The sequence below is a fragment of the Phocoena sinus genome, chromosome 1 (assembly GCF_008692025.1).
Source record: "Phocoena sinus isolate mPhoSin1 chromosome 1, mPhoSin1.pri, whole genome shotgun sequence".
Classification (NCBI taxonomy): Eukaryota; Metazoa; Chordata; class Mammalia; order Artiodactyla; family Phocoenidae; genus Phocoena; species Phocoena sinus.
Window position 1 is genome coordinate 148,360,346 of NC_045763.1, and position 72,089 is coordinate 148,432,434.

Here is a 72,089-nt window from a genome sequence, read left to right on the forward strand (position 1 = left end):
AGATGTGGTACATATATACAATGGAATATCACTCAGCCATAAAAGGAAACAAAATTGAGTTATTTGTAGTGAGGTGGATGGACTTAGAGTCTGTCATACAGAGTGAAGTAAGTCAGAAAGAGAAAAACAAATACCATATGCTAACAGATATATATGGAATCTAAAAAGAAAAAAAAATGGTTCTGAAGAACATAGGGGCAGGGCAGGAATAAAGACACAGACATAGAGAATGGACTTGAGGACCCAGGGAGGGAGAAGGGGAAGCTGGGATGAAGTGAGAGACTGGCATGGATATATATACACTACCAAACGTAAAATAGATAGCTAGTGGGAAGCAGCTGCATAGCACAGGGAGATCAGCTCAGTGCTTTGTGTCCACCTAGAGGGGTGGGATAGGAAGGGTGGGAGTGAGACGTAAGAGGGAGGAGATATGGGGTTATATGTATATGTATATTTGATTCACTCTGTTATAAAGCAGAAACTAACACACCATTGTAAAGCGATTATACTCCAATAAAGATGTTAAAAAAAAAAACAGAAATAGACTCACAGACATAGAATGTAAATTTATGGTTTCCAATGGGGGAGGGATAAATTAGGAGTTTGGGATTAGCAGATACAAACCACTATATATAAAATAGAGAAACAATAAGGTCCTACCGCATACCACAGGGTATTCAATACCTTGTAATAACCTATAATGGAAAAGAATCTCAAGAAGAATATATATATATCAGTATATACAAAAGAATATATATATATTTATATATATAACTGAACCACTTTGCTGTACACCAGAAGCTAACACAACATTGTAAATCAACTGCACTTCAATTAAAAACAAAAAAAACAAAGGTAATATGTACTCAAAAGTCATAGCTTCCTAATTATTTGACTGCTTTTTGCTGATATCTACACTCTTGAGGTTATTTCATCTGTTTTTTCTATATGGTGGAAAGGCTATATGACAGTGCAATATTGCACTTCTCTTCCCAGTGTTCAATGACATCATGCTGGTACCTTGAAATTGTCCATGGTGGGGTAGTTATAACAGCAAATTCCATAAATCAGGGGTTTTCTTTGGGTGATTGCTTACTGTTAAACATTTAGCAGCCACCACTGGGGAGGAGAGATGCTGTGGAGGCAGAATATGTAGAACTGGGCAGTTCCACAGATGGAGTGCAGAAGGAGAGGCAGAGGCAAAGGAATGGTGTGAGGGTTTCTGGTCTGTGACACTTGCCTGGAGGTTCTGCCCGTGAGAAATACGCAATGTGCAGCAATAGGAAAGACAGGCTGAGCAGGAGTGTTTCCTCCAGGAGGCAGGTGTGTTTCAGAGTTTGAGAGAGAAGGGTAGGTACAGGGGTGGTAGAGCCCATGGGACATATATGTTTAGGAGGCAGGTGTGTTTCAGGGTTTGAGAGAGAAGGGTAGGTACAGGGATGGTGGAGTGCATGGGACACATATGTTTAGTCTATGGGTTCTTTGTTTGGTCACCTGATTTCTTCAGCCACAGAACGGATAGTGGAACTTTCCAGGGCAGAGACTTTTATCTATGACTGAGTGCCCTTCAGGGGGTCTGCTGGGTGCTGTGTAGAGAGGATTTGAACTGAATTCTCCTTTCTTTCTGAGACTGAAGTGGGAATCACTACTCTCCATCTTTCCTGGACAGCTAAAAAAAGAAAGAAAGAAAGAAAGAAAGAAAGAAAGAAAGAAAGAAAGAAAGAAAGAAAGAAAGAAAGAAAGAAAGAAAGAAAAATCCAACCATCAAGGTCTCTGGGAATCCAAAAATCTACTTAAACTAACCGTCTGACCTTAGGCAAGTTATTTAATCACTTCAAGTCTCAGTTTCCTTCTCTGTTAAATTAGAACGTTGGACTAAGCTTTTCCAGCTCAGGTTCTCTGAGCCATTGCCCTTCACGCCATGTCTCCTTGCTGTCTGTTCAACTCCTGGGCAGGCTTGACTGAGTTCTGGGAGCTCTGCTCCCAAGATAGTAATTTATGAAGCAATCATTCATCTGGACATCATCCACCAGGTAGGGAATGAGGGACTGTGATCCCGTCAGCCTGAGTAAAGGTGACACAGAAGGGCTTTATCAAACGAAATGGGACAGATGGATGGCGGGCTTCCCAGTGTCAGGGAAATATTGATTCAGGCAAATATGTGATCTATCACATGAGTATCTCAGAGGCTGTTGCAAATAGAGACACTGTGGTATGGAGAGTGTTTTTTACATGATGAAGGATGGCTTTTTTGGTGCCGCTTTGTTGGAATGAGAAGCAATGTGCGGAGACCTAGCCTCACTCCCAAACCATGCACTGTGATGCTTTTTCATCACCACAGGTAAGCGGAGAAATGTACAATTATGGTCCTAATAAAATCAGAGGAAGAGAGATAACAGCAGCTTCTCTAGGGATCCAGAGCTGCCTGGGACCAGGCAGGGTGCAAGGCTGCTAATCAGACTTTCTGGAAGCTGCCTTTTGGAGGGAGTTGCAAGGTAACTTCTGACTCCCTGCACTGTTGTCTGTCTTGCCTGAGAGCCAGTGAGCCAAGAGGAGTGCTTTATGAGGCTTTAGTCATGCTAATTATTGTAATCACTGGTGGAATTATCTTAATCAAAAGGGTCCTAACTTTACACTTATACCCACTTTCTATTTCTTCCTATTGAATATATTGGCATTTGAGCCTATAAATAAACCTGCTTTGCTGATGCCGGAATTGGACTCAAGAGAGGTCATTTGACTCATCAAGGCTATTTTGCTATTTGGCACAAGAGCTAGGACCAGAATTCAGGCTTCCCAAATAGTCCAGGGCTGATTTCTGCCATACAACAGTTTTTTTTTTTTTTTTTTTTTTTTTTTTTTTTTTTTTTTTTATGCGTTACGCGGGCCTCTCACTGTTGTGGCCTCTCCCGTTGCGGAGGACAGGCTCCGGACGCGCAGGCTCAGCGGCCATGGCTCACGGGCCCAGCCGCTCCGCGGCATGTGGGATCTTCCCAGACCGGGGCACGAACCCGTGTCCCCTGCATCGGCAGGCGGACTCTCAACCACTGCGCCACCAGGGAAGCCCCCATACAACAGTTTTGAAGCATACTACAGGGATTGCTCACATCAGTAAAATCCTCGTAGCCCATTTGGAAATCTCAAAGACTGCACTTCATTCAGACTAGTGTTAAAGGAAGAGACCCTTGCTTACCAGCCTTCTTTTGTGGGCCTGGAGAAAGATACACTTGGATTCCAGTCCCAACTGTGCTATCCTGTGTGTTCCAAATACTATTTCTAAGCCTCAGTTACCATATCTCAAAATGGAAATGAACTCATAGTCAACATGTATTAATTGAGCATCTATTACGTGCCAGGTACTGTGATAGATGCTGATAATAATAATGCCATTCTCATTGGTATTTTGGTGAAAATTAAATGAAATGAAGGCAAGTAAAGTACTAAGCATAGTGCCTGGCCAATGAACTGGCACTGATGGCAATGAACATGAGTATAAAGTTCCCCCAGATGTCCTTATTTCTTCCTTTTATGAATATTTATTTGAGGGCCTGATATAATCTGAGGGTTCAGGAATGAACCCTATGAAAAGCATAGTTCCTGTCACTCAGGAGTTCTGTCTTATGGCACTGATCATCCTGGGATAGAATCCTGTCTGCTATTGGTGCAATCATGTCAAGATTATCTATGTAAATGTCTAGCCCAGCGCCATTAGCACTCAATTAGTGATAACGATTATCATTATTATATGATCATTACTCTTAGATTATTATTAAACAGATTAATGGATACTTTTAATGCAATGTGAATGTGCTAGATGCCTAGAACACAATTAGCATTTAATCGGTGATACTGAGTATCATTGTTGTTAGATAAAGAGATACTTTCAATGCAATGTAAATATACTAAGTGGAACAAAAAGCAAAGGAGCCATAAAGAGGTGAGTTCACAGAGCTGGCCCTTGACAGATATATTGAAATTGCTCTGGAAGAAAAGGAAGAGAGGAGCTGCCACAGCTGAGGGAACAGAATGTGCAAGGCTTGAATAGTCAGGAGTGGGGACAAGTTCTCTATGGCTGGAGGAAAGGGAGAGTTGGGGAGGGTGCATCAAGGTGAGGCCATAAAGATGGAGCAAAGTTGTAAAAGACACCGTAAGATACAAAGGAGTGTATTCTGTAGAAATTGGCAGTGGGAAGCCATTGTAGATTTATAAGGGCATATTTGAGGATGGGAGACAGAGACCAGGCAGTCTGCTTTCCTGGTCCCTTCTTCCACCCCACCTCAGTCATCCAGCTAAATACTCAACCAGTAGCCCTGAAACTGATGCCTCTCTGTCTCTGCTACTGGGGGCGCTGAACCTGGGGTGGAGTTTATATGCACCGTGCCCCCTGCATGGCCCTGTCTTGGTGGAAGTTCTGCTGATCATCTGAATTCAGCTCCAAAAGCAGAAGGAAGAAAAATTCTGAGCCAGACCATTTGACCTGCACTTAGCAGAGCTCGATTTCCGAAGTGTCCGGGTTCCAGAGACTTCAAGGCTGAGGCAGTATCCCTGTGGTTGATGCCTAGAGCTTGATATGGGTGATCCTACCAACCAGTCTCCCTGGGGCTGGAAAATAAGGAAAAAGCAGATATGAGTAAAATCTCTCTGGCAGGCTGACCGAGTTAGCGAGGTTCAGATCCCTCACTGACTGTGGCAGGGAGCGCCCTGGCCTGGCTGCTTCTGGGAGGGTTTGAAGGGTTTCCCACTGCAAAGGGTCGGACTGTATGGAACAGAGAATCCACGCCCTGCCCTCAGTGGAGCTTCTCTTTTCTCTCTGCTCAGGAACTAACTCCACCTCACTGTTCTTCCTCTGTTTCCCTTTCAGCTCCATTGTATGTTGGTGCCTTTCCTGATAATACGCATCAGTAATTGAATGGTAATTGTGTTCGGGCATCTAGTACATTCACACTGCACTGAATGTATCCTTTTATGTGTTTAATAATAATCTAACAGCTATGATAATAGAAAAAAATAATCAGCATTATTAGTTGAATGCTAATTGTGTTCAAGGCACCGCGCTAGACATTTACACAGATGATCTTTACACCTCACATAAGCTTGCATGATTTTGCCAGTAGCAGAGGCAGGTTTCCAACCCAGGATGACCTGTGCTGTAAGACAGAGCTCCTGCCTTTCTGTTCTACATGGATGATGAACTGTGTTCCGCTTACACCCCTATGAGATTTTAGCACTGTCATTAACTTTCAACAGTTTTCCCTGCATTTTAATTCCTGTTGCTCTGCAGCAGGTGGTGGAACAAGGGCACAGCTGATTTCTAAATCACTTTTCCTCTCCAGGAGTGGCTGTGTCATCTCTCCCAGTTAGGTCTGTGAGTGAAAGTCACACCGTCCACGTGGCATCGATGCTGTACCCAGTTCTCTTCCTTGGCCTGCACAATGTCCACTGTTTGCGGCAGGGAGCGCCCTTCCTTGGCTGCTTCCGGGAGGGTTTGAAAAGATGCTGATTTCCCACTACAAAGGGTCAGACTATATGGAACAGAGAATCCAGGTCCTGCCCTTAGCGGAGCTTCTCTTTTCTCTCTGCTTAAGAACTAACTCCCCCAGCACAATGCAAAAAGGAGATGACACCTACCGGTATCAGACCTTCTATTTCTTGTCCTAAAACTTCCAGAGCCTGAGGTGTTCCTTGGAGAACCAGGGCCTCACAGCCCAGCTGGGTCCTCCACGATATCAAGGCCTTTCCTGACTTCCCCTGAACATAAGTAGGTGTAGGTCAGCATCGAGACCTCAGGAGACACAGGAAACCTGCTGTCTCAGATCATCCTACTGGTAAAATCACTTAAACCCTAGTGAACGGTCACCCACTCAAGCTATTTTTTTTTTCCTTTAAACAAGAGCTTTCAGGATACAGAGGTTTGACCTCCAGAGTGGAGTTGTGGTGGAGCAGAGCCTGTTTGGGCAGACAGGTCTTGGAACTCTTGATCAGCATTTACTGTGTAGGTAGTGCCTCTGTCTCTGGCTCGTACGTGTCTTCTGGCTCGTAAAGTTTTTTTCTGGCTTTCTTGAGAATCGTCACGGGGATAATGGGGAATAGTAAGTGTCCCAAGGTTGTTCTGATGTGGCTAAAAAGAGGAGTGGCTGCTCACTTCTAACATCCCTTTAGCGTGGTGTTGCCACCTCTTATTTTGTCTGTGTTATGTTGACTCCCCAGCTAAGTCATAACCTCCTCGAGGTCAGGAACCTGTACTGATGCTTTATACATTTCATGTTAATAGGCAATCTCTGTTCAAAGTCAGAGATAGTCATTATTTTGATAGTTATTGCTTTATTTCATAGTTTCAAATCCCTGTGAAGATAGATACGATGGCCATTTTACAGATGAGGAGAGAGAAAGGTTGGAAAGCATTGGCCAGGGTCCCATAGCTGGTAAGTCACAGAATCGGGATTTGAACAGGGCTTGGCAAAGCCTGTACAATTGATAACACCTCATACGATATAGCATATGCACCAGGTTTCCTGACTTCCAGTCTAAGCCTCTAGTTATATAATTACTAAAGTGAATCTGTATCACAGGTTCTCAGTCCTGAACTTTGTAGCCTCATTTGTTTCCTGGTGAGAAAGCAGAGGAGAGAATGCCAGGAGAGTTTGTGGGTGTGGCTGAGTCTCTGTATGCAGGAGTCTGGCTTGCAGTCTGACAGCCCCCATTTACCTCACTTCATTCATTTTGATTTGATTTTGTTTTAAAGATACACATGCACACAGTCTTTTCAAAAGGGGTTCCCCATTTGAACCACAAAATCAAGAATGTGATTTGAGTAAAAATCTGCTGAATTCTCCCCAGGAGGGTATATAACTGGTGCCATTCGAGATACATGGGGGAGAAATTAATTCATTACATACGATGGATGCCTTAGGACAGTGGTTCTCAAAGTGTGGTGTTTGAATTCCTGAATGTCTCTAAGACCCTTTTAGGAGATCTGGGAGACCAAAACACTTTTCATACAAATACTAAGTCATATTTTCTTTTTTCACTGTGTTGACATTTGTACTCGTTGTGAAAAAGTAATGGTGTGTGAAACTGCTGGCACCTTAGCAGGACTGAAGCCATGCACAAAACTGTACTAGGAATTGGGTTTTTCACCACATTTGCTGAAAGAAAAAAAAAAAAAAGGTTGGTTTTCCTTAATAATTCCTTCATTAGGTTCTTCAAAATATTTTGTGTGACAAAATAAGAAGTATGCATAGAGCACTTCTGCTGCATGCCAAGGTACCACGAACATCTGAGGAAAAGCAGTTGCATTGGTGGTTTGCACTGTGGGCTAAGTCAGTAGCTTTTTCCAAGGAACACCATTTTTTTTTTTTTTTTTTTTTTTTTTTTTTTTTGCGTTACGCGGGCCTCTCACTGTTGTGGCCTCTCCCATTGCGGAGCACAGGCTCTGGACGCGCAGGCTCAGCGGCCATGGCTCACGGGCCTAGCCGCTCTGCGGCATGTGGGATCTTCCAGGACCGGGCACAAACCCGCGTTCCCTGCATCGGCAGGTGGACTCTCAACCACTGCGTCACCAGGGAAGCCCCAAGGAATACCATTTTAACCTGAAAGAATGACTGATAGGCAAGCTATTTATACTTGGGTATTTAGCAGATATTTTCTAAAAAAGGCATGAAGTGGGCCAGTCAATTCAAGGAGAACAACTGACAATATTCTTGCCTAAAATAAAATTGAGCTTTCAAGTGAAAATTAGAACTTTGAAAAACCTCTACCTACCTCTGTAAGCTTGATAGCTCCCCAGTTCTTATAGATTTTTCTGATGAGATTGATGATATTAATCCTTGTGACTTTTTTGAATATTATATAATGAAGGATGTCAAATTTGAATATTATATAATGAAGTATGTCAACATTTGGAAGATCTGCATAACTCAGTGAATTAGTATTTTCCAAATGACCAATGCATACTATTATAAAATCATGCATGGATAAAATAACAATTCAAAGTTCAAGATAAACAGTAGATTTTAGTGTAACACAGTATATAAAATTCATTGAAATGATTTCAAATTCTACATTACAACTTAGCTTTAAGAAACTGTCATTTCGGGCTTCCCTGGTGGCGCAGTGGTTGAGAGTCCGCCTGCCAATGCAGGGGACACGGGTTCGTGTCCCAGTCCGGGAAGATCCCACATGCCGCGGAGCGGCTGGGCCCGTGAGCCATGGCCGCTGAGCCTGCACGTCCGGAGCCTGTGCTTCGCAACGGGAGAGGCCCGCGTACCGCAAAAGAAACTGTCATTTCTTGCATTCTAGTGTAGAATCGAAGAATATCCTCAGTTATTACAAAGGGCTATAAAATTATCCTCTGTTTGTGTAGTTGGATTTTCTTCATTTACTTCACAAAAACGTACCACAGAAGATTGAATAAGGAAGCAGATATGCAAATTCAACTGTTTTCTATTGTCGGACATTAAAAAGATTTGCAAAAAACATAACAAGGTACTATTCTAATTATTTTTTGAAAAATAGTTTTTATAAAAATATGTTGTTTTATTAACATCATAGGTTTATTATTTTAAAATAAATATTTAAAATTAAATTTTTTGTTCTAATTTTTAATATGGTAAATATTAATATATATAGTCCATATAATTCAAAGCTCTTTGGGGTTCTCAATGATTGTTTTTGAGTGTAAAGAGATTTTGAAATAAAAAGTTTAAGAACCACTGCCTTAGAGCCTTAAGTTTAATTCTCTCCCAGGTCCCAGAAGTTTAGTCAAAAATTCTTTAAGAATGACTATGAGAAAGACAGTCAGTCTCACATTCTTTAATAGCTTCCTGAGAAAAGATGCATAGGAAGTAAATTTCCTGAGACATTTGTTGTCTTAAATTAACATTATTATACTCTCATACTTAATCGATAGTTTTGTTGGTATAGAATTCTAAGTTGAAAATCGTTTCCTTCCGAATTTTGATGGCTTTCTCACAATTTCTTAGCTACCAGTGTTGCTGTTTAGAAGTCCAAAACCAATTTGATTACCGTTCCTTTATATTAATCTGACCATAACCCTCACCCCGCCAAGATTGTAGGATATCTTCTTTTTCTTGAGTGCTCTGAAATGTCATGTTTATGTAACAATGTGTGTTTGTTCTTAACCATTTCTAATTGATGGATATTTGGTAGACCCTTTCAATCAGAAAACTCAGGTCTTTCAGTTCTGGAAAATTCTTTTGACCTCCTGAATTGGTCCTCTAATTGTTTTATCCTTTCTCTCCCTCCCTTTTTTTCTTTTCTTTCTTTTTTTTTTTTTTTGGCTGTGCCACACGGCTTGCAGGATCTTAGTTCCCCAACCAGGGATTGAACCCATGCTCTCGGCAGTGAAAGTGTGGAAACCTAACCACTAGACCACCAGGGAATTCCCAATTATCCATTCTCTTCTGCTTTCCCTTCTATTCTCTCTTTTTCTCTTCTTCTCCCCTCCCATTTTCTTTTTAGGAAATTTCCTCAACCTAACAATTGAACTCATACTGAATATTTTATGTCTGCAAATTTCTTTTTAATTTTCAAGAGCACTTTTTTTGGTCTTCTTAATTCTCCTTTATTAAGTGTTTTGTTTCTGTTTCATAGATGCAGTATGTCTCCTGTTATCCTTCTGAGAACATTGATGATATAAAACTTTACATTTTTTCCCCCTTGGCTTATCTCTGTTTCCTATAAGTTGTTATTTACTCTTTGATATTTGTGTCTATCTTTCCCATTGGAAGATTCCCTTAAATGTATGGTCATCTGCTCATATTTATGAACAAGCACTCAAAAGCAAACTGAAATCTCTGCGCATATAAGTTGGGGGTGTTGACTTTTGAGTTTCACTATAAGATGATCAGTGTGAGCTATTTGCTGGTAAACCTCCAACGTGGAAAATCTTTAACTTTTTCCTTTTGAGCTGTCCAAATTTGCCAAGAAATGTCTTTCAAACATCTATCTTATAGGTCTAACTGCAAGCATTCTGGAAAATGATTGGAGGGAGAAGGCTCAAGGTCACAAAATACTGAATATAAGTTTCCGTTTTGTGCTTCTTTATGGTATGATCTCTGTCTTCAGCTCTGGTTGGTGTCTATCATTCCAAAGACTTCCTGTTTTACTTTCTTAGAGATTAAATCTCAAGTCTTCTTGGGTGTGGAAGAAGCAGTAACCCAGTAACTTGGAATGGGAGAAGAGATCTGATTGTTTAATTTGTAAAATTTTAAAATATTTATACATAATACAATATACAAACATTATGCACAAATCATACAAGCAACATATATAAATTATGAATATTAATTAGATAAACAAGAATTAAGAACTAGGACATTCTAAATATTTTTGCACCTACATTTGTGCTGCTTCTTTTTCCCATCTCCTTGCCTCCTTTACCATACTGACCCAGAGGTAATTATCATCATGAATTTCGTATTTATCATTTCTCTGCTTTAAAAAATAGTTTGATATGTATATCACATATGTATATATTCATAAACAATGTATATTTTTGGTTTTGATTATTCTGAGATTTATAAGAATGTTATCATACTATATATAGTTCTTCTATAATTTACTTTTTTCATTCAAGGTGTGTTTATTAGAGTAACTGCTTCTAAGCAGACATTAGATCAATATTCCTGCTTTTAGTTCCAACTTCATCCCCACTTCCAGGATTGTCTTGTGCTGCCAATACCTGAGCTGTTGGAGTTTCCTCAGTATAAATTGCTTTACTTGTTGGATTTCTCTACTACTAGCTTAGGTTTTAACTTTTTCAAGTTTGTGAACTCACTAAGTTACTCTTTTTTCATGTGTTTTCTAGCTTCTGAAATGTTGTTGCTTGTGCTTTTTTGTTTTGTCTTTGAGAGTTTAGGTTTTAAATCCCTTTGCAATAACACCTGTGAGATTTTAGGAAGAAACATATGTAGCTGTGTGTCTGATCTGTCATAATTACTTAGAAGTCTTTAATTCTTTCCTTTGGATGGATTAAAATCACCCAAGATGGTCTAAAATGACCAGATTTCAGTTGTTCTTTCTACCAGCCCCACTTGCAGAGCCTGCTCTGTAGATATGTGTGTATTCATATGTGTATTTGACAGAGCGTGAAATCATGTCTATGTACAAGTGTGCAGATAGAGCTCCAATCCTAATTTTTTTTACCATTGGTTTCATGATAAGTTTTTCGAGCATATTAAATGTCTATTATATGTCACACATTGTAATAGATGCACAAAGAGATAACTCATCATGGTTTCTTTCCTCAGAGAGTTTATACTATAGAGAAAGAAAAAATATAAACCCATGATATAGTACAGTATGATACATAACTGCCTTGAAATTGCAAGGCATTGGGACTAGATGGTTTAGAATGGAACAAGGGGAAAGAGAGGAGGGTTCGAGTAGGTAGGGGCTCAGAGAGGGGGGTGAGGCTTTAATGAGCCCTAAGGGCATACTTCAGAAGAGAGAAATGGGGAGGCCATTCCAGGAGTGGGGAACTCTGTGTACCCTCTCCCTGGCCTATGAGTTCTAGCTACACTAGCCTTTCATATCCCTGGCCAATATCTGCCCTCTTACAGAAAGTATGCTCACGTTGTTTCCCTGCTGGCATCCTCTTTCTCCCATCTGTCCTTTAGCTCACTTTAGAACTTAAAATTTTGCTTCCTCGGGAAAGCTCTCCTCCATCCTCTCAGCCCACACTCCACTCCACACCTGTGGCAAAATGTTCTATTCTCACATAATGCATTGGACTTTTCCTTCTCAGTTTCTCCACAAATTGTTAATTGTACATTTATTCGTGTGATTATTTGTCTAACATCTATTTTTCGCATTCAACAAGAAGTTCCAGGGTGGAACTTTTCAAAGTGAGATCCAAAGAAATTGTTATATTAGAATCACCCAGGTTCTTTGTAATATAATCCAGATTCCCAGATCCACCCCAGTCTCACAGAATCAGAATCTCTGGGTGGAGCTTAGCAATCTATGTTCCAATCATTCCCCACATGATGCCTGTTGTCCGCTGCCTGCTCTGCATCTATAAAATGCACTTAGGTACCAGTTATTAGGAGGAACTTTCCGCAAGGACCTGAAGGGTCCTGCGGGCAAGATGATATAGCATGAGGAATCTCATTCTCAGAAGGTTTGTAAATGCAGCTTTAATTTTCCATCAGGTGGGTAGATTTAAGTTCTTTCTTAGCCCACGCCAGGAAATCCAGATCTGTGAAATGAATGTACTTCTTTCTTATGCCCACAGGAGGTCAGTGAAACATTAGGCCTATCTTTTAAAAAAAATTCAGAGGAAATTTCAACGGTGCTGTTTTAGAAATAGACTGCTTCCACATTACAAAAGGTAAGCTTTATTTACTAATAGGTTTCTCGCGTGAGTGTTTGAGTTTCTATGCATCCAAAAATCCAGCAGTGCCCTGCTCTTTATAGGGAAAGGTACATTAGCTTTCAGGTTCATAAACTTTAATCCAGCAGTAGCCTTCCCAAAATGACTGGCCTTGGAGCTCTGGGAGTCATTTTAAGGCAGAGAAAATTCTCTGCTTTAAATTTCTCTCGGGCACCTCTTGAGAAGAGTTCAAGATGTCTGGCATATGCTGATTCACATGTCCCCCCAGTGGACGTGGGGCAGAAGAATGATTAGCTGAGCACAGAGGTGGGCTAATGCAGGCTCAGAGAGGCTAGACCACCTGACTAAAGACACACAGTAGTGGAATCAGAACATGGGTCCACTTCCTCATCACCCAGGGCCTTCTTTACAAGATGAGATTCATGATATGGGGTGTTCAAGCCAAGTGTTCTCTTAGCCGATTTATACTATTCTGTATGTCTTTTATGGAGCTTCTGTCTGGAGCTCAACAGTTGCTCTTTTCCCTAGTTCAGCTTCTTTTTTCTTCTTTTAGCATCATGGTCATCAAATGAGAGTGGAAGAAGTAGGGTCAGGGAAGAGTCCACTGTAAGGGGCAAAGGGGTCTGTGTCCACTTCCTGAGCCCTTGTCACTGCCCTGGCATAAGACCCAGGCTTGCCTTGGGGCTGACCATAGTGACTGCTCACCCCAGACTCTAAGGCTTCTGGACTCTGATGGGTTTCCTTCTCTCTATCTCTTTTATTTTCATGAAGCCACCCATGCAGGTGGCTTCATGACTAACACATCACAAATCCAGAAAGTGCCAGGTCTATATACCTGACTCCAAGAGAAAGATTATGCTGATCTACATTAACTAACTAATTAATTAATTAATTAGCTTACTTGTCAGATGACGCATGAGGAATTCCTTCATGCCAGGCATTTTCCCTTACACTTAGGGTTTCAAAGATGAGCAACATGTGGGTGCTGCTATGAAGGAAATTGTTTCAAGGGGAGGAGGTTGATAATAAAACCATTAATGACTGAGTTACATTCTGAAAAGTGCTACAATGGGGCATATCTGAGAGAATGTAGAGACATAAACAAGAGGACTTCTCTTGCTTCAAGTGGATAAGTTGGTAAATGACATTGTTTTTGTACATCCCTGAGAACATCCCATGGAAGATTCGTGGTGGTTGTGGAGTGAAAGACAAGGAGAGAAGGAAAAAACATACCTGTGGACAGGGCCTGGGGCTCTTTCCCTTACAAGGCTCCCGGTGGGATTGAGGAATATGGTGGATCAGTCCCACTGAGTGAAATGTGTTGATAAGTCCAGTGTGAAGGGCTCCTCCCTTTGGAGACATCCTGGACAGGGCAGAGCCTTCCAGACCGCAGAGGGGATGCTCCTGTCACCCACCATTCCCTTCCCAAGAGTCCTTGGTCAGAGTAGAGGTTCTGAGTGAATCCTGAGCACCAGTTCCCCTGGATCCACTGAGAGGCACATCTGGCCAAGTCACAGGAAGGCAAGGACGCTCCAGGTCTGGATTGATCTGGATTGGTCTAGATCAGTTCTGCATATACATTCTGAGGGCTGACAACTTCTCCCATCATGCAAACCTTTCTTCTTCCACTCATATCTCTACTCTCTCTCATTAGATGACCAACTCGTCCTTGCTGGCCTGGGATTGTCTCAGTTTTCAAACTGGAAGTCCTGTGTCCCAGGAACCCCCTCAGTCCTGGGCAATCTTGGATGCTTGATCATTCTATTGTTTTGCCATAAGTGGGAATGACCCAACTAGACAAAGAGTGCCAGGCTGGCTCTGAGGCACCCAGCACTATTGGGTCCACACCCATGCCCAGCTGATCTGTTAAGTAGCAGGGATGATTTCTCTAGCAAACCCCACTGCTACTTCCAAAGCAAGTATATTGGTTTCCTAGGGCCACCTTAATAAAGTATCACAAACTGAGTGGCTTAAAAGAGCAAAAACTTATTGTCTCACAATAGTGGAGGCTAGAAGTCCAAGATCAAGGTGCCATTCTTCCCCTGAAACCAGAAGGGGAGAATCCTTCCTTGCCTCTTCCTACCTTCTGGTGGTGGCCACCAATTCTTGGCTTGCAGCTGCAACACTTCAATCTCTGCTCTGTTGTCATGTATTGTGTTATACCCATGGGTCTCTGCCTTTGTGTCTCTTATCTCTATAAGGACACCAGTCAAATTGGATTAAGGGCCCACCTTATCCAGTATGACCTCATCTTAACTAATTACATCTACAACGACCCTGTTTCCAAATAAGGTCATGTTCCAAGGTGCTGGGGGTTAGGACTTCAACATATCTTTTTAGGGGACATAATTCAACCATAATAGCAAGCAGGTGAGAAAGGATGGATTGGGGCCACTTTCTTTGCAAGGTAGCTGTGTACACAGCAGGCCCTAAAGCTTCATATAGTTTTCCTTCAGACAGCTTAATTGGCCTTTTGTGGAGCTCTCTTTCTGTTCCTATCTTTTGGTTTTTGTTTCTGTTTGTTTGGCTTCTTTTATCTGTTTCTCTGCTTTTTCCTTTTTCCATTCCCCAACCTACTTTAAGCTGCTGCTCCCAGCCCCCCACGGTACCTTCCTTTAGAAGAGCTCTGCTTTCATTGCTCCAGGACTTACCACAACCTTCATCTCAGCTTGAACCCCTTCCTTGTAGTCATTGTTTTTTACATTCAGTCCTGGGATCTACAGAAGGGCTGGAGACGTGGCGGTGGTAAGGGCAAGGAGACCCCATATAAAAGAGTATCACTGAATAATAAAGATTTAATCTGCCCAGAACTCTCTTTATTCCTTTGATCTCTTCTTCATATTGTGTTTTTCTTATATGATTTCATTTAGGAAAGGAGTTCTGCTTTAAAAAAAAAAAAGAGAGAGAGAGAGAAAAAATTACAGCTCTAAGACATAGTGAGAGGAGTCTTCTGTCCATAAGGTTGAAAGTCCAAGCTGGTTGGTTACCTGGAGAGCTGTTAGAGAACTGAATAAGCATTCAGTATTAACTCTGGCCTGAGACCTTAGAGATCACCCCCTTCAGTGTTTTGCACAGTTATTAAATATGTGAAACCCCACTCCACCTTGACCTGTCCTTTTTCAAAAGCTAAGTGGAAGTCCATCACTGCAAACAGATACAGTCGTCCCTCAGTGTCTGGGGGTGGTGGTGAGGATTGGTTTCAGGACCACCACCTCCTCCCCCCACTCTTGCAGACACCAAAATATGTGGATGTTCTAGTCCCTTCTATAAAATAGTGTAGTATAGTCAGCTCTCTGCATCGTTATTGGATTCAGTTGGTTGAATCCGTGGATACAGAGGGCTGACTGCACACATGGCAGAGGTTCTAATGGCCCCCAGAGTCCTGCCTCTTCTCCTTTCCCTTTGGCCATTGCTGAAGGTTGAAGGAACTCTTTACGTTTTGAAAACTGTCAAGTGGTAACACAACCCACAAGTTTTAGATGAAGATGGGGCCCAGATAGGAGTGATGGTTTGCCCAAGGCCCCACAGTGCTTGTTGGCAGAGCACCAAGTGGAGGTGAGCTTTCCCATGGTGAGAGCAGAGCTTGGGTCCCCAGCCAAGAGCAGAACAGGACTCCTCTTGCTTTGACGTCCACCACCCTGTCTCTTGGCTGGGAATTTTATCCTCTCATTGCTCCACCCATCCAGTGGCCAGCTCTTAATCATCCTTCAAAATTAAGCCCAAGCACTGCCTCCTTTGTGGAGTCTTTCTCCACTGCCCATGCCAACTTAACTCTTCCCATATTCCCACCCTTTGTCATTCATATCAGAGAGGTTCTTACATTCTACCACATAGATTTGTCTGGGGTCAGTCACTGACGCTTCTTATTAATCTATAATGTGCCTCATTCCAAAAAGATTTCAGATAGACATTTTCCCTGCTATTTGGGGTGTTCAGCAGTGTAACTCCAGCATCTAGCACAGTGCCAGCACATAGTAGGTGTAGAGTCATTACTTTTATAATGAAAGAATTATACAGCTGGATGGAAATCAACTTATGCTCTAAGCCAAGGTACCCCAAACTTTAATGCACTTCAAATCATCTGGTAATTGTGCTAAAATTTAGATTCTGATTCAGAAGGTGTAGGTTAGGGCCCATGATCCTACATTTAACAAGCACCTGTGGATATTGATGCTGCTGGTACTCAGATACTTTTGAGTTACAAAGAGTAGACTGAAGTATGCTCTGTTAACCATATTGAAAACGGACAGGAGAGTAAGGATAGAGCAGGAATAGTCAAGGAGTCCAAGGCACATCCAGGAGTGCACACAGCTGAGCTTCAGAATGATCCTTGCAGAAGTGCCTCCAGTTAGAGATTCCTGTCTGCCTGGGGCTCAACTAGAAATGGACTTTAGAATTGTTGACTTGGGGAAAACGCAAAGCCGTCAGGAAGTTCCCTCACCATTCAGCGTGATACGGCCTTCAGAAGGGAAGATAGACTGGGAATCTCAGCAGTACTTTCTCACCTTTGGGAAAGAATATACGTTTTTACAAAATGCTACACATACACTGTCTCAAAGATTCCTAAGGGAGATGTGTGATACTCCATCGTGTGGATGACAAAATGGAGACTCACACACATACAGATGGTTTGTCCAGGGTAACTCAGGCCACAGGACACTGATGAAAGGGATACAGCAATTAGATTTTCATTACATCTATTCTTATAGCACTTTCCCTATCCTAACATCCTTACTATTTTAGTATTATAACTTGTTTGAATAATTACCTTCCAGGCAGATTGTGACCTAGTCTGAGTTATTTGTCATCAAACCCTTAGCACCTAATGTCAGGGTCTTGCACCTATGAGGCACTCCAAGAATATTGGTTAAATAAAAGAGTATTGAGTTTCACCATTGGAAGGTCTCCACTTATACACTCCATCAAGATTATGGGTTGTGTTCAGCTGATTACAATACAGCACTAATGAGGTCTAGGCTGTGGCTTTGGTTACCCTGTATGAGTGGCACAGCTTTGCCCTCTTCCCCACCCATGCTTCTCAACACGCTCAACAGGTTTTGTGAAAATGGGACCTATCACTGATTCAGGAACTTGGCCTCCTGAAACAGAGTCTTTGGGGATGGGCCTATGAATCTGCATTTTAAATAAAATTCAGTGTGATTCTTTAGGGTTTGAAGATCTTTGATTTAGGCTGGTCAGACACATCTCCCCAGAAAGAGTTTAAAATCTCTGTCACCTCCTACTCTCACCCTTGTGACTCACTCGGACAGGATTCAGACTTGTCAATCAGTCATGATTTTTCTTTGAAGCCCCTTAGAATTAATTCCACTTCCTTCCCTGAAGGGCTTGGAGTGGGACAAGCACACTTGGCTCAGGAACAAACAGAAATTCTACCCCAAATCCCCACCTTCTCCCCTCTCCTATCCTCCCCACCTTGAGAAACAGCTCTAGTCCCTCCCTTCCCTGCGTTGGTAGAGAGGAGAGTCAGTGTGAGCAGGAAACTGATCAATCCACTGGTAGACATCAGAGAGATAAAAATCCGATCTTTTATACCTTTTTAAAACCTGCCTCATGGAGAGGACAATAAACCAGGACCCCTGTACTCCGAGGACCTTGGTCGTTCCTTATCCATGTTGAGATAAATCAGAGAAATTAAGTTCTCCTCAGAACGCAGTGCTTCTCTTTATGCTCAGTGCTTTCCAAACAGCAACTCTGCTGCCAGGGTTTCTGCAGCCTCCCCTCCCAGTGCTGCAAGGATGGGGCGTCGCTCCTCAGTTCTGGGACAGCTGATTTCTATCACTTGATACAGCAGAGTTTGAACTCAGAGGACCAGATTCAAATCCAAGCTCTACCCCTTACCTGCTCCATGACCTTGGGCAAATCACTTAATGTCTGTCTCTATTTTCTCAGCTCGAAAAAAAAAAAAAGGATCCTATTTTTCTCTACCTTTACTAGGGCTTTTGAGGACAGATGAGATGATTCTTGTTTTGAAAAGGGTAGAGCTGTGAACTATTTTAAGCAGCAGTGGACCTGAGCCATACCCTGAAGTCCCCTCCACCAGGGGTTCCATCTGTAGCCCACAGAAGGTGACCTGCTGGGGCTTCCAGTAGTCCACAAACATTGGTGAGATCAGAGTACTGCCATTCTTGAAAAATTCACATTCCCTAGCTCTGCCAGAGTGCAGATGGACTAGTGGTCCAGGTATCACCTCCAAGCAACCCTAGGAAGAAATGAAGAGAGCTGGCTCGCCCCACGAGGTCAATGGAGAACTCAGGCTTCCATTAACCTCTGGGGATTTTGACTCTACAGCTTCCGGTTTGTATCAAGAGAGCGGAAGTTGCTTATTCAACTTCCCCATAGTTTTCAAACACACTAGAGGAAGGTTTGGGGGAGCTAGGCAGGCTGGCTGTTCACACTATTAGATTTTGAGGGACTCCTGTCCCAGCCCATCATCTGGGCTTCTCCTCAATTGTATCCTCACCCATCAGCACATCCCTGGGTCTTGGTACTTCAGGTGCATGACCTGGGAATGACCTATGTAGTCAATAGGTTCTGAGTACCAGGACTGACACAGGTTTAGAGGGTTCTAACCCCTTCATGCTTTTATCTTTAAGAGGTTTGTTATTTTCTTTGCCTGAAAATAATTCTATACGGGCAAGAATTTTGAGAATAGTGACAGGGGCTGGCCCCTCATACAACAGCATAGAGGAGCTGGCTCACTGGGCCTTTTAAGAAATTCTTAACCAGGAAAACAATCACATCTCAGGCTGTAGGTGGCAATGTCTCTTTTTAAATGATACAAATGATGTCAGTCTCCAGTGGTTTCTCATTATACTTGAAATAAAATCTAAACACCTTACCCTGGCCTTTGCCTACAGCCCTGGGCTCACCTTAGACGCTCAGTGTCTCCCACACTGGCCTTCTTCCCATTCCTCTCATGTCAACCAGCCATGATCATTCCACCTTTGGGCCCTTTGCAGTGACCATGTCTTCTGCTCAGATTCCCCTTTCCTCTCCTTTTGTAGGACCTGGCTCTTTCTTGCCCTCAGATCCCTCCTTAAATGTCACCTCCTCAGAAAGGCCTTCCCTGACTACTCAATCTCCTATTTGCCACTATCACACGATCCTATTTTCATTCTCTGCAGAGCACTCAGCACTCTGATATTTTTCCTATTTATTTCTTGATTTCTGTTTCTTTCTACTAGACTGGAAGACAGAGATTCTCATGTTTGCTTCAATATTCCCTGCTCTTAGTATAGTACCTGGCACGGAGCAGGCCCTCAGGAAATACCTGATGACTTTGAAGGAACTGTTTTTAGAGCTGGATGATCAAAGCCTCAGTTTCTTCCTTTGTTAAGTGGAGATTGTAACATTGACTTTGCAGAGTTTTAAGTGTTTAGTAGGAAAGAATATATAGAAGTCAGACAGAGAAAGACAACTATCATATAATATCATTTATATGTGGAATCTTAAAAAATGATACAAATGAACTTATTTACAAAACAGAAATAGACTCACAGACATAGAAACAAACTTATGGATACCCAAGGGGAAAGGAGGTGGGGAGGGATAAATTAGGAGTTTGGGATTAACAGATACACGCTATTGTATATAAATAAACAACAAGTTCTTACTGTATAGCACAGGGAACTATAGTCAATATCCTGTAATAAACCATAATGGAAAAAAACATGAAAAAGAATATCTATGCATAACTGATTCACTTTGCTGTACAACTGAAACTAACACAACATTGTAAATGAACTACACTTCAACTTGGGGAATTCCCTGAGAGTCCAGTGGTTAGGACTCTGAGCTTCCACTGCTGGGAGCCTGGGTTTGAACCCTGGTCAGGGAATTAAGATTCCACAAGACAAGCGGTGCGGCCAAAAGAAAAAACCAAAAAACCAAAAAACTATACTTCAGTTAAAAACAAAAGTGCCTTGAACATAGGAGATGCTCACAAAATTAATTATGAATTAATTAAAATAATTCCCTTCCTTCTCCTTCTCCTCCTTTCTCTCTGGCCATGGCTCTGCCACCTAGGAGCCTATGGCCTAGGTGAGTCATTTTTGTTCTCTGGGCTTCGTGAGGGGAAGAGAATGTCAACAGCTCATCAGCACAGATAGTCTGAATTTACTGTTTACCGGGGGAAGGAAACGATTGTCTCTTTTTCCGCAGCCGCAGGGCCTAAAAGACTTCCTTAGTTAGCGCAGAGATGCCCCTCCCCTGCCTAAATGCACATGGTGGGGGACTTCAGAAAGGAAGCTAGTGAAAGGGACTACTCTTTGAATACTAAGCAGGATCTTAATTTCTCCTTGAATTGACGAGCATTAATATTATGGCCCTGCCGTTGGCAGATAGGGGAAAACCTTGATGGTGGCTGAATTAAATATGGCTGGGATTTACAGTGGAATAAAAGGTCCCAGAGTAAGTATTGGCTTCTTTTCTCTGAACCGTACTTTGGAAGCCCTGGTGCCTGATCAGCTACTAAATCTCCAGTCCTGAGGGCTTTCAGATGGAGAGCTCTGGAAGCACCCACCTGGCAGCGAAGGTTCCAGCAAACGATATCACCAGAGGTTTTGCCCTGCAAGGTGTGCTGGGTTGAAGGGCAAAGGGACCTACCATATTTGCATGGTATTGATGACATCACACTGGCTAAGAGGACTTCAGCCTTTCTCCAATCATCTCAGGGGATGGCCTGAACAGAGGGCAGCAGACGAAGGGCTGGAGGGAGCATAGGCAGGCAGCATCATGGTTCAGCTGCTTGGAGTTATTTGCACAAGTTCGATAAGCACCTCCTCCCCCTCCCTCTCTGGAAGAATGCTGCAAAGACAGAAAACAGTCAGGACCAGTGACTGCTTGGGGCCATGCCTGCAAGCCCCTAAGGACATTTTCTTGGAGAAAATACCCTGCAGCATTGTAAGGAGCATAGTCTGGGTACAGCAGAGAGTAGAGTCCTCACTTGCTTGAAGTCTGGTGGGGGAGGGGCAGAGAACAAGACAAAGGCAGGGAACCCGTTTCATTGTCACAATAAACTTCAAGGTGGGTAGGACTGTGATTGATGTCATGGTAGGAATAAAGAAACCAAGATCCGAGGAGATTAGGTGACTTGTCCACAGTCACACGTTGGGAAGCAGTTACTAAACAAGAAACAAATTCCCTGGACACCTCAGCCCCTCATGCTCTCTCCTGTTAAAGCTGCCTTCAGTCCCCCTGTTCATAAAGAGGGGTACAGATGGTGCTGGGGAGGATGTGAACATGGTGATGATGCAGGGTTTTGTCCTGCTGCTTCCAGCCTTCTCCAAGGCAGGGGAACAGGCTGCGGACTAGGAAGGCTGTGAAGACAGAAGCTAAGATATTCAGAGCCTTTATGGGGCTTAGAAAAGATGCCCACTCTGGGTAAATGTAACCCTGTGCCAGGCCTGGACTTTAGCCTCAACTTATCCTCCAGGCTGCGTACATTTTTGCAGAGAATAATGTACATGTCCCTCCACATCTGCTCTGCTGACAGGAATTCAAATCTCAGCTTCAGAAGGAGGCTTTCCACCACCAAGACTTGCCATTTGCCCCTCTCCTCTTCCCTCTGCTCTTTTAAGCAACTCCTTTAAGGAACTGTCTGCTAAAGACACCCAGACATCTTACCCTACTGCCTATCTAGGACTTTTTTTTTTTTTTTTTTTTTTTTTTCCTGTACACGGGCCTCTCACTCTCTCACTGTTGTGGCCTCTCCTGTTATGGAGCACAGGCTCTGGATACGCAGGCTCAGCGGCCATGGCTCACAAGCCCAGCTGCTCCGCGGCATGTGGGATCTTCCAGGACCGGGACATGAACCCGTGACCCCTACATTGGCAGGCGGACTCTCAACCACTGTGCCACTAGGGAAACCCTATCTGGGACTTTTGACAGAACCCCACCAGACCATTCAATTCAGGCAGGAAACAGAAAGCCCCAGAGGTTGGGAGACATGCCCTGAGTCTGACAGTCAGGTGGGATCCACCCCAGGCATCACCCCTTCTGGTGTCATCTACCATCTTTCAGGTGTCTTCTACTGTCTTCTCAGCCACTCTTAGAGTGGTCCCAACCCATCTCTGAGCCAGTAGTCATTAAGCTGCTTTGGCTAGAGCTTCCATGGACACATAGCAGGATATTAATGTTCAGTCTGCTTTTTTTTTTTAATGTCAACAGCTCAACTTACTTTTTGGCTTTTTCTTTGCTACATTAAAAGTCAATTTCTCTTAGGTGACCTTCTCTTTAATAAAATACAAATATTTTTCTTACTAACAACTGTGCTTCTGAAGACCAAACACTTCCTGGTATAAAGTAAGAGAAAAACCACTATTGTGTGTGCATGTGTGCGTGTGTATATGTGTGTGCGTGCACACAGGTGTGTATGTTAATTAACTAGGATGTCATTAAAATTTCATTTAGGGGTCTTATGAAAGAGAAGAATAAAATAAAACTTTTGAGTTGAGGGCAATGTGAGTATGTTCTGCAAATGAGAAGAGACTGGGAAAGGAGGAAAAAGAAGCGGGGTCTGGTTCCAGGAGTGTGTTGGAGTAAAACAGCCAAGCTGGGGTTCCAGGCAACTGGGCATCAAGGACCAGTGTCGGGGTACTGTTTGAGTTTCTAGGAGGTAGGCTGGAGCAGGATGTTTGTCCAGGGACAACGTACCTAATATTCAATTCACATGAGGGGACCACTTCATCTGCCCCTAATGTCCTCATCAGCCCAAAATCCAGTGACTTGCAAGTCTTTTCTCTACCGTCATATAGATATGCACAAAGCTGTCTCTCTGTAGAGGTCGAAGATCCACTGTAATGGTGGAAAGGGATTTTGAGCAGGCAGCAAGGAGATAGGGAGGAGCTGATGTACCTGTGTGAAGAGGTGAAGCTGAGCAAACAAAGGTCCATGGAATTAAACATGTGGGGCTTGATTTCTCAAATAGGTAACCTCCTCAAAGTTAATAGGATTATCTTCTGGTGAGATCATATCCAATTGTAAAGGTATGAGGAGAGCTTGCGATTGAAGAACACAACTGCAGGCTGTTTCATGAAATAAAGTATCCTTTGGTCATGAGTCAAGTTTGCCCCATGATTTAACTTAAATAAAACCCTGTAAAAATCCACACCATCTTGGAAAGTGGATTTTCCTAAACCTAACTAGAAATGCAGCCACTCTTTAGCTCCTCCCTTAGAGGAGAAGCAATAGGCCCTCTTGGACAGGAGATAGCAATGCATCACAGGGAGCCCTCCCATCTTCTCTACTCACATTCAAGCTGGAACATATTGGTGAGGTTTGCTGGGACCAGACTTCTCAGAAGTTAAGACCCATTGGATGCTGTGGTTAGAAAGGATCTCAGAAGTCATCTGGTCTGCCCTCACACCTGTTATAGCAACATCCTGCTCGTGACAGATGGCCACTTGAGGACCAGGACCACTGGGTCTCATTTGACTTTGGTTCCCCAGAACCTATAACATCATTTGTCAAGTAGCAGGTGCTCAATAAATATTGATCAAGTTACCTGCTGACTGAGTAAATGAATGCATCTCTCTCAGTAACAAAGATTGTCTCCTTGATCAAAAGTCTCATTGGGCTCCTCTGAACTCTCTTCTCAACTAGGCTCTGACTCTTGTGTTTCTGTGTTCAACTTTTCATTGTCCAGTTTTAGCAAGAATTCTGCTGAATCAGTTTAACCAGAATCTTCCACCCTCTATATCTGATGGAGTTTTTCATCCTCCACCATTCCCCAGCTGATGTCTGATCACCCTGGCATGCCTTCAGCAAGAATCCTATTAGGTTAATTTAGCCAGAATCCTCTCTTACCCCTGATGTTTCCTCTTAGTAATTTTTAATCCTCTGACTCCCTCTCTGCTCCTTGGCTGTAAATTTCCACTTTTCCTTGTATTTGGAGTTGAACCTCATCTCTTTCCCTTACTATAAAACCCCATTGTAGTAGCCACCCCCCACCTCCCGCCTTGAATAAAGTCTGCCTTACCATCTTTTGATGAGTACCATGAATAATTTTTCTTTAACATCAAAGCTATTTGGACACCTCCAGGGACAGAAGGCAATATATTGTTTTTGTAGATCTTTCTGATTATTAGGAAGTTGTTTAAATTGAGTCAAAGATGGATTCCTTGCAAATTTCCTACATATGTCCTGGTTCAGTTCTCTGAAGGCAGCAAAAAAGTCTCTTCCTTTATTCCCTTACTGTAGTTTTTGCTGTCCTATTTTTCATGTGCTCTTTCTTCAGTAGCCAGTGACCTCATGCTTTTCCTTGCTGAGCTGGAACATATCCAGTGAAGTGTTTAACTCACAGATGCCTTGCCATGGCTCTATGATTTAGGTCTCTCCTTTTCTCTTGGCCGTGTTCGTGTTGAATGAACTTGTCATAGGTACCATCCTTTCTCAGCTAGCTACTACCGTAAAAAACTAGCTGAAAGAGAAGATATTTCTGGTGGGGATACTATTAGTGATTTTTTTTCTTCTTTACACTTTCTTGTAATAATGGAAAATATTTACAATGAGAACGCTTTACTTTAATAATCAGGAAAGAAAATCTATAAAGCTATTTCTATTACGGAAGAAAGATGCTGATAAACTAGCTTATAACAGAGTGCTGATGAACAGTACTGGCCTGGAGAAACTTTATCAAATATCTACTGTTGGAGAAGAAAAAAATTCCTCCACTCTTCAAGGTTCATTTGCCTGGTCTAATAATTAAAGTGAGATAAGACAGATTAACAGGAGAAAAACAAATTTAATTATGTATGTACAGGAGCCCCATGAGAATATGAGACCCACAGGAAGTCAGGCAATTAAGACTTATATGCCATCCTGAGCTGAGGAGAAAAGGGTAAGGGTCTAGGGCTTCAAACGGAAGGAAGACAATTTACAGGAAGATGGGAAAAGCAAACGTTTGGTAAACAAATGTTTGCCATGCCACACAGAGACAATGGGACAATGGGACACAGAGAGGAATTTGGTCCACAGGCCCTGCCTAGCTTCTCCCCACCCAATTTGCCACACCTAGCCCATATTCTTTGTAGCTATCTTTGGTGATATCTCTCTTCCTGGACCAGGCCCTGAATCTAAATTCTTTTGGGCAGTTAAGGGGAAAGGTGAAAAGCTCTTCCTGAATCATTTGGGCCTTGAATGTCTTCAGCTCAAATAAATCCACATGGCAAAGTGGCACATTTTGGGGAGGCTCATTCTGAAATCCTCCTGTCCTGCCTTTAAAATTTATTCAAGAAATTTTATAGTCCAGAAGCTGAGCTGGTAGATTGCTCCATCTATTGAACCAGTCTCTTAGTCTGAAAATAGATCAGTTTAGTTAAACAGTTGTGTCTCATTTTAGGAGGCAGTGAGGCAGGTGGGCTCTAAAAGTGAGGCCTATGGTGCAAGCAATCAGGTACTTTATAAGAGGCATTTCTATGGAAACAAAAGAAAACAATGGTTAATGATTGGAGCTGACTATCATCTTAGTTTCTGAGTTCTGAAGGCAGTCAGTAGGGAAGATTTCTCAATGTCCAGCTCATGGCACTTTCAGATGGAGTGAGGGCAAGCAATGTCAATCTGATATATTTACTGGATTGCAGTTTGAATGTCTCTGGTGATTTTTCTGAGTAGCCACACAGTAACAAGCACAAAGATTGCCCCTACATGAGCTGCTATGGTGATTTCTCTAAAGTTGATATCAAGTTGTCCAGGCTTATTTTTCCAATGGGCTTTATTGGTTCCATAAAGTCAACCTTAGTTCCTTAAAGCTGTCTGGTCATATATAAGTCTATATACATTTCTCTCAAATATGACATTTCATTCAAATCCTTGGTGATGTAACCAACGTTTCTAATTGTGTCCTGTTACAAGGAGAACAGATTCTTAGGGAACTTAGGCAAATAACTGGTGTGAAAATAAGAATACTCACTGAGAGTTTCTGAATTCTGCAGGGATCAGGCAGGGAGAAAAAGTAATTGTTTCATCTTTGTTCACAAAGATATATTTTACCAAATTACTCTAAGAAAAGAGAAGAATGTTTGCTTAAATCTGGAAAAACAAAACTTAAAAGGACCAGCGATGCTTCAAACAAAAAGTCATAAAAAATTATAATCATCTTCATCAGTTCATTCAGTCCCATGAAATTAATATTTGTTATACTTGAAGCCAGTTTTTCCATTAATTTTGAAATTTCTTACCCAGTTTAGTTTGACGATCTTAAAATTGTCAGAAATCTGTATTCTAGAATACTTTAAAAGTCCTTTCCATGAATCTCTCTAAAGATGAAGTTTTTCAGAAACACTTCTGCAAAAACATCAGAGTAAAACAACGACAGAGTGAATGACAAAAGACTCTAAATACCCACTTTTAAAGATCTGATGAGAGTTTATTATAATGCAATTGACAAGGAAATCTACTTATTTTTGTAACGTGCAACATTTTAGGATAATGACTATAGTTATGACTGATTAACATTATACCAGGACATATCAGAATTTTAGGAATTTCATACAATTTCTAGAACACTCATATTTTTTAAAATTTAATTTTATTTATTTATTTTTATACAGCAGGTTCTTATTTGTTATCTGTTTTATACATATTAGTGTATATATGTCAATCCCAATCTCCCAGTTCATCCCACCACCACTACCCCCCTCCTCCACTTTCCCCCCTTGGTGTCCATATGTTTGTTCTCTACATCTGTGTCTCTATTTCTGCCTTGCAAACCAGTAGAACACTCATATTAATAGTATACATCTATACAAATACAATCTAACACTTATCTTCACTTATTTGATAATGCTTCATGTAACTTATCAAATAAACCTAATTATTTTAACATCTCTCTTTTTATAAGAAGAGAGAAGAAATCTTTTGAGATGTTACAGAGGCCCTCTGGAAAATCCCAAAGTCACTTCTGGGTCAAAAAGACATCATTTAAAATTTGATTTGGGGAAGTTTGTCAAAAATATCAAAAGGTTTGGATGCTTGACTAAATAGAATCACAGATCATTATGAAATAATATTTAATTATCCATTTAACCAAAATGACAAGAAGATTTCAAAGACAAATGTAGAAGTTTACATAGTTCTGAGCAAAACTTAGCTCTTTTAATACTTCATTTGGTTAAGTAATCAAAAGACCTGAAGATAAAGACAACATGAAGCACAGGAAATTATTCTGATAAAACATAGAATTTCTGCTTTTAGGCATATTATTGAAAAAGGTAAAGAAAAACCTTTTACAATCTCTTATTAGGAGCAGACCAATAGTCCAACAAAACGTTTTTCTTTGACAGATGAAAGAAAATTAAGGTTCAGTTTTACATAAGTACACTATTGACATTAAAACTTATTTTAAAAACCCCTATAATAACAATTCAATTGTAGCCAGCTTGATTATACAAGGTAAAATTCTCTCTGTCTTTTTTTCTCTCCCTCTTCTCTACCTTCTATACCATTTAGTTTGTCCTTCATTCTTATCTTTCCCATTCTAAAATAACCAGTTTTACTTTAGGACAAATTTGCTTTCTTTTTCCTTAACACAAATGCACTTCCACATCTCTTATGTTTTCTTAGCCCAATCCACATCCTATTTTCTTTGTATTTCCCTTATTTCTAGTAGCTTTAATTACACATATTAGAATTTTTAAATTTAAAAGAAACCTTAATTTCTAGTGAAAATAAAAAAGTAAATAATTGTGAACTATCTTTTATATTAGCATCCTGTGGCTTGGCAAATTTATAAATACTTTTTGTAATTTCTAGAAACACATGCTTAGATCTCACAGTAAATTTTTTGGTGTGGCACAAAACATGCTTACTAAGAGACCCAAATATCTTTTGTTCCTTTGTAATAAGGGGTTAAAAGTATTGAATAGGTAAACTTAGACTTATTTAGCAATTAATGTTTTAGCGTTTTACCTTATTTGGAAATGATCTAGCCATTTAATGAATTCCCATTAGTTAATTTAACTTAGCAGAATTCTAAGGGTGGAAGTTACCAAAGAGATTTGGGAAGCTATTTTAAAACAGACATACCATAAAACAATTATTATTGAAAAGTTACCTAAAAACTCTTATGCCACTTACATCTATTACACAGTTCATTTGTTTTTAACAATCATATTTAGATTATGCCTGAAGATTTCATAAGACTTTAAAGCAGCTAGCCATCACCTTAAATTATTTTTCTTGCTGACATATTTTGTAATAGAGATGAGCTTATTTGACTTTCAGTAAACCTAGGTAAAATAAAACTATTATACTTAATGCTGATAACTCTAAAGACATGTCTGTGGTAATTAAACCAACAAACTTAAACTAGATTTTATTTACCCAAAATTATCCTAGGTCATGCAAACTTGAAAAACATTTAGGTTAGTTTCTATTACATTTCTGAGATTTAAAAATAATTTATAAGTGCTTATTTTAAGCCAATTAAATAGAGTTATTTTACAAATGAGTTTGGCAATACCATCCAGAGGTAGAAAAATATATCTGTAATGCACATACATAGACATACATAAACATGAAGACATAGAGACTGTATAGTTTTTTTTTTTTTTTTTTTGCTGTACACGGGCCTCTCACTGTTGTGGCCTCTCCCATTGTGGAGCACAGGCTCCAGATGCACAGGCTCAGCGGCCATGGCTCACGGGTCCAGCCACTTCGCGGCATGTGGGATCTTCCCGGACCGGGGCACGAACCCATGTTCCCTGCATCGGCAGGCGGACTCTCAACCACTGCGCCACCAGGGAAGCCCGAGACCGTATAGTTTTTGATTTAAAATTGTAGCCATGGGATGGGTATGACGGTGCAAAACTCACTAGTTTGTAGAATAGTGAATTGGAATAAGTTAAGTGTACCTGACTAGATTTTGGGCAAGAAAGCTTTTATAGCAGTCTGTTTAAAAAGGCTCTTCCCTTCCTTTGTCCCTTTTTTCAATCTTAGGAACTAGGAATGGTCTAGATAAGAGTTAATATTTACATCTCAAAGGCACAGGAAATGAATGCAAGTTCCTACAAGAAAGACTGGTTTCCTAAGACCAATATTTACAAGGCTTTTGAGGTAAACAGGGGAGGTTTTGGGATTGGTGAAAAGGAATAGGCCTTTAGAGCTGCATTTCTACTTTTGCAAAGATCTGTAAGATAAACACAGTTGCTTTTCATTCTTCAAAGAACGAGGTTACAGCCTAAATGATATGAAGGAGCTGACCTGCCCATCCAACTATACTATCTTCAATTTGCTTCTTTATATCAAAGAGAAGATTTCCAACTAAGATGGAAACCAAAAGATTTATGTCTTTGAAAAGTCCATATAAAGCATTTTTTAAAAGCCTTCCTTTTGAGTACACAGTTCAACCTTGGACCAATTCACCTTAGGGCGGAAAGCCTCTAGATTGCTTCTCTCAGCCCTGAACATCAGCCTTCAGCTGATCATTTGTGGAGGGCCTAGGAGGAATTCTGGTCACCTATTTCCTGTGTGTGTATTTTTCTTCCCCAGGGGGCCATCTGAATTGTCTATAATTACGGTATAATCACAGAAGGGGAAGAATACCCCTTAGCAGTTAATCTAGGTTCTGAACTGAATAGGCCCCTATAAGGCTCCTGGGCATGGAAGACTTTCTGTGTCCCACTTTCCTTGTTTTCAGGGAACAGACTCCAGCTTCCATGGCCTTCCTGAGTCTCGAAGGAAAGATTCGAACAGTTGCTAATCAGGGGATGGGAGAGGATGCAGAGATAAGGGAGGAGTAGTCAAGAAACTGTAGTGCAGCCTTGGGGCAGGGTCCTGGTTCTGCTCAAGAGACACCATAACAATATCTTTGAGCTTTTATAGAACAAAAAACCCCAACAAATGGAAGATTTCAGCATTCTTCATTCCAGAGAAGACCACCTGAGGCCAGATTAAAGGAAACAGAGAAGCTCATCAAGAGATTATCTGAGACCAGATTAAAAAGGGTGCAGGACCTGCACACACCTTGATCTTATCAGCGGTCCCACCCTTGAACCATCACTATAAAACTCCTCAACAATCCTCCTGGGTGGGGGACACACGGCTTTCAAGGCTGGAGCCTGCTGTGTCCCTCTTTGCCTGGCAAAGCAATAAAGCTATTCTTTTCTACTTCACCCCAAACTCGTCTCTGAGATTTGACTTGGCACTGCTGCAGAGAGGCCCAGTTTTTGGCCTCAGTCCCTGTGAGTGGGGTTGTGAATGGTCACGAATCTTTCAAATTCCTTTCTAAATTTGATACCTAAGTCAAATGCGTCACTAGGTGGAAGATTGTGTGGTATTTTAGAGAACACCTTGTTGTACGGATTTTCTTGAGGTTTGGTGGGTGACCTAGTGTCAATCTAACCTTCTCCATGACCAACTGATCTTAACATGAGAGTCTTTTTTTTTTTTTTTACAGGCTCTGGACGCGCAGGCCCAGCGGCCACGGCCCACGGGCCCAGCTGCTCCGCGGCATGTGGGATCCTCCCGGACCGGGGCACGAACCCGTATCCCCTGCACCGGCAGGCGGACTCTCAACCATTGCGCCACCAGGGAAGCCCAATATGAGAGTCTTTGAGTTAGGTAGTGAGCACTCTAACAGCTTTTAAGTGCTTGATCCATGCCTGCCAATTTCACAGATTTGGCTTCCAAGATGTCCCTTAACAAAAAGCCTTTACCTCATATGCCCACTAACCCACAGCAAAATGTGTCTAAACATACTCCAGTCTGGTAAGAATCATGAACTCAGCCAGTCTGTGAGGCCGACTCAAATATCAGACTTATAGGGCTTCTGCCTACTTCTACCCTATGGTTTTCCTCCTATGACGAATGACACAACAGACAGAGACAAAGAAAGACAGTGGTCGTCTCTGTGAGGGAAAGGACCAACAAGAAGCATAACACATCTTTACTAAAGTTGCTATACCTATAATATTTTCTCCTGCTAATTTAAATTTAGAAAAGTAAAAAAAAAAGGCTCTCACCACTCTTGCTTCCATTGGATTTTGCAGGCTGGAAGACTGAATTGGTAAGAATTTTTACTTTCTGCTGACTTGTTGTCAGAGGTCCCAGTTTTCTCAGCTGTAGCAGCCTCAGACTGAGCAATGTCCAGCTAGTGAAGGTAATCCTATCTGGGTCACCAACTGTTGGGAAAGAACATATTTTCCTCTACTCTACTAGGTTCATCTGCCTGGTCTAATAATTAAATTGAGATAAGACATATTAACAGGAGAAAAAACAAATTTAATTATGTATATATGGGAGCCCCATAAGAATATGAGACCCATAGGCAGTTAGGCAATTGAGCTAACATGCTGTTCTGAGCTAAGAAGGTTGTAGGGGTCTAGGGCTTCAAAGGGAAGGAAGACAACTTACAGGAAGATGGGAAAAGCAAATATTTGGTAAACAAATGTTTTCCATGCCACACAGAGACAATGAGACACAGGGAGGGATTTGGTCCACAGGCCCCTGCTTAGCTTCCCTCCACCCAATTTACCACACCTAGCCCATATTCTTTGTAGCTATCTTTGGTGATAGCTCTCTTCCTGGACCAGGCCCCCAATCTAAAATCTTTTGGGCAGTTAAGGGGAAAGGTGAAAAGTTCTTCCTGAATCATTTGGGCCTTGATTGTCTTCAGCTCAAATAAATCCACATGGCAAAGTGGCACATTTCAGAGAGGCTGGTTCTGAATCCTTTCACTACTAAGTACCAGGCACTGACCTAGGTAGTACAGAGATAAACAAAAAAAAAGTTTTTCATTTAAGTAGCTCTCAGTTTATTTGCTCCAACCATTATGCCCTATGAAAAGAAATGCTCAGGTTGCTATTGTGGCACTGAGGAGATGCACTGAAAGTAAACTGGGAGAGCAACAAAGAACTTGTAGGTGTCTAACAGGGAATGAGGAAGGGGAGAATTAAACAGGAAGGTGCACTAAGATGCAAGAGACTGTGGCCCCTTTGAGGAACTTCCAAGGGTTTGGTGCCCTGGGAGGGCAGGGTGTGAAGGAGGGAGGGGAAGAGCTGAGGCAAGAGGGGTCAAGGTCATGGAGGACTTGCTGCTAGACTTTTAGACTATTCTGTGTGCATGTACGTGAGGGCAGGGTGGTGGGGAAAGAGGCAGGAAAGGTGAGAGCCTTTAAACAAGGAGGACTAATAACTTTGTCCAGAGAAATTATTGGTAATGGTAGAAATCCTGGCAACATGATTGTTAGAAGGAAAGATTTCTGGGTGAAGAGAACGGGGAGTAGGAGAATATATGTGCTTTCATTTATCAAGGAATATCATACTTGTAACAACTCATAGTCCTTCTGCTCTGCCACAAGAAATGGGAAAAGTCATTGCTTAAGGCATAAGAACACATGTTCTAGAACCAGTCTTCCTAAATTCTAATCACAATTCCACTACCTATTGGTGATGTGATCATGGCCTCTCTGTGTCTCAGTCTCCTCATCTGTAAAGTGAAAATAATAATAGTACCTACCTTATTAGGTTGTTGGGAAGATTAAATGAATTAGCATATAGGCATGGCTCTTAGAAAGTAATATTATTAGGTATGGCTTATCTTCTAAAGGGTACCGGAAGATGCCACTCAAAAATATACCTCTTTGGGGCTTCCCTGGTGGCGCAGTGGTTGAGAGTCTGCCTGCCGATGCAGGGGAGGTGGGTTCGTGCCCCGGTACGGGAAGATCCCACATGACGCGGAGCGGCTGGGCCCGTGAGCCATGGCCGCTGAGCCTGCACGTCCGGAGCCTGTGCTCGGCAACGGGAGAGGCCCGCATACCGCAAAAAAAAGAAAAAAAAAAAAAAATATATATATATATATATATATATATACATACACCTCTCTGGCATGTGGATTATTTTGAGTTAAAAGGCAATTGAGAACCAAAAGGTGCAGGAAAAGCTCTAAAAGGAGGGCACAAATTTTCCTTTTACAAAGGAAATTTTCACTTGTAGAGATGTCTCTGTTGCCCATACCAGGAAGAGGAGGACTCTTAACAATTCTTATCACCAATGTAAATCTGCATAACAAACCTCACCAAACAACACTTTACTAGACAAGTTTACCATACTTTCCTGGTCACCTTTCCAAAACTTGCCTCCCCATCCCCTCTTTCTACCCAGAGACCCCAAACACTTTTTCCTTTTTGTTAGCCTAAGATGGTATATAAGCTCAAATTCCAAACACCCCTTTGAGTTACTCACTGCTGGATGCTCCTAGGAGCAATGCACCTGTTAATAAACTTCTGTTTGTTTCTCTCTTGTTAATCTGATTTTGGCCAGTCTCACGCACAGGAGTCCTGCTGAAGACCCTAATCTGGGTAAAAGAAAAACAGATTTTTCTCCCCTACGCTTTTCATCATTGTTCTATCTATCAAGGAGAAAGAAGGGTTGAATGGGATTTGGAGTCAGAAACAGCATGCCTCCATAACTAACTGTGTGACTTGCACAATTTAACCTCTACTGGTCCCAGTTTTCCTGTTGGAAATGCAAATAATGATAATTCCCACCTCACAGGGTCTTGTGGGGATCAAACGAGATAATGGGTGCAAAAACACTTTATAAATTGTAAATTGTCGAATACCAGCCACTAGATTAATATTCTCTCACCAGTCCTCCCCTGAAGAGGGCAGGGATGGGTCTCCCTGCTTAAAAAACTGAAGGCCAAAGGGGTTCAGTAATTTACCACAATTCTTCTGCAAGTCTGGGTCAGGTCTGGCCTGGGACAGGCCTCCGCACTCAGCAATTTCCCTACACAGTCTGGTCAAGTGTGCTCTGCTGGCCACCTTCACACCCAAGAATTCACATGATTAAAAGCAAAATCCTGGGCCAGCCCCGCCCCCCCCACCACCACTTCACTGGGTTCTAATTGCCCTTTCCTTCAGAAATAGGAATAATTAAATAGCAGCTTTATTTTAATAAGCCTCAGGTCAGGCTCAGCATTCTGCCTCCTAGGTCAATTTCCCCACGTTTCTTAGCTAATCTGGGGGAGAGGAAACTGTCCAGAAGCAGCTCATTTGCATCAAAAGCACTATAATTTGTAAGTAAATGGCATTGCTTTTAAATGCAAAGGAGCTTCCGTAAGCTGACAGAGAAGGCTGTCTTTGATTCTTCAAATAACTGTGACCCCTAATGTTCTGGAAATAATCTTTCCTTCTCTCCAATTACACCCATCCCAGGAGGATCCCCCCTTAACTCCTCTTCAAAATATAGCTATTAACATTTCTCCAATCAAAGGCAGCTCTCCTTGCCCACAGGAGGACTTATTTGAGGAACAATCCTCAATTGGGCAGACACATTGAGATGCCACTAAATGCCAAGTGTTGGGAAACAAAGATGAATAGGACACTGTCATGGCTGTTAGGAAGTTTACAACCTTGGAAGATAAGGCTGCTACATGTGTAATAGAAGATAGAATATGTTGTTTGAAGAGAGATGCAAAATGTTCCATGAATTAGTCTGAACCTGCTTGGGAGATTAGGAAAGACATGGAGGAAGATTGTTACTATTTTGAAGCTCAAAATCTGATATGATCTCTCCACCAAATCAGTTCTCCTCTGTCCTCCACAATTCTTACTCACCTCACAGTCTCAGTCCAGTTCCTTTGCTCATGCTTGGTCTTCCATATTTGACAGTGCTTCCTGTTAAAAACAAGACAACAGCCCCCAAAGGAATTCACTTGTCACCAGACGTCATCAAACCAAGACTTAATACCTAATTTAATGACACTCTCAGTCTTTCCCAAGAATGAAATCTTAAACCAGTCAACTGGACTGGAATTACCTGGTCAACATTAATGAGGTCATCTAACTGATAGATCCCTGCTGTCTCCTATAGGAAGGTGGCCTTGCCACAGACAATCCACTTTTAGCAGGTATAAATCCTTTGTCCTGATCTCTCCCGCATATGAGTCTTCTATTTTGTACAGCTCCTCAGAGCTCCTTTCTAGTTGCTAGATGGGATGCTGCCCGATTCATGAATTGCTGAATAAAGCCAATAAGATCTTTAACATTTTGCCAACTACCAGTTGGCACTTGCCATCTACCGCTACAAGGATTAAATCATGAGCTGCTACAGCTGCTGACTTTCAACACCCCCTGAAAGGAGTTCAGGGTGGAGATCAGGAATGAGGCACTCTGTGCTCTGGGAAAAACTGGCAGAACAGGCCTTCAGATAGTTAGATATTTTCAGGAGAAGATTTTATGAGCCCAGCTCTTGCATCTCCTTGTATCTAGAAAAGTACTGAAATCATTAACTGTGATGTTTGCTCCTCGTGACTAGCAGCAAGCCTCTGCCAAAATGCGTGTTTGACTGCACGTGCCCCCTTCACTAAAATCGTATATAACACTGACCTTCCCCCCTACCTCTTTGAAGCAGTTCCTCAGAGCTATCCGAAACGCTGTCTCCCAGGCTATAGTCCTCATCTTTCCCCCAATAAACCTTAACTCACAACTCTCCCGTTGTGCTTATTTTTTTTCAGTCGACAGTTAACTCAGTTGAATTTTGTTTTTTTAACAGTCCTTAGTTAAAGCATCACTCCCTCCAGGAGTCCACCAGGAAGAAACTTCACCATTGTTAAAAGAACAAAACTCAACCAAGTAAATTTGAAGCTCTAATAGGCTTTATTCAATGATTCATGAATTGGGTAGCATGGTATCCGGCAACTAGAAGCGGACTCCAAGGGGTTGTACAAAATGAAAGGTTTTTATAGGAAGAAGGGTGGGGTAAGGGAGCTATTAGAAAAAGAAAAGAAAGGATTATTTTTAGGCCAGGATATCTTCTTTTCTGGGAGAAGGGTTTCATCATGCATCTTGTCTCTTCTGCCTCTGAGGGGATGGAGAGGGTCCACATGACAGATTACCTTACTGGTGTTGACCAGAAGATTCCAGACTGGTTGATTAAGGTTACATTTCTAGTGAAGGTCTAACCGCAATTAGGTTAGGTATTACATCTAGGTTTGGTATCATGGGTTTTGCACAAGTGATACCATTTTGGGCCTGTGCTTCTTCTCTTTGACACCATCTAAAGTGACTTGGTGTAGCCTATTAACTAGATTCTGGACTCTTTTCGAGCCTTTGTTCTGTGTACTCTGTGCCTGAATTCTTTCTCCCTTTGGGCAGACCCCTGAATGCTGAGGAGAGACGGTTCAATGGGAGATTAGACGTGGGAGCGGATTGGAATCCAGCCTCTGACCCTAGCCAGCTGTGTACATTTGGGGAAGTTATACAGCCCCTGAACTTCACACTCCTCATTTGTAAAATGATAGTAATAATTATCACTGTACCGAGTTATTGAGGAGAGATGGCTAATGGATATAAAGCAGTTAGAAACTGTTCCATAAAAAACATGTTTGTGTTCCTTATGGCTATACATTATTAGTTTTGTTGGGTGTGTTAGGGCGTTTCCCGGGTGTGTAGGAAGATCTTTTCCTGGTACTCGGTATTTAGTAGATGATAACTAAGTGCTTACTGAGTGAATTGACACTCTGTTTCATCTCTATAAGTTTGTGTATGATTTTGCTCCTATTTGAAATATCGGCATCGTAACCCCTCTCTCCCCACCACATAACTTGGTTAACTACTATTAATTATTTGAAAAGCAGTCCTGCAGCCCACTTCCAAGCTAGACAGCTCTTGTTATGGAGTAGAAAAAATAAGGGTAAGAAGACTTGGTTTTTCTGGAGTGGAATGTCACTGACTACATTACTACTGTTCAAAGGTGACCACTGCCTCTTCCCTACCACGTTGATGGCTGGCTTGACCATGTGACTTGTTTTACCCAATGAAATGTGAGCAGCAGAGTCACGTGTCATTTCCAAGAAAGAGTTTTAAGAGCCAGTATGTGAACTGCCACAATCTCTTTTCCCTCTGCAATCCCACCAGTCATGCTCTTCCACCTGCATGGGAACTGCTTAGAGAACATGCGGCAGAGCCATGAGTGACCTGCAATGCAAATGTGTGAGAAATAAACCTTTGATGTTGTAAGCTCCTGAGGTCTGGGGGCCATGTGTCACATCAGCTTACCCTGGCTGATATAATAGCATATTATCTGGCTTTTCTTCCTCTGAGGTGCTGCCCAGCCCTTTTTTCCCATTCCGGTGATTGCATCAATTCCATGCCTTAATATTTACCAAACCTATATATCTCAAGCCACAGTCCTCACCGTGTGGATAGCCTGCTGGAACCTGAAACACAGCAGGCACAGAACCAGACTCACTTTTTTCCCTCCCCTCCCCAGTTCTGCTGCTTCTCCCATCATCCTTTCTATATCCATGGACTAACTAGAGAAATCTGAGAAGTCACTGGTACCGTTCTCAAACCCTTCATTCCACTGAGGGGTGAGGCTGATCACTTCTACTGCTGAAATGTCTCTCACTTCTGTTTTCTCCTTTTAAAGTCTCTAACCCGAATCTGGCCTTCCATTTGTCACCTGAATGCCTGCCTACAGGAGCCCTGCAGCTGGACTCCCTGGCTTTTGTCTCTTTCCTAATCAATCTGTCAATCCTAACATTTGCAGGGCCTGGGATAAAAATGTGAATGGAGACCCAAACATTACATGTCTAAATATTTAAAATTTATAAATCAAGATAAAATACATGCTAAACAGAATGTATTCTGGTTTCCTGTCTTAACAAATAGACCTTCATAATGACTTGGAAGCCCAGATCAAATTTCAAATTTTGGGGGGGGTTACATGATGGAATATATAGAACGGGGAGAACTGGATCCTGGACACCAGCTCATCACCCACACCCTTTTCTCTTCCCATTCCTGGCTTTACTCATGACATAAGAAGTTTTGCACACACGTGTGAGAATTCTGAGCTTGCATGTGTAAGATTCACCCACACCCCATGCAAGCAGCCAAGCTTTGCCCACCCTTCAGCCTAGGGTGAATATGACAAAACACAGTCTGCCCTTAGGATGAAGAATCAAAGATGGTAATAGTTTGTGCCACGGAAGTGGGCTTGCGGCCATGTGTGTAGGGAATTCCACGATCTCGACACGCTGAGAGAAGGACACTCTGGAGGGAAGGACGTTGGTTAGAATGCTTTGTCCTCCTGGTTCCTTGTACTTTCACCCTATGGGAAGGGCATGACTAGAGATATGGGTCAAAGTGCATCCTTCTAAAGTGGAAGGCCTAGGGCAGGGGTCCCTCTTCCTGAGCCTAAGAGCAATTCTATAAACCGTAATCACAATCAACATTGATTGAGCATCACTGATGTGCCAGGCATTGTTCTAAATTACTTACTGATGAAGAAACTCGGCACATCTCTTAATTTGCCCAAGTTATACTGTTACTGGACACAAGTTTGTGTGCCTGTTGCACAGAGAGGCCAAACTGAAGGCTTGGAGTTCAGAGATGAACTCCCTGAAGGGTTTCAGCAAAGCATTTTAAAAGTGAGTATTTCAGCAAGGTGAGGGAGGGGCTTCCCAGGGTCTATGACCAGCTCGTGCACAGTTCTCTGATTGGTTGATGCTGAGGTCACAGGACAGGTAACATTATCCATCCTTAGGCACCAGAAGGTCTGGGAGCTATGTGCTCACGATCATCAAGCAGTTAATTTCTTCCATTTGGTGGTGGTTTTTAGTATCCGAAAAATGCAGGAAGTATGCATGAGATACTAATATCTAGGTACTTCAGAGAGGAGCTACAGCAGAAGATATGGGGGAGGGGTCTGTCCTGGAAAGACCCCAAAGGGTTCTGACCACTTACAATACAGCTCATAGGAGGCAGAGTCAGGGACTGAACCCAGGCAAACCGAATCCCAGAACCACAGCACGTAACATGCTACACTGCCACTAGAATCAACTGAAAATCCCGGATCTGATTGAAGCCGTCTCCTCTTCACCAAAATGCAGTGTGTGACCCAGTAAAGATAATATTAGGGAAAGGACTCCAAGATTTGGAGCCGGAAGATTTTGGTTTTAATGCTAGCTCTGTCTATTAATCAAGGAACTTTGCCTTTCCATAAAATTAGGAGAGTAATAATATGTCTCCCATTGGGGATTAAGTGAGTAGTGAATATGAAAAGCTATAAAGCCCTGTTATTATTAAGTCTGTTATTAAGATATTACAGTTACTATGGATACATAATAAATTACCCTAAAACTTAGTAGTATGAAAGAACCATTTGTTAAGCTCCTGGATTCTATGGGTCAGGAATTTCAACAGAGAAATTTCAATTTCTCTGCTCTGCAACGTCTGGGGTCTCAGCTGGAAGACTTGCAGAATGGGAGCTGGAATAACTGAAGACTTGCCCTCTCCCAATGATGCTGGCCGTTGGCTGAGACCTGCAATGGGGCTGAAGCTGAAACACACGTGAGGCCTCTGCATATACCTGGCCACCCTCAAATTGTGGTGGCTGGATTCCATGGGTGAGGAAATAGAGAGAGAGATAGAAAGATAGTGATAGAGACAGATAGAGATAAAGATAGAGAGACAGAGAGAGAGAAAGACAAAGAGACGGAAATGGTAAACAATGTTGAACAAATCTGCCCCTCCTGGTTTGTATCTTTCTGAAGTGACATTATCTCTCCACACTTTCCACGTTAGCTGGGGATTCAATTACAAGGTGTCCTTGCCATGGCATTAAGCATCACAAATCAGGATGGATCCTTGTCTGCTTGACTGAAACATCCCTCATCTTTCTGGCATATATTGGACGAATATTTTGTTAAGAGCAGGTAATTAGCTGTGCAACTTTGCTTTTGAATGGAGGAAGTTACGATGTATCAAGCGGCAACTTGCCTTCCAACATCATATTATGTTAATTCTTCTCCATCACACGAAGGTGATTTGACACAGCGTAATGTGATGTGACTATAGAACATCAAAGTAAAAGATGGGGGGCGGTTACTGCCCAGCCGCCTGTTCCTGAAAAGGAAGATGTTCCCAAATGGGCTGTCCTAAACAACCTGAGAGCCCAGGGGATCACTACTGTTGACTAAAAGATTTTTGTACACAGCATCTCATTTACTCCTTACACCATAATCTTGTGGGATAAGCATGGGTAGCGTTCACAATTTACTACTGAAACAGTGAGGACTCAGAGAGTCCAAGTTACTTTCCTACAATCGCATGGCTGTTAGGATGTGGAGCTGGAAGTCTGGAGGAACATGAGGGATGTCCAGTGTACGAGCTTCGAAGCCTGGGTTGCCTGATACTGAGCTAGCTGGGATCAAGGGATTCCCCCTTCCACAGAGGGAGGGGCTGTGTCAAAACTTAGCTTCCCACTGGTCCTGAGGGCCCCAAGCATCCCAGGCGACATGGAGCTGTGTTTCTCAGTATCCCCCTAAGAGCCAGCAACTAAGCTGAGACTGCTAGACATTTGAGCTCCAAATGTGTATCTCCCCATACAAAGCTGCTCCCACCCTCACCCCACAAAAAAAACGAGCAGATGGAGGTGTTGGGGGCCTCTGCTGGGATTCAGCTGCACTCTGGCCACTTCTATGGCCATAAGACGTAGAGAGAAGGCCCCCTGTGTGCACCTACTGAAGTCCTGCCCGACGGTGCCTTCACCCTGATAGGGCTTGAGGGTGGTGTTGGAGCCCTTGTTTTACAAAGACAAATCCACATCCTCTACTGGACATCCTCTGCTTCCTGTGTTGTTTGAGGCCATTGCATTTCATGTGGACCTGTTCACGTTTATTCAACTTTAATTTATATTAGCTCATTACCTACATAATCTCATAGAATCCAGGAGGGTCTGGGAATGCAGCATGAAATACTATTCTACCTCACAAGGAAATTTGTTCTTTCAGAAATGAATAAGGAAAATGCTTGGAGATAAATAGAAATAAAATAAGCTTTTTGAAAACAAAGCTGTTCTCCATTGACAATTGCTTTTCTATATCTAGGTAGAATTAAGTTCACAAGATCAGGGTAGATATTCCTTTGGATTTGAAGAATCTGTTTGGAACAGTGTTTGAATCATTATCTCCAAAATGAGCCCCAGTTGAAAGCTCTCCTAAGATCAAGTCTTAAGAGGGAAAGGGAGCTCACTCAGCCACCTGGGAATGATGTCGCTGTATAAGCTTGGGCAAAAGGAATGATTCTGAAACGACACAGACAATCTGACATAATGTAGATCCAGAAGTCGGAATCAGGAGCAGTGAGACTGCTTGAAAAGTGAATGGGCTGCTTGAGAACAAAGTAAAGTCTGTTTCTCAGAGGAATTCAGAAGGGTGACCGTTTGGTGAGGTTACATTAGAATGACCAGAAGAATTAGATGGGGGCAGTAATAATAATAAGAATAATGGTAATTTTTATTTTTTGAAACTTACTCTAGGCCTAGGAAGGAGCTAAATTCTTTACATACACAGTGTTACTTAATTCTCATAACAACCTCATGGAGCAGGTATTATTATCCACATTTTGAGGATGAGAACACTGAGGTACAGAGGTTAAATAGTATAGTCAAGCTTAAACGTCACAGAAACAGGTTTAAATCCAAGTCTTTTTGATTCTAAAAGTCCTTGTTCTGGGACTTCCCTGGTGGTGCAGTGGTTTAGAATCTGCCTGCTAATGCAGGGGACAAGGGTTCGATCCTTGTTCCGGGAAGGTCCCACATACCGCAGAGCAACTAAGTCCGTGCGCCACATCTACTGAACCGGAACTCTGGAGCCCATGAGCCACAACTACTGAGCCTGCATGCTGCAACTACTGAAGTCCACACGCCTAGAGCCCGTGCTCCGCAACAAGAGAAGCCGCTGCAGTGAGAAGCCTGTGCACTGCAATGAAGAGTAGCCCCTGCTTGCCACAACTAAGGAAAGCCCGCATGCAGAAACGAAGACCCAGCACAGCCAAAAATAAATAAATAAATAATTAAAAAAAAAATTTGGAAAAGATACCTTTAAAAAATAAATAAATAAAAGCCCTTGTTCTTGACAGTTAGTCCTGGAAGTCAATGCCATTCTTCTAAAGAATTCTCTGACCCCTGCTAAACTCTTGACTTCTTGATTTAATAGTCATGGAATAAGTCCCCTTACGAGGGAAGTTCAGAGCCCTTGCACTGTGTGTGGTTACACTGGAGGTTATTTTCCTACAATATTTTCCTCTGTGTGGTCCCCACCTCTCTACTGGCAGATGGAGATGAGCAAAGTCAGGCCTCCTAGCAGACAGTGAGCGGGGGCTACCTGCCGAGAGTAATGACCTGTTGTATTGTAAAGTGGAGGTCTGCAGGACAGGGTTACTCCAGGCCACTGAGAGTGCAGAAGGCTCCTTTGAAGTAGAGAGTGTAGCTTCTTTGGGGAAGAGTTCTCCAGTGGGTGTCCACGGCACCGATGGGTCTTAGGGGTGCCAAGATACTGATTCCCCCAGTCAGCACGGCAGGAGGGCAGGTCCTGGGATAGCCAGAGCCTGGATCCCAAAACCTTAATGTCCTTTGGCCACAGACAGGCTCCCTGATTTCCCTGGTGTTGTATAAACATTATTTTGTATATGTGCCTTGATGTGAAAAAGTGAGAAAACCCTATTAAAAGCATATTGCAGACGGAATGTTAGTTAGGAGGAAATCACTGAATTTTATGGGAAACTGAGGCTCAAAAGATTTGCTCTGGAGGCTGTTCACAAGTTCCCTTCAGGTTCAGTCAGGGTGATATTAAGAAGGAGGAAAGAAAAATAAAACAGAAAGAAAAAAAGAAGGAAAACAGAGGATCTCTACTGTCAAAGGGGAGGGAGCTGGTGTGAATGTTGTGGAGCCTTCAGACCCATTACAGTCAAGCAGGACCTTAGCCAGGGACTTCTTAGCAAGGGGCGATGAATTATTGAAACGCCGGAATTTAACAGGCTATACTTACTAATAAGTGCTCTTAGCTACAACCCCAAAAATGTCACTGGATGTCAAGAGAGGATTCATAATGACACTTAAGTTTGCGAAGAATCCCATATTCTGAAACTGCAGCCAGTACATAACACATGACCCACGTCGTGCTGAGCTCGTATTTAATCTGACAAAGGACAAATATGAGGTGGTGAGAACTTGATGCTTTTCTCCGCCGCCGCTAGAGAGGAGAAGCGGTGGGGCATATTGTTTTTGACACGGCACCTCAATTAGGCCTTAAAGAATAGGTAGTACATGCTTGATGAAATAGGAGATACTACACTGATCCGAGGAGAATTCAGCAGCTTGGTTTGAGGTTTAAGTTTGATGTTCCCCCACCAGGGACCCAGCAGTCACAATAATTACATTGCTGTCTTTTCATAATATGATTTATTTAGATGTTGCTTTATGAATTAATTCCCTCTAATTGCTGCTCCTCTCACTGTAAATCGAGGTTTCTTGCCTTCTGTAGTACGACGAACATTATCCTACAGTGCAGTAATTAGTCCAATTAGGAAGCAAGGCAGATGCGGGAAACCAATTAGTTTCAGGAATATATCTGTGCCTATGTATCCCAAGCACTATTCAATTGAAATTTAATAGCAACTTAATAAAACATTGTTTTATTCATAAACCATCTCCTCTTTCCAAGCTCCCATTTGTTTGTTTATCTGTTCATTTCTAACGGAGCCAGCGCCAACTTGCTTCATGCTTGGCGAGTCCCTTTCCATGCAGAGAAGATTATTATTTTCTCCCTGTTATTGGAGTGAAGGGATCCTTGCTTGGAGAAGGAGGCAGAGGCCAGTGGTTTGGGAAGGGGTGAACTTTTGGCATCCTCATCCTCTTTATCATAAATGTAACCATCATTTGATCCAGGGACTTAAACCAGGAGGTGTCAGCTCTGCATTCTACATACACACATGTACATACATTCTTACACACACAGAAATAAAACATGTATACACAGATACATACACATACACACATATATAGATACACACACGCATACATAAACTCACACACGGACACACACGCACACACACAGATAGATACACATATTAACACACACACTTACATATACACACAGAATCATGCATGTATATACACACAGGTACGTGTATATATCCAAACATACATGCACACTCATACACATGTATACACATATACATGTACACACACATGTTCTTGGCCACTGCCCCTCAAAGGAACCTTGTTCCTAGGCCCCTTTCTGAATCTAGCAATCTCGCTGGGGCTTTTGCTGCCTTAGTCTGGGCATGACTCAAGAGACATCCTACTTCCTGAGGTTTATTTCATAGGAAAATTAGAATAAAATGAATTATTAATCCCCTGGGTCCAAAAAGTTATCTATTCCTCAAAGTTTCTAAGTATTAACCCACAAATCACCAACAATACAAAGTGGTTTAACATGCAAACCGTTTGTGCTCTAACCCAAGACAAATTACTGTGGATAACACCACCCAGCTACTCACGTAGACAAACAATTTCACCAAGTGTAAAAAAAGGAAGAGGGTTATACCATCCCTTGATTTAATGTAGGATCTGGGGAGTGAAGCATTGCACACAGAGTGAGGAAAAACTCATGTTTCTTTAGTTGATGAAGGGCTGGCTGACTTTCACTAAAACTGCAGCTCAATTCTCTCTAGAAAGTGGAAGGCAGGAGGTGTCCTGTTGCATTTTGTCTGAGGAGTGTAGGTACCTAGAATCTCAGCGAGAAAGGGACCTTCAGGAGTGCAAAGACCCTTCTACATACAGCATTTGATGGAAGAATCTGGAAGCCACAGAAGGGAGCTGGCTTCTCTCCGCAAGGTGGCAGAGCTAAATCAGCTCAAGTGTGTTTGACTCATCAAGCTGCCATGTTCTTTGCACAGCCTTCTGCTCCCTCCCTTTAGGAAACACATTTCCAGTTTCTAGAACATCTTTGTACAAGAGTTATTTAAAAAAATCTATGGCAAAACAATCACAATAACTGAAAATCCCTATCCACTGCTCGATCTGATAGGTAAATTACCGAACTTTTGATTTATGTAACTCATTATCACTGCAGGGTGGTTGCAGTGATACGCTCCGTTTGTTTCCTTGATCGTTATGTGGTCGCTTCTCGCTATGTCCTGAAAGCAAGGCCTTAATAATAGCCAGCAAGGGTAATACAATTAGCAAGATGTGGCATTAGTGGGTGCAGTTAGCTGTGTGAGGATGTGTGCTGTGAAGGCGCAAGTGATGAGGATTTCAGTGCAAGAAGTTCATCTTTTGGGACCAGTGACCCCCTTCTCTCCTGACCCAAGAGAGGGATGGGGCCTGTGAAAGTTCTGTTTATATGCCTAGACAGTCCAGTTGGGGGCCCTTGGGTACAAGCTGTAGTGTTGGGGGGAGGGGAAGGGAAGAGGGAATACTGTCAGTGTGGAAAGGAAGAGAAAGGATGGCGATAGATCTGTGGTGGGTCTCAGAAGAGGGCCGCCCTCGTGACCTGAGAGATGAGGCTGTTCATTGCAGCTCCCAGAAAGTCATTATTGCTCTTCTGATTGCATCTCTCCCTGGGGGGGACATTGTGACAGCGCTGGGCTTACAAACACCCAGCCACTCCAGAGTGGATGACGCACCCACCTAAGCTGATGGAGGGGTGTTAAATCAAAGCTCGAGGAGCAGAAGTGTTTTCCTTGCCTTCCCAGCCTTTCACCTGTACAGGCACTTTTGCGGGGTGGGTGGGGTGAAAAAGGCAACTGTCAATCAGATAAGTAACATTCTTAAAAAGTCAGACTCCTTTCTGACAATTCCATACAATTTAATTCCACAAACGCTTATTGAAGAATACCTGACAGTTATAATTATCATTAATAAGATAAATAATAATATACTGTGCTGGGGTGTATGGCTTATTTAAAGAAGAATCATATAGGATTCCTGGCCTCAGAGTTTACAGTCTACTCAGTCATGAGCAAATGGTCCAGATGCCTGTAAGACATAGATAATGAGTGATACAGGAAGCATCCAAACGGTGAAGGGTCTGAGAGAAAGGGGGAGGGGATCAGAGGAAGCTTCATGAAGAACATGATATGTGAGCTGTATCTTGAGGAATGGTGGGTTTGGGGCAAGCAGAAGACATCATCGCAGACAGAAGGAACAGCCGGCAGCCACGTGGTCATAGGAGAGTAGTGGTAATTGGTAGCAGGAATCCGATTTGTCTACAACGAGGATGGCAGTGGACTTTAAAGGTGGGGTCTGCTCTTAAGTTTGGTGGGCACGGGGCAACAACGATAGCCTTGATCAGGTTTTCTCATATTCTTGGGACTTTTCTAACACAGAAACCACTTCAACGATCCATCCTATCAGCTCTGCTAAATGATTGTTTTGGAAAGTGAAATGCATGAACCCTTGCAAATGACATTTTAAAAAAAAATTTTTTTAAATATATATTTATTTATTTATTTGGCTGTGCCGGGTCTTAGTCATGGCATACAGGGTCTTTAGTTGCAGCATGCGGGATCTTTAGTTGCGGCTGGTGGTCGAATGGCTAAGACTCCGTGCTCTCAATGCAGGGCGCCTGGGTTCGATCCCTGGTCAGGTAACTAGATCCTGCATGCGTGCCGCAACTAAGAGTTCGCATGCTACAAATGACATTTAATTCTGTGCCCCTCACAACTCTTTATCAGGCGAGTCTTCAAGCACACGCTCCTTGCAGGCTCGTCTACAGTGACAATATTGTATTATTCGTGAGTCCCAAGATTTATAAACTACTGCTGTAAGGTCAGTTTTGTAATAACTGAGCAGAATAATCTTTCTCTGTTATTAATGCATATGTGTGTGCAGGGGGAGGTGTTGAATGCTAAAAATAGCAGTTATTTAAGTTTTTCCAGGGACTTGTCAGGGCCACACTTCTCCAGGAGTCTGCTATTTGGAGGGAACTGGAAACGAGGACAAAAGCTCAAAGACTTCTCAGCCTTCCCTGGGGCCTGCATTGATTGTGGGAAGTACTGCATTCAGGGCATCTGCTTTCCCAAGAAATCAATGCAGTAACACGAGTGAGAAATGAGTAACAGCAACTGCTTAGCATCCATTCTTCCTTGTAATTAATATCATTTGGCTGTGTGAACAGCCCGGAGCTGTCTGGTGGAGAAATGCTCATTCAGGGAAACCAACCAACAAACAAACAAACATGAAAAGACATGCTGGCACATAATTCTTGCAAAATGCAAAAAAAAGAAAGGGCTTACTTCAAAGCTGACTCTAACTGAATTACCACTGGGGGTTTATGTTTGGTCTTTTTTCTTATCCTCTGAAAAATCAGCTCATATATTTTCTTGCAACCAAGACAAGCACTCTCTTAATTGTTCCATTAAAAGAGGTGTTGAAATGTTACTAATTGTCAAATGCAATTAAGTGTAGCAACATGTCACAGGCAAATTAACGGGAAGCCAGGTGCTTGGGGGGGGCACAGCATTTATACTGATGGGAATAATCATTATCCTTTCCTGTAGGTGACTCCTGCTTGCCTAACCACAGAACTATGCATGACACTGGCCCCTGATTAGAGCTTTTAAGGGTTTCTGACTCATCAGTGGCCATTCGCTGTGAGTAGTTTTTAGCTGTTCTCTCTCTAAAAGCTTGATCGTGATGTTATGAGCAGAGAGAGTGCTGGTAACTTGAAAAGTCAGTTACCTTTGAGTTACCCAGAGAAAGGGAACAGTATTTGCAGAGAGTTCCCAAGCCCACACCTGAAATTGCAGAAAGGTGTATCCACAGGGAGAGAGGTGCCTTACACAGGAGGTGCTGTGGTCCCAGTAGGTTAGGTAGGTTCTGCAATCCTTCTTTTGATTTCACATTTATTCACTGCACACATGTTTCCACTATAATACGTGCAGTGAGACAAATCCTGAGACCCCTGCTTTGGTTGTCAGCTACTTCATTGAGGTCAAGCACACACATTTTCAACTAGACTGTAAGCTCTTTGATGGCAGGAACCTGATCCTGTTCTTTTACTGTAGCTCCAACATCTAGGGCAGTGCTTAGCACATACTAAGAACTCAATAAGCATTTAATGAACCCACAAAAAGAATTCAGCAAGTTGGGAGAGGGAATTGCTCTGGAGGAAGAGGGTACATTTGGTTGGGAATTCATACTTGCGGAGGCATTCGAAGACTAGCAAGACACTTAAAAGACCAAATTCCAGATGAGGTCAGAGCTGGAGGTGGAAAATTGAACATCAATTATAAAGAAGGGAGAGCTGAACTGTGGACTGAGATCTGTTCCTGATGGAAGAGCAGTGAGAGGCCTAAAGGCTCAGCCGGGGCAGGTGCTCATCGTGCAAAGTGGGAGGGACTGTGGTGGGGGCAGAGGATGCAGACCCCTCTGTTACCATCCATCCTGCTGCCAGGCCCTGAGAGGGCTGGGAAGGCAGTAGAAGACATTGTCTTCCCAGCTGGCCGGGGCTTTCTGGATGGGGACACAGCCACAGGAGGGCAGTAGTCTGAGGGCCTGTGTGGTTTTTATTTTTCTGATACCAACAACCAATTATCTGACACCAGCTGGGTGTTCAAAAATCCAATTCAGTTCAGATGCTAAGTATCTGGAGTTAATGCAGACCCCACAGGTCAAGGGCCAGTCCCATAGGACTGCCCCCATTTCAGACACCAGCCACAAGTGGGGTGCCCAGGTTACCCACCCTTCTGCCCAGCTGCCTGCAAATTAGAAGATTCCCACCACTCCCTCCTTGGGTTTGATGATTCACTAGAACAACTCATAGACCTCAGGAGAGACCTTTGTTTACTATTACCTGTTGAGTGTAAAGGGTACAGCTCTGGCACAGCTAAGTGGAAAAGAAGCATAGGGCAAGGCATGGAGGGGGCTAGGGTGGGAGGTTGGGAAGCTTCCATGCCTTCAACCATCCTCCAAGCACATGGATGTGTTCACCCACTGGGAAGCTCCCTGAAACCCACTAAGATTTCATTATGTAGGCATGACTGGTCCAACCATTCGTGATGGAGCTCAATCCCCAGGCCCTCGCCCCTTCACAGTGGGGCTGAAAGCTCTAACCCTCTAATGGTTGGTTTTTCTGGTGACCAGCCCCCATCCTGAAGCTATCTACTCACCTCGGTTATGCCATCAGCACACAAGACACTGTCATCACTCAGCAGTTTCCAAGCGTTTTAGGAGTTCTGTGCCCGGAACACGGATGACAAAGACCAAATATTTATTTATTGATTGATTTAATTATACCACAGGGCCCATTTTAAAGATGTGCTCACGGGGAGCTCACTCCACATGGGACTGTGATGAAATGGGCTGTCCTGGGTATTTCCCTCCTGTCCTGGTCTCACTTTGACTCCAAATTTTCACACTTTTTGAGGCAAGAAATTTGCAGCTCACAAGATCTCTCCCTGTCAACCTATTAACAATTGCCTCTTAGGACTTTACACTCCTGCGTAGATTTCTGTGGAAACCCAGTATTGTGGAAGTTAGCCTGGGGTCAGGTAAGGCACAAAACAAATACAAGCAGGTAATGGGGTTCAGGGCAGTACCCCCCAAATATGCAACTTTGGCAAATTGATTAGCTTGAATTGAAGTTGCTTGAGAAACAGTCAGTGCAAGAAAAAGACACCTACCTTCCTCTCTGTCCCCCTAAACACAGGAAATAAATCTACCATGTGGAAAGTACCCTCCCTATACCAGGGAGTAGAGAGACATACTTTTGGATTTTCTTTTGGCTGTGGATCGCAGCTATGGGATCTTAGTTCCCCGACCAGGGATGGACTCTGCTGTGGAAGCGCAGAGTCCTAACCACTGGACTGCCAGGGAAGTCGCTAGAGAGACATTCTTACCACCAGAGATAGGAAATTCAGGGCTGAGAAGGCCATGTAAACAAACCCTGCTTCGTTTCTTCACTAATTATTACCCAAGCCTAAGTTTCTTTGCCTTGCCAGTTCTTCACAAATTTAATGTTTCTTTGTCTAAAAGGTGTAAAAGCTGCCTGTTTTGGTCGTTTCTTTGAGTCTTATATTTCTATGACCTTCTGCATATATGAAATTAAAATTTGATTTTTTTCCTGTTAATCTGTCTCATGTCAATTTAATTATTAAACCAACTGGAAGAACCTAGAAGGGTAGGGGGAAAATTTTTCCTCCCTACCTAGGCAGTGTATAAATTTACTTCCAAACTTGGGTACCAGATTTTGGATTCCTTTTGTTTTCAATTTAAAATAGTAGTTGTGTTGGAATAGGCATAAAACTGAGTGGTCATCTTGTCAAATAATTCAAAAGTGGTGACCAAAAGTTCACCTGAAGAACTCCTAAAAAATAAAGATTTCCAGGCTGTACTCTGAGATTTATAAAATCAGAATTTCTGGAGGATGGAGACAGGAGGGCAAGAATCCATATTTTATAAGCTCCCCCATGTGAGTCTGATGTCTAAACTTATTCATTTTATTCAGCCAATCATCCCCTTCAAATTTGTCTGGAGTCTTTTTTTTTTTTTTTTTTTTTTTTTGCGGTACGCGGGCCTGTCACTGTTGTGGCCTCTCCCGTTGCGGAGCACAGGCTCCGGATGCGCAGGCTCAGCGGCCATGGCTCACGGGCCCAGCCTCTCCGCGGCATGTGGGATCTTCCCGGACCCGGGCACGAACCCGTGTCCCCTGCATCAGCAGGCAGACTCTCAACCACTGTGCCACCAGGGAAGCCCTGTCTGGAGTCTTTTGAAGACACATACATCCTCTCTCTTACACCTCTCCCCCTGGCAGCATATAAAGAGACTCTCATCTCCTGCAGGGGGATGAACATAGAAAGTTGAAGACCTGGCTCAGGACTTAATCAGAAGAGTAGCCAAGTTCCCACTCTAGGCCAAAGCAATCCATAGAGACCTGGGTTATGTAGACATCCCGCAGAGTATCACACTGGTCCACTATGTTGATGACATGACATCCTATTAATCAGACTGCATGAGCCTGCTGGAGGCCTTGGTAAGACAACATGCACTCCAGAAAGTGGGAGATAAACCCTAAGAAAATTTAGGGGACCATCATATTAACAAAATTTTGGGCATCCAATGCATTAGAGCATATTGAGATATCCCCTCTAAAGTAAAGGACAATTTATTTTGTCTTGCACATCCCAACCCGAAGAAGAAAACACCATACCTCTTTGGATTCTGGAGGCAGATATTCCACACTTGGGAATACTCTACACTCCATATACCAGGTGACGTGAACGGCTGGCTGTTGGTTTTGAGCGGGGCTGAGAGCAAGAAAGGACTTTGCAATAGGTTCAGGCTAGTGTACAAGTGGCCCTGATGCTTGAGTCATATGATCAAGCAGACTCAATGGTACTAGAGGTGTCTGTTATGATAAACAATGCACTGTAGAGTTTTTGGAAAGTCCCAGTGAGAGGATATTAACATAGGCACCTGGGATTCTGGAACAAGGCCATGCTATCTGCAGAAGAGAATTACACAGCTTTTAGAGAAAAAGCTCCTAGAGTGGTACTAGTCGTTAATGCAGATGAAACACTTGACCATAGGACATTAAATGATCACGCATCTGGAATTTCCCATCATGAGCTGCATTTGATCAGATCCACCAAATCGTAAGATCAGGAGGGCCCAGCTTTCCTATGATGGAAGTGATATATGTGGTATTGAGCACAAGCAGAAGAAGGCATAAGCAAGTTGCACAAACAAGTAGCCCAGACCTCATGACCTCTGCCTTGCTGTACCAGAGCCTTTTCCTCAGCTCACATGTGTGACCATACTTGGGATCTTGTATGGCCAGTTGATGAAGGAGGCAACAAGCTGATTTTGGTTCATGAATGGGTTGGTTTGGTATGTGGATGTGTTTTGTAGCTGAACTACAGCTCCACTCAGGAGCGGGCTTGAAAGACGGTGATGAGGGAAAGCCTCCAAAATGGGAAGACCTCAGGAGGTCCACCTAGTCATCCGTCTAACAAGTCGCCCAAGGTTAGAATATTCATGGACTCATGGGCTGTAGGGAATGGGTTGGCTGGAGGTATGGGCAAGAGGCATGAGGATGGAAATGGGCCAAAAGTGCAAAGATCTTCAACCTACATATTTGTGCCTAACAGAGTGTACTCTGCCATGGTATAGATATTATAGAACCATGTACACAGAAAGTTTAGCCAGGATCTGTCATTGGCCTCCCCTGTGTTGGCACAATGGACAAATGACAGTAAGAGCCATGTTGGCAGGAACGCAAGGTATACATGGACACAGCAGCATGAACTTCCACGGTTGATTTATGTATTGTCACTGTCAAACGAGCAACCTGCCAGCTACAGAGAAAAATGACGGACCCGTGATTCAACACCATCCCTCAAGGAGACAAACTGGCCACTTTGTGGCAAGTGGACTGCATTTGGACAAAAATAGAATCATACTCCAATGACCACTTAAGGAACATGTGCTTCTTACCCCACAGATCTGGGCCACGAATGTGTAAAAGCACTGTTTCTTTTTTTTCTTTTCTTTTCTTTTTAGCACTGTTTTTTAAAGGGGAAATTCTGCTGGAATTCTATTGAACCCTTACTTCCTTGGCACTTCAGACACCTTGTGTCCGGAGACCAGTAGGCAAAAAGAGGAGTTACCATTTTGTCTGGTGTGATTGTAGGGCTGCTGTTACTCATTGCAGGCAGGGAGAAACATGTTTGGAATTCAGGTGATCCACTTGGAGGCATCTCTTGGTAATTTCTGACCAGTTTTAGTAGGTATTATGACTTTGTTAACTTAATAATTGTTAAGTGGAGCACAGGGTGTAAGCTGGTGAATCACAGTTCAACAGCAGACCACAGAGAGATTGAAATAGAGAAGCTTATTACTCACGGGTCCTGGAAGAAGTACACAGCATGCCTCAGGTCACTACACGGGGCAGTCAAGGAAGGGTACTGAGAGAGAGGCAAGGCCTGGGGCACATGCCTTTATTAAAGTTCATGGGTGGAGTGCTTTGTGATTCCTGGGCTAGGGATGGTTTGGTCAATTCAAACCAAAAGTGTGGGGTTTTGATAAACCCCTTGGGGGTTTTATCTAAAATGTACGTAAAGCATACAGGTGCTGGGAGGGAAGGGAGACTGTTGATCAGAAGGGCTATTGAGGAATTCATATCAGTATCACAATATCACAATAGCAGGAACCTACCTTTGCTTGTGACTCTGTGGGCTGCTGTCTAGAGTATGTGCTCTCATGAGAGGGCTAGTGTCAGTTTAAGATAACTGCAGGACACCTGGCCAAACAAAATGGATGCTGAGGCAGCGATACCGTGGAGTAGCTTAGCTAAACACTCAAAAGTAGGAGATGGGTAAGTGCATCAGCCCTGGCAGGAGGAGGGCATGGTGACCAAGAGCACAGACCCCAAGGAATACAGGTCTGGGTCGTACCACCAAATAGGCCACTAAGAGCAACAATGGCACCAGCTGAAGGTGGGGTGATACAAGTGGATAGTGGAGGAGACTCTCAATCCATGTTTGATGCAGAAAGAAATGCACTTGGTTTTTCCTGCTGTGGTGGCCAGGACAAGTAGTCTAAGTTGTCATCACTGTCTAGTTATTCTTGGATGTGTTCTTGTTTATCCAGCTTAAGAGAAATCTTCCTGACGTTGCACAACTTTTTACTTAAAAGTTACTTTTCTGTCTTTCTGTAGAGTCTATTGCTCTACACTTGTCTTCTTTCCTCAGTAAGAACTTGGTAAACTCTAACAGATTTCCTGAAACACAGAGCAGAACAGCCGGGTGTGGCCCTGGGGGAAACTGGGAGGCAGAAAACATTAGTCTTCAGTTATTCAGCAGCTCTTTCCTTAGTTCTTTCCCCACTCCCAGCACCCCATTACCTCTGCTCTTTCATCCTTTTCATAAAACTGAGCTCTACGAAAGGGACTGATTTAATCACTTATAGCTTGGTGTGACTTTAAGTTAGGATACTATCTCTTTCTGGAGTATTTGCACTTTTTGGCCTCATTTTTTTTGACCTTGGAATTTTTTTTAAATTTATTTATTTTATTTCTTTTATTTTTGGCTGTGTGGCTCTTCGTTGCTGTGTGAGGGCTTTCTCTAGTTACGGCGAGCGGGGGCTACTCTTCGTTGCGGTGTGCGGGCTTCTCATTGTGGTGGCTTCTCTTGTTGTGGAGCACAGGCTCTAGGCGCACGGGCTTCAGTAGTTGTGACTTGTGGGCTCCAGCAGTTGTGGCTTGCGGGCTGTAGAGCACAGGCTCAGTAGTTGTGGCGCAAGGGCTTAGTTGCTCCGCAGCATGTGGGATCTTCCCGGACCAGGGCTCAAACCCATGTCCTCTGCATTGGCGAGCGGATTCTTAACCACTGTGCCACCAGGGAAGCCCTGGCCTCATTTTTGATTGGGGGGGAAAAACGCTCTATAGAAAGTCTGATGAACTCTGTTCCACCCCTTCAGAATATCTATTTTTGTTTTTAATTTGATAAAGTTAATTTGTGTATCAGGAACCACAAAATGAGGACACCCCAGTGGCCTGGCCCACATCACAAATCTGAACCTCAGTCAGCCCACACTTAACGCCTCACTGTCAAGGAAACCTCATACACACTGGTCACAATCCCCCAACTCAGCTTTAAGTAGCTTACCTTACCTAGAAGATAGGGTCTTCAAGCCTTATAAGGAAATCCCCCACCTCCTGGTCATTCAAGCCCTGTGTCCGAATTGCCTCTCCTAACACCCCTATAAAACTTGCTCCTGCCCCAGATCCATGGGGAAGAGTGTCCCACTGCTGGTGAGGCCTTGCACTCCCCCAGTCCATGGACTGTTTTCTCTGTGGCAGGTGCGGTGTAAGCTTGTGGCCACGCAGCATCTCAAGTCTAAGTAGGTCGGCATTTTATTAGGCCCATTTTTTAGAAAAGGAAACTAGTACTAATAATAACAACAATAGCTACAGAAACCACGTCAGCTACAACCGTTGGCAGTTATCAGGTACTTATACGTCTTAACGTTCTGCATTTCATACATCATCTCATTTAATAGGGCTAATATATAATATATATACTTTCCCATATTCTTTTCCATTATGGTTCATCACAGGATATTGAATATAGTTCTCTGTGCTATACCGTAGGACCTTGTTGTTTATCCACTGTATACATAATAGTTTGACTCTGCTAGTCCCAAACTCCCAGTCCTTCCCTCCCCCACCCCCCTGAGTCTTCACATGACTTTCCCTCTGTACCTGTCTGTGCCCTAATCTCCTCTTCTTAAAGTCATATTGGATTAGGGCCCATCCATATGACCTCGTTTTACATTCATTACCTCTTTAAAAACTCTCTCTCCAAATACAGTCACACGCTGAGGTACTGAAGGTTAGGACTTCAAAATATGAATTTTGGGGAGCACAATTCAGCCTGTAACAGTGACCCAGCCAGAAGGAGGCAGCTAACCCCATAGATTAAATATACTATATTTAGAGCCAGGAAGGCTAAGGTTGGAATTCTGACTTTACACTTATAATCACTTGGGTATGTTGTTTAATTTCTTGGAGCCCTAGCTCCTTCTTCTGTTAAATGGAAATAAAAATCATTATGGCACTAGCCCTATTAGATGAGCTGATGTATGAAATGCAGAATGTTAAGACGTATAAGTACCTGATAACTGCCAACGGTTGTAGCTGACGTGGCTTCTGTAGCTCTTGTTGTTATTATTAGTACTAGTTTCCTTTTCTAAAAAATGGGCCTAATAAAATGCCGACCTACTTAGACTTGAGATGCCGCGTGGCCACAAGCTTACACCACACCTGCCACACAGCAAAATCTCAAAAGAAGTGTGGCCATCATATTCATGGGACAAGAGCCCAGTTTTCCAGGTACTGTGTCTTCCTTTTATCCTACTGAATAGGATCTGATGTAGCAAAAGTTTATCTATATTTAATAAAATGCAAATTTTCTTGTCAGGGAAGTTTTAACCAGAAATCTAGCTATTTTATGCAGGAGCTCATATTTTAGTTATGAAAACCTGAAATGATATTTTAGTTATTAAAACACAGGAGAATGCACACCTTAGAAAATTATTCAGTTAAAGGGAGGTGAGATCTGTATTCTGAATTACATAGCAAAGAAGTGTTCAGGTTCAATGTGGGTGATTAACCGTTTGATACCTTGTCAGGCTTTGACAAGTTCTCCCTCTATTTTTTTTTATGTCTCTCACTATGTCTTGTGTAATTAAGAAACGGTGCTGAGTTCTTGTCGTCCACCATTAAGGACTAGTCATAGATAGTTTCATAACATCTGCTTCTTGCCACCTTCTAATTATCCATAAAAATCTGGCAGAGGGACCTGACAGTTTATCTGGAACACAGAATATGAATACAAAATAGGGCGCTTTGCTTCTCGCTAGAGTATGGTGTAAAACAGTTTCTCTCTCACCTCTTATTTCGCATGCAGCTATGTTACCTGCTCAGATCAGATCTAGGTGCATGTCTTCTCTATAAAGACTCAATTTTGAAAAGCATCTTTTGACAAAATGAATGTGGGTCAGGAGTATGTTAATGGTGCTGTGTCAAAATCTGCTGTCAGGCGCTGCCCCAATATTCTCTTTGCAACCCAGCCAGACGCTGTTGATTCTGTTATCTCCTGCCCGTACTTGCAGGCTTGGAAGCCATCTATGCCCTGATAGAAAGCACTGAGGGACTCGACTGGGCCAGACACTTGCCTCCAGCAAGGTCAATTCTTAGCCTCCTGTTGCTTGTTTCTCGTGGTGGGTATGTTTCTTGCCCACCAACCTGTCTGGCTTTCCAACTCATTGTCTCACCTTTACGCAGGGAAACGCGTCTTCCTGAAGCCCTACACTGTGTGGTCTCCTGAACCACTACTTTATTCTGATTATTGGTCAGAGTGTGTCTTCCCTCTGCCTGTGTATACCTCCACCATCCATTTGGATCCAGGGATGATTTGCCCTTTGGAATCCACACTTGCCTCTCTGCCCATTGTGTTTCAGACTCCTACTCTGTTGAGGCCTCTGGGTTTTTTGTGTGTCTTTAATCTCCTCTGGCTGCGACCTCACAGTCTTTCCTCAGCTCTCCTGGTCCTGCTGTCTTTCATTGTCTCTGTGTCCGACTACCAGTGAGATGTAAAATAATACTCCTATTCCTATCTACCATTCACTGAGTACTTCTTGTACCTGCAATGAAATGACTTTGAGAGATAAGGAACATGATTTGCTTTGTAACTTTTTTGTCAGCTGAAGCACAGATAGGTTTATTATTTTACTTAAGGCCGCAGACTCTGGATTTGAACCCAAATCTGTCCTGCTTCAGCTTGAGTTCTTTCCACCCAGTCATTGATTTCCTGAGCCAACAAAGTACTGCTCAGAAGAGTCATTTATCTGTGGTATTCACTTCTCCAGTAACCGCTGAGAAAGTAACTCAATATTATAAGTATACTTTTATAAATATATATGATATTAAATATTTAATTTTTGCATTTTAACAGCTCTACGGTCCCCCTGTTACAAAAAAAATGAATCGAGGCATTGAGTTTCAGGGTGTTGATAAATCCACGTGGTAATTAGCCGAGAGAGCAGGAGGTTCTTAGCACAGCAACAGAGAGGCTTGTTGAAAGTAACACTAGTCTACAAGGCGGGAGGACTAGGTCAGTTCAAGGTCTGGCCCAGAATCTTAATCTTTGGTAAATTATCTGACATCTTCTTTCATCTTCAAAATTGCTCACTAAGTTTAGCTCTGAGTTTTCTGGCAGCCAAAGTATACTCATGGTTCCTAGCTCCAGATCAGTGGTCATGGGCCAAGATCCTTGAAGGTGCTTCCTCTTAGTTCCTGGGTCCCAAAGATTTTATCCATAGTAACGTACCTCGTATATTAGGCATTGGAGGTACAATTACTATTCTAAACTGCTGCAGGTTCTTTGAATTGGGATCGCCTGGGCCATTCTTACGTCCAGAAAAGACCCCAACTTCTTCATCACATGCCAGAGCCTGGGCTGCCATGACAAGCCCAAACCCCCCTTCTGCCCTCTGTGGCTCTCATGTGTCCCCGGAGTGGCTAAGACGCCAGGGACTTGAAAGAAAAAACAGAGGAAAAGGAGCAAAGGAAAGCTGAGAAGTGGGTCCTGGCCCTCTGTTGAACTGAGAGGCGGGGTGTTGGGGAAACTGGCTTTGAGTCTCAAGCCCTCTAGTTCTTTGCTATTCCAAGTGTAGGCCTGGTGCCACAGTGGCATCGCCTGGGAACTTATTCAAAATGCAGTCCTCAGGCCCCACCCTACATCTGCTGAATCATTTTTACAAGATTCCCAGGTGCCTTGTGTGCACATTCAAGTTAAAGAAGCCCGCTGGTTTATTAACCCATAGAAACATTGAAAATTAACCTCCTAGGGGCGAGACATGTTTAATAGACCCCGCTTGGAGGGGCCCAGGGAATTTGCTGCCATTGTTGGCATGGGCTTGGCGGAGGAAGGAAGGACTCTGGACCAGATTGCGGTAGATAAAGCAACTTAGCTAAAAGCCAGCCCTTCAGGAGGGCAAAGGGGAGTGCTGTGGACTTTTGAGGTAAGGCCGTTAACAGCTGGATTATAATGCAACGTGCCATAATGGTTTAGTGATGAAACATAATTGATATAGTTATGTTATAAAAAAGGAACACTTTCTTTGTTCCAGGCTCTCTTTCTTAGAAAGCAAATGGTCTGGGCTAAGGTAATGAGACAAAAGGAACAGGTTCTGTAAACATTTCCCTTTCTGTTTTAGCCTTCCTTTGTCCAGCTGCCGGTGAGAACCTTCCTGGTACTGGCACCTACCAGATAAGCAGTCTCCAGCCAGTACCCTCATACTCTGAGATCAGCTGGGCACTCTAGGAGGGAGTGGTGACCTGAGAGCCAGGCACCTGGCAGGTCCGAGTGGCATAACAGCCCCACTCCCATCTGTGAAAACCCTTGGGGAATGAGCCTCAGCGGGGGGATGGCACGCTTGCTGTCAGGACTGCAGTCTCTTTACTGGGACCTCCATGTCATGGCTTCAGCGTGAAACTGCTCCTCAAACCTCAGCCTCTGGCTTCAGGGTACTGAGCTCAGAGCCATCGCAGCCTCCTTGCCGATGGTCTGTTTGCTATTTCTTGATGTCTTTCTTGATTCATCTCTTGAATGTTCTACTTTCTTGGGAGCTGAAACCATTTTCTCTTTATTAGCTCTTCACCAGTTTCTTTTTCCCTCATATGTTCCACTTGCCCCAGGGAAAATAGAGTGAAAATTTGAAATGACACTTATCCTGGAAAAATGGTTACTTACTTCTGATTTAGGCCACGCCTACTTTGAAAAAAAAAAAATCCTCAAGGCCTTAAGGTACGACACATGCACTGAATGTGAAGCTAAAAAACGAAAACTCCCCTAAAATGAAGATGATGGGAGGAAGAGAGAACTGTTCCAGAAGCCGAGGTGGCTTGTCGTTGGGAATAAACTGCACAACGAACTCAACACTGGCTTGCTGGCAGCCAAAGATGTGCATATGGTTACTTATTCCTGGTCGGCAGACACAAGGCAAGCTTCTCAAAGGTACTTGTCTTGTTACTGAGGTTACAATAGTAAATACTATTTTTGAATCCTTACGGTTTACTGGACACTTGCCGAACCCTTTGCCTGCATTATCCTACCTCATCCTCACACCAGCACCAAGAAATGGGGGAGAGTAATAGTCCCGTGTGTGAACTCCAGGGCCCGGGAGCCCAGGGTTGCTGCTCACAAACTGGGTGGCCTCGGACAAGTCCCTTACCCCTCTCTGTTTTACTTTTATGGTGATAAAACTGAAATATCAATCATACCTTATAAGGTGATTGTGAGTATTAAATGATTTAATATACGCAAAGCATGCAGTGTCTGGCCCTTAGTAAATACTCACCATTATTATCATTATGTCCACTTGACAGATAGGGGAAATTGGGTCTTAGAAAGGTTAAGCGTCTGGCCCAAAGTCCCCTACCCAGGTCACATTGGCACCAGATCTAATCTGACCCCTCTTAAGTACTTCACACACTGACTCAGAAACCGTAGCCTGCTGCCAACAATGCACTTGGGTGCAAATAAGGAGTTGTATTAGCCTTACGCAGTCAGTGTTTGATTATCTTTGGTGAGAATTTCTCATCTATAGATTATCTTCTGGGGAACTTCTCCCAGCTGTTCAGCAAGATGAAGCCTCTGGGATGGTATCTCCTTTCAACATGACTTTAAGTAAATTTAAAATAATACGGGAGGGCTTCCCTGGTGGTGCAGTGGTTGAGAGTCCGCCTGCCGATGCAGGGGACACAGGTTCGTGCCCCAGTCCAGGAAGATCCCACATGCCGCAGAGCGGCTGGGCCCGTGAGCCATGGCCGCTGAGCCTGTACGTCCGGAGCCTGTGCTCGGCAACGGGAGAGGCCACAACAGTGAGAGGCCCGCGTACCGAAAAAAAAAAAAAATAATACGGGAGTGGTATTGCAAATCATAGTGTATATTTGTTTATTTATAGATTCCAGTTACTTATATTTATTCCTAGCCAAATACTTCCCCAATACAGTTGAACATAGCAGAAACGTAGGTGGGTATCTACCGAATTGCTACTATATTTAAAGTCCGCTTCAATTCCACATACCCTAGCAGCTGCTTGCCTTGTTATTTCCCATGATCTCCGAAGGTGCACAAGTCTCCTTAGACCTGTAGTGATGCTTGAGAGCCAATGTGGGTGTAATTCCCCTATTCACCACCAGGTGTCCCACCCAGCCCTGCTATCTGACACGCATCAAGGAAAAAATGGCCTTCACCCCTCCAAAGGGGAAAAAGGAATCGAGGGGGGACGGAGGCGTTGTGGGGAGGAGGGCGGGAGACTGTGACGAGTCTTCTAGAAGCTGCTCCTTGCCTCCGGACAAAGGTAGTCTTTTGCATTGTTTTTCTTTGATGCATAGGTGTCTCTCTCCAGAAAGCCTAGAGTCAGTTCCCTACAGTTTAGGAAGCTTTTATTTCCACTAATGAACTGGTGTCTGGCCAGCCCTTTGCATTTCTGAGTTTGAGTCTGAGGCAACTGCCTGCTTGCATTGTCTTCCTTTTGCCTGAAAGACCCTGACAGGCTCTCATCCCTCTGTGGTCTCTTTCTTTCAGGGTCTAATTTAAAAAGAGTTAAGGGAGGTACTGATTCCTCCTCACGTCCTTAATCAGAGGAGGTCAAAGATGGGAATCAGTGTGTGACTATGGCACGAACTAGCACTCTTGTAAACAGTAACCTAATTCGTCCCTGATAGCAGTATTACCTTGACAGAAAGCCTTCTTCCTCACTTGCAAATGAAATTGTCATTTGCTTCTCTGGGGACAGGGGAGGGGACGCGGGGGACGGGGGTTGGAAGTAGGAGTAAGGGGATTTGGATCCACTGACTTTTAAGAACTAGGGACTTTTAAAATTCCAGAATAAATCTCTTATCTTTTGCAGGTGCTTGGCTGCTTGCCTGTTATCAGTCCTCCCTCCCTTCTTCCTTTCTTTTGGAGGACCACAGACAGGGTCAGAGTTAGGCTCAGGAAGAGAGCTCTGAAGCCACGTGGTTTTTCCTTCTGACACTGCCATCTGCACTGGGGCTCTCTGCAGACCCCAGTCCATCATTGTAGGTCACTCCCACAGACCCTAGACATTTACCACGGACCCAAGGCATTCAAAAGGATGCAGTTCTCTGAGCTGTCTGGCAAACGGAGGCCCAGATTGTAGCTTATTCTGTGACTGAAGCTTCACCCGGGGGTCTGCCTAGAACGTGAATGGGTTTTCTTTATTTAGCACCGGCTTTAGGATATTTCAATGTGGGATATTTCTTCCATCAAGGACCTTGATAACAAAGACCAGACTACAGCCCTAGGGGAGCAGGTAGCTTCTGTCTCATTATATGCATGGCTTTTACTGTTTGGAGAGCCTTTTGCCAGTACACATTTTCCCGTGAACTAGGAAACCAGAGCCCGGGTGTGATGTATTATTGATAGGATTGTAATTTACTCTTCTCAGGTTGTATCTACAGTGTATACCATTAGCACAACCTATGAAATTACCAGCGGTTGTATATATTTGTCTGTTCAGGTTTGGCTTAATGATATTTGCCTTTTGCCTCAATGAAAGATCATGAATAAAGCGAGCAGGGCAACATTGCTTGTTGTTGCAGGGGAAATTTGATTAAATCATTTTCTCTGTGTTGCGTTGTGGCAAGCCATGCTTTGCAATGAAGATATGGGACATAAAATAGCGGGGGCTGGATGGGGAAGATGCATGGGGCAGTTCGCTCCAGCTCACAGCACATGCTGGCTTCCCTGGCAGGTTGCTCCGGGCTGGCTCACGCTCCTTCCGAATGGGAGATTAACCACCCTGCCCATGCTGCACCAGCAGGGGGAGGGGGCAGTTCAAACTCTTGTGTCCCTGATGCGAAGATGGCGTTGGAGTGCGATTTGGGGTATGGAGACCCAACAGTGCATCACGTAGCGCGTAGAGGAAAATATTTTGGAGAAATGCTTATTCCTCTTGTCTCCTGCCCTCAGTCTGGGAGCCCTGTATTCCTGAGGGGCGGAGTCCCAGGAAGGGGTGGAGGGGTGAAGAGGCCCCTCCCCTCAGTGGTCACTGGCTGGGGGAGGGGGCTTCGATACCCAAGTGACAGGCGTCCATCTGTAAAGCTGGACTCTCCTTTATAGCCGGCTCCTAAGAAAAACACCACTCGGCCAAGCCAGGGGCATCTATTGACTTTTACCATTTGGGGCACATTCTGGAGGTGAAAACCGGTTTTTCTGAAGTCTTGTCAGGGGCAGGCTTTGTTCAGATTTTGCCTCTTTAGTGGACTGGCTCCCTGAAGGAGCCCCTGTTTACCTGAGGAAGGGGCAATTCACAGAAAGGCTTGGGCATCTCCTCAGTAACTGGGTGGGACTTCCTTTGGACTTAGGGCCCCACCCTGTTCCCCACAACCTTCTTCTTCCCTAAAGAAGAGACGCGGAGAAAAAAAAAGGCAAATCACACAGGACTGTAAAGCCAATGAAATCAATGCTAAATCTCTCAAAGCAAATCATAGAGCCTGACAGCTGAGAAGTATTATTTGTTTTTTCGCCTTCCAGATTTCCACCAAGCCTGGTGTTTTAATCATATGTCTTGGGGAGAAGAGACCCATATAAGGGCAATTACAATGGATAAATGATTAAATGTTAGACCTGACATTTTTATGTGTCAAATATGTTGAAGTGCATTAACCTTTACAGAATTTACACCCGTACTATATGAGATATATCTTGTATAGCGTCTCAAATATCTGCAATCTGCCCTCACTTAAATCTTACTTACATTTATTTTATTACAATATAAATGGGTTTTAGACATCTTAATAGAGTTTTTTTTACACCATTCTGCAGGTCCTGCTGGCACTGCAGGGAGGCTGAGAGCAGTAGGTTTCCTTGCTGATTTCAAACAGTGTTCCAGCCACCTGCCTGGAGAACCCAAGGAGAGCAGGGATTCTGTGTCGGTTGTTCAAGCCCATGTCTCCGTTTTAGCTCAAAGGGGAGGTGACTTAGAAGGCCAGGGAGTCGGCATCCAACAGCATGAATCACAGAGACAGAAAACTTTTAATTTTTATGAGTTACAGAAAATACACGCGTCCATAGCATCCATTTTAGAAAGAATAAGCAGATCCCATCTGTGGTGCTTTTGCCAATCTGCCCATCGCCCGTCCCATCTGTGGAAGGATACTCACAGCAGATGTCTGCATCTCTCACACCTCTCACTGGGCCTTTCGTTTTCCAAGTCAAAGCTACTCTTGCAGCTGCTCTGGTGTCAGTTCCACGCCTCCTGAACTTCACTCCACTGAAATCTGGTTGGGTATGAGACAGACTCCGGTGGAATGAAGGACAAGAGAAACACATGGACGGTCTGAGGTCTTTTTCTCAGAGGGTGGGCCACGTGTCAAGCCTGGCCTCTGCACGCAGGGTTGTTGCCTGGCCAAAAGCCTTCGGGATCTTTGAATCACAGACTTGGGAGGTGTGGGAGATCTGAGTACTCACATCTTCCCCAGGATCACTTCCTCCCAGGAGCTGCAGAGATCCAGCTCACTAAGATCCCCCTGTGTCTGCAGCACCAAAGATGCTGAGTGGTGGGGATGGCCTGCGGGACTGGGACCCTTGCCGTTTCTTGCCCTGGAAGCAGCCATTCCACAGCAGTCCACGTGGAAACTTCTCTGCGTTTACCTAGATGGACGCTGGTCATCCTCCTCTTTTGTCTGTGTCCCCCTGCGTGGGCCATAACTGAGCTTGGCCCTGGCTGCAGAAGGCAGGTGTTCTGAAATTGCTTTAGAAGAATCCATCTACTGTGCGCTTGCCTACCAAGGTGGAGGGAGGCAGGGGCGGGGGCGTTGCCCTCCAGAACACACTGTCCAGAAAGTGTGAACAGCAATTGGCAGGCCCATCTGTGGGTGCGAAATGGGAGGAGGAATGGCCGGCTGGAGCCAGGCACCCTCGTTGGGGCTGGGGCAGGAGGGCAAATGAGGGTGAGCCTTTTTTTTTTTTGCGTTACACGGACCTCTCACTGTTGTGGCCTCTCCCGTTGCGGAGCACAGGCTCCTGACGCGCAGGCTCAGCGGCCATGGCTCACGGGCCCAGCCGCTCCGCGGCATGTGGGATCTTCCCGGACCGGGGCACGAACCCATGTCCCCTGCATCGGCAGGCGGACTCTCAACCACTGCGCCACCAGGGAAGCCCTTTCCGTTTTTCTTTTTGTTTGTTTTTGTTTTTTTTTTTTTGAGGGTGAGCCTTCTTGCTCTCACTCCTACAGACTCATCTAGGATGGCCACTTTCCGGGGGCCCCCCATGCTTTCCCAAACCTTCCTGGAAATGGCACCACTACATCTTCTCGGGGCTTGGGGATGGGGAATGTGGAGAGGGAGGCCATAACCTGGATTTCAGAGACTGATAAACAGAGAGGATGGAAACCCTCTGAGAGCTCTCTGTCCTCCTACAAAGAGATGCCATCCACCCGTTGCTATGTAGTTACTGCCCCTCCCCTTCCTCGCTGTGTTCAGACGTGCCCTGGGCTCAGTGTAAGCCCCATAAAAGGCTGTTCTCAGCACCGACTTGCTGACTGGGTGAGTTAGGGCAGATCCACCCTGTTGTTTGGAATACTTTCTTCCTGGGGCTTGTTCTGGCCCGATGCAGGGAGGCAGCGGCTTTGTAACGTGGCTCCCCACCCCCCATCCAACCCCCTGGGCGTTGGGCATCTCAAAAAAGGCTCTTCAACAAGGGCTCGGGGTTCCAGCCATTGCTGAGGCAGAGCCCCACTTTCCTTGGTCAGGGCAAACACAGGGTGTGCTCTGGGCAGGGATCTGGGTACCGGGAGGAAGGAGGCTGGCCCATCCTCTCCCATCAGCCTTCTTCGTAAGTACTCGTGGCTCTCAATCATGAGAGAGAAATGTGCCCCACTTGTGAATGATCTAGATGATATGGTCCCCCTGCACTGTCTTTGAACCATTTCATAGTTAAAGGAAGAAAGAGACCAACCTGTTTGGCTCTGATAAATGATGGCAGGCGATGATGGGAGGAAATAGCTCTGGGATGGAAGGATTCTTTGCTTTCTCTCTGGATTTCAGCCCAAGTCAGAGAGCACAAGGGACAATTCCTCTCCCTCCAGACCCCCCTTACCCCACTCTTACCCCTCCCAACATGTACCGTCCACCAGATTCTTCAAATCCTCAATCGGAGCGTGCAGAGAGCACCACCCTCATATGGGGTCCTTAACCTCCAGGGTGGACACTCCAGTGATGGCAGAGTCTGTAAAAGCACTTTAACTGTGAAAGGCCGTGCAAATAGGAGGTAGCGCTGATATCAGAGAGCCCAGAAAAGGCAGGCCCTTCCCTTATCACCCTCCCCTCACCCTACAGACCTGCAGCTGCAACAAGACAGACAGGAAAGGATGAGCTGAAACCTGTATCAGGAACCTTGACCCACTCTGGACCCCATACCTCAAGTTCAAGATTCTTCTGCCCAATATGCCTTCGCCAACTTGATGTCCCAGTGACCTTTGCCTTGGCCACTTGCATTGTGGGGTTTGTTTGGAGAAGCAAACCACACATGTATTTGGCTATAGAGTAAGTTCATCCCCTGACTGCCCTCCTGTGCTCCCCAACCGCCTTCAGGACTGTGCCTTAAATGACTTCCTAATAAAACCAACTTGGACATGAGAACCAAAGAATGGAACCCAGGTCCTGAATCTACTGTTAGGGCTGCACCCTCTAGCCCAGGACTGAAAAGCCAGTCACCCCCCTGTTCCTCTAATTGGGTAAATTTTCACAAAACCAGACAGAACTGCAGTCATGGTACTTAACTGATTAGCTCCCACCTCACCACACCAGTTCCGATTATCAGTGAGATTTATTGCCTGGGATCCCTGGCAGTCTCCAAGAGAACATGGAACTGACTGGGGATTTGGTGAAAATACAGCAGGTTCAGTTCTTTTAGCCTTGGGGGAGGTTGATAATCAACTTCCAGTGTGTGGCTTTTTCCACAGCTCACTCTCTTCTCTTTACGCCCAATGATTCTCTTGATGGAGCCTCTTGGCTTTGGTTTTCCAATGCCCCCCACGCCCCAATCCAGAGATTTCAGACTCACCTGTCAGTATGAGTGTCTGTACCTTCAGGTAACAGGGCCTCCTCTGAGCTTGATTCAAAATAATACATAGATTTTTTTTCATCAGATAATTCAGAACAAAGAGATGGCTGGAGACTCGTGCGCATGAGAGGAAGAAAAGGAATTCCAAGTCTTGGAATGTTCTTTCACTCCTAAGGTTTGAGGACCGGGAATAAGAAACGAGGAGCACTTACTGTATAAAGTGTCCAGCTGAGCAGGCCCTGTGCAGAACAGAAATGGGTCCTGAGCACAGGTGGGGGCCGGTCCTGAACAGTCACTTTACCTTTAATTAAAAAAGCATATGAAAGCAGAGGAAAGGGGAGATGGAGTAGAGGGGAGCAAATTCAGCCAGAAAGCAAGAGTTTGGAGTACGGTGGGGCTCAGCTGAACTTTCAACACAGACAATAAAAGAAAGAGAAGCCGGTTTTTCCAAGGCAAAGGTGAAGAAGTAGGACTCAGCCCCTTTCAAGGAGGTGGTGCTAGTTCCACACTTTATTTATGCACCTCTCCGCCAAGCTTCGGGTTACCTGCCGAGCCCGCCCAATGCGGAGAGGCCTGGGCTGCTGGCTCCACCTCTCAGCACCCACACCCCCTGGGGGCCAGGAATGGCGAGGCCCTTCTGCACCTAACCTCGCTTTCTTACTGTTCTGTAAACACCAGAAAAAGGAGGGGAGGTCTCTATCCTTGGAGAGACTCAGGTGATCTGAGCACTGTTCCTGGCCTCCCAGAAACCTGGGGAAGGAAGAAAGGGAATCTCAGATCTTATCCCGGCTAGGAGGGGCTGTGTGTGTGTGTGTGTGTGTGTGTGTGCGCGTGCGCGCGCGCAGGTAGTGGAACTGGATGGCCTCTGGAGCTTTTAGCCGTACTCCTGGGTCCTAGCTCTACGCAGTGTACATCAGGAATCCAGCAGAGATCTGCCACCCCATCCAGGGACCCTTGGGTCCGAGGAGAGGCCCAGCCAGTGGGTTATCCTGGTATTTAGAACAGAGTGAGTTTGCTGCGCTCCTTGTGAAGAGTAAGAGGCTTTTATAATCCAAGAGGCTTTCAGACCCTCTTCTCTTTCATTCCAGGGGGTGGGGAAAAACACTACCCTGTGTGAGAGGAAGTTGGGAAGAGACAAAAGGAATTGGAGAAAGAGCCAGACAACTCATTAGGAACATTAAGGAGGTTGGTCTATCAACTACTGATTATTTTAATTCCCCTTCCCCCGTTCCTCCCCATCTCCTTCTCCCCTTTCCCCATTTCTCCCTCTTGCCACACCGGGAGGGCAAGGGCGCTTGAAATCTCCTCAGATGTGGTGTATTTTGCCAAGACTCCTAGCCTGACTTCCATGTGTTCTTAAGGCAGATCTCCCAGTGCTCAGGGAAAGTAGATTCCTCCCCTCTCCCAGGAAAGGAGGGGAATTAAAGAACCCAATTTATAGGATATCGCGGGGCCGTGCTGTCCCACAGCGCTTCGTAGAACCCAAATTCTCTCTCTGCTCAAAATCTCTTCAGACATCAACCAATCCAAACTTCTTACCAAACAGATGGGAAAACTGAGGCTCTAAGAGGAGAATTTCTGTCTCAAGTTCGTGCAGCCAGTGTAGGGTTAAGATTCAAATATACCTGGATCTCCTGGCTTCCATTAAAGGGCTCTTTACAGCAGACACTCCGTGATTGCCTTCCCCAGTTCTGGAGGGCCTTGCGTCTGCCTGGAGCATTCTGCACTCTTTCTGGAAGAAGAAAAGGTTCCACTGGGGCTGATGGGAGGGAGATTTTCCAGGTGAGAGCTTTAGTTAAGTCTATGGACTTCTCCCCCAGACCATCAGGGCACATGATTTCCCTGACATCTGGACTCAGTTTGCCTTACCACAGCCTCAGCTCTTCCATTTCCCAACCAGTAATATAGACTGAGAAGTAGAGATGACCGAGATGAGCCACACTTGTGGAGTAGAGACCCTGTGCCCTTGTCCATCCCTCCCTCCCTCTATTTCATTCATTCACTCTCTCCCTCACTGCCTCACTCCACGATGGCATCAACTCTGTACCAGGTGAGTGAGGGACTGTGCTTACCCTTGAGGAACTCCCAACTTAGTTACACATGTACATGGACAGACAGAAAAAACAGGCCAATGAGAAAAACACGATGAATACCCCCCAAAAAGAAACTGCCAACTTTTGTCTGTGAGATTCAGGGAAGGTCCCACAGAGAAGGTGACACCTGAGCTGACTCTGAAAAGACGAGGAAGGGACAGGAAGTTGGTAAGGACCTGGCTTGAATGAAAGACCTGAGGAAGGAGCCCTTGCCCTCTAGTTCAGAAGCTCACCCAGCTCCCAGGTAGGACTAGAGGTAGGTGGCTCGCTGCTGGCCCCAAAATGTGGGGTGAAGGGAAGGGAATGAGGGGTACCGAGGGCAGAAAATAGGCACCAATCCTGCTGGTCAGATTCTTTCCCCTCCAGGGGTCATCTTAGATCTCTGAATTTGTTCAGCAAAATGGGAACAAATTATAGCCCAGCTGACATGGCCGGGAAAGTCTCACCTGCCCTTTATTAGTAGTAGTATTATCTACCTTCCCCTCAACTCGATTCACAAGGGTCCAGGAGGATGCTCTGTGGACTGGCTGGACACTGGTTTGTATGGCGGGTCAACAAGGGGTGGGAAGCACATCAGGGTGGCTTTGCTGAAAGCCTCCTGTCTCCCCACCCCTGGGTCTGGCTCTTTGTTCCACAGTCAGCTTGAGAGGTAAAAGCCCTAGGAGTCCTCCTTGCCCCCAGACTTCTAGGTCCGCGTCTCTAAGACGCTTTCCCCAGACTCTTTCAAGGGTTGCCGCCCCGCCTGGCTGCCTGCGAGTGTGTGCTTGTGGGCAGAGGAGAATGCACTGGGGAGGGCAGGGCTGTTGGGCTGCGAGCACGGGGATCCCATCTCCACTCAGGAGCTGGCCATTCTAGCGGTATTTGCTCATTTTCTCCAACTGAGCTGCACATTTTGTTTTGACTGTGTATCCCTGATCCTGACTCCTTCTCCCCTCACCATGCCTGAGTCAGGCTGCTGTGCTGTGGAGGATCTTTGGTCTACACATGCCTCTCTGGGTCCTGGAAACCCACGACAATTCCCTCTGCCCTGACCTCCAGCCCCTTATCTGACTGTCACCTCTTTATTTCTGAAGAAACAGGCAAAAGACTGCAAAGTCTCCCAAATGTTCTAGCACCTGATTCAATTAGATTCTGGTTACAAGCTCATCGAAGTTTGCAGCTGTACCTCCACACCTTGCGCTGTGCCTGAGGTCTTCCTTTGAAGGTCTGGAATCAGCTGCAATTCTTTCTACTGGGGAGGGACAGCAGAGGAGGTTCCAATGAGCCCTGTTGTACAACATTTGGAGCGGGCTGGCCTCTTGGAGTGAAACAGAAAGGATAGTATGACACAAAGAGACAGCTTATTCCCAGGAACCTGCTGGGGACATCAGTGCCTATGCCTGGGGGATGGGGAGGGCCCCCTTGGGCTGCCTACAGACTGGAGCTTTCATTACCAGCTTTCCACTGGTCCTGGGCCTCCACTCTACATATTGAAGAGCCAGGAGGACCTCTTCCTGAGAGGTTTCTCAGGGCTCAAAGTCAGAAGGAATGCATGCTAATTCATCTGCCTCTACCTAGTTCTGTACTTTGGCCCAGAAAGTAACCGCACAAATGTAGGGTAGGGAAGATGTGATTTAGCAGCAACATAAATAGAAAACAAAACAAAACAAAACAAGAAACTTAGGATTTGAGCTTATGGTAAGCTTTATGGGACTCAATGTTTTGATGTGGCTGCCAAAGGAGGAAACTCTATCTTTGGTTGTATTATTAGAAATATGAGACCAGAAACAAGGGAGGTGATATTCCTACTCTGTACTACTCGGATTATACTTGGTTTACTATGTTTGGTTATGGGCTCCACATTTTAAGAGGGGTCAAAACAAGTCTGAAAGTGAGAAAAAAAAAATGATCAGAATGGTGAGAGGACTTGAACATAGATCACTCTGACAAAGGATTAAGAGACAGGGGCTGATTAGCATGGAGAAGCAATTACTGGGGAGTAGAGGGAGGGATATGATAGCTGTTTTCATCAATACATGAAGGTGTGCCATGTAAAAGAGGTTTATATTTGTTCCTAGTGGTCTCATGGGATAGAATGAGGGGTAACTTCTTTTCCTATCCCCTGTTCCCTATAGAAGTAGCTTCTTAGAAATAGACCACAAAGGACACAGGCAGGCAGCAAAAGAAACCTGATGGTTCTGGAGTCAATAGAGCCCCCTCAGAGAGGGTAAACGCTCACCCCAGAGTGGAAAGACTAGGCATGCTTTCTGCATACACCCACCAGGTGGTACAGAACACCTGTCTGAACAGGTGGAGCCAAAGCCCTAAACCCAAGTCAGTAAATCAAATGGAGGCCCCTTCCTGCCCTCGTGAATACACCTTCCCTCCCACTTCATGGTATCTCCTTAGTTGACTTGCCTCGTGCAAGTGTTGTGCCCTCAGAAGTTGAGTTTGGGGTTGCTTTTCACTAGCCAGCCCTTTGTACATTGACTGTTTCCCGACACCACATCCCCACTCTGCACATACGATCCTGCGATCAGTGCACACCTCTATAATACATTACGTTATAGGTATTGATTTCTTGTCTTTCTGTCTCTCTAGACCTTGAACCTCTTTAAAGAAAGCCAGCACCTAGAAGTTCCTGGCTTGTGGTAAGTGCTCAGTAAACATTTGTTGACTGGGTGAAGGTGAGGAGAGGCCTGAACTAGGAATTCTGACCCTCTGTTACTGAGGGGACTTGGGGTCTGGGGCTAACACCACCGCCTCCAACTCCCCTGGCCCCATTACACTCCAATATGGATCAGAACTGTCCCAGAGTTTCAGGGTCTGCCACCAGATGTTTTCCTGCTCTGGGAGATCTGACGGCTTGTTGTTCACTCGTCTATTTCTGGGCTGGGACTGGAGACCCCTCATTCCTGAGGTGAGCACATTCTCTGGAAGCTGTAGAGGCAGCAAGGTGGGCTGAAGCCGGCCCTGTTGTGGGTCTCCCTCTCCCAGGCCCCTCCCTCCCAAGGCCTAACCTAGTCCTTCAGGTGAGAGAAACAACTTCGAGGCCTGCCCACGTGCCCCTTCTGGACAGAAGAGGGACCCCAGGGGACATTATGGTGCATGAAAGCAAAATCATTTGTCTTTAGCACATTTGTCACTCTGGACATTTCCTACAGTTATTGGCTCCAAAAAAGTCTCTTCACTTGCTTGGAGGTTTTCTGGGTTGGGGGAATTTCCATTTCCATGGAGAATGGTTGTTTGAGAT